The sequence below is a fragment of the Oncorhynchus gorbuscha genome, linkage group LG01 (assembly GCF_021184085.1).
Source record: "Oncorhynchus gorbuscha isolate QuinsamMale2020 ecotype Even-year linkage group LG01, OgorEven_v1.0, whole genome shotgun sequence".
In the NCBI taxonomy this organism is placed as follows: Eukaryota; Metazoa; Chordata; class Actinopteri; order Salmoniformes; family Salmonidae; genus Oncorhynchus; species Oncorhynchus gorbuscha.
Window position 1 is genome coordinate 83,519,993 of NC_060173.1, and position 72,089 is coordinate 83,592,081.

Genomic DNA, 72,089 nt, shown 5'->3' on the forward strand with positions numbered 1-72,089 from the left:
CTGTGGCTTTGAAGGTATAGACAGGTATGGACAGTGGTAACATGCTAATGACAAAATTCAGTTTAGGAGCTATGACCATCTTTATAACCTGTATCCTACCCCATAATGAGATGTGTATTTTATCCCAGCTCTTAAACTGGAGTTGAATTTTGTTCATTAGTGAGTCATGGTTTTCAGAAATCATGTTCTCTAAACCAGGATTTAAATCAATCCCCAGGTACCTCAAATTTTTAGGGACCCATTGAAACCTCCAGCTGAGGAAGTCATTTCTCAGACAATGTTTTTGATAGCGGCATTACTTCAGATTTGTTCCAGTTTACTTTATAGCCCGATATTCCTTTAAAGCATGTACTAAGTACAGCAAAGGCGATATAGAGAGTTGGGAGTCTGACATTATTAGTAATATGTCATCTGCATAAAGCAGTAGTTTATTCTCCCTACCTCCCGATCACATAGAGTAGGCCAAAATGCTAAACTGAAAAACATCTATCAAATAAAACAATGGCGGAGGAGCAAAAGTACTTCAGTGCTGTTTATTTGCATAGTGATTCTGAAAGGAAAACAGTACTGCCACCAAAAGTATACATTATAGGACAGCTTTAACAGTGCTGCCCCAATCAACAGCTCATTCAAAACAGCCCCCCCTAAAATGAAAGAGAGGCTCCTTTTGTAGTGGAAGCCCCTCCCATCAGAGTACAAGTACAATAAACGTCACAAATGAAAGGTTGTCTGTGTATTCTTTATACCATACCAAACTGTTACTGACGGGAGGTAAGAATGTGTGTAATGTATGAATTGAGATTGCTAAATGAGCTTGTGTCAACCCACATTGCCAACGTAGCTGAAAACAGAGCAGGGAGGGGGAGATGAGTATAATGCAGGTAGTCCCAGCCCACCCTATCAAAGGCTTTCTCTGCATCTAGGGATAAGGCTGCTACTGAAGTATCCAAATCTATTGGCTTCCAGATGACATGCGGTAGCTGTCTAAAATCGTCAGATGAAGTTCTGCCTTTCACAAATCCCACCTGGTCTGGATTTAGGATTATCTTAATATGATTCACCCTCATATCGAGAAGTTTTGTAAACAATTTTAATTTAACATTACAATTTATCAAAGAAATTGGACAATAGCTCCCACTCATGGGGATCCTTTCCCTTTGAGGTTTCGGGTGATTACTGCATCACTCATAGAAGGCGGGAGCTCATCTGTGTCAATCCATGTGTTCAATGTTTTCCTTTTTTTCTGGGCTAATCTGCTCTGCACACCTTTTATAGAAATCACTGGGTATCCCATCTAACCCCGGAGCTTAACCACTGGATGCTTGTCTTATAGTTTCGGTCAATTCCTCCAAAATAATGGGGCTGTCAAGCCAGTTTCTGTCTTCCTCTGTTCGTTTGGGAATGTTCAAATATTGAAAGAATGCCTATGCTTTCTGCATATCTAAAGGACTGGCTGAAGTATAAAATTCCTGATAGAAGTCTCTAAATATATTGTTTATTTCTTTGATTGGTTATCAGCTTGCCTGTCTTATTTACAATTCCACCTATTTGCCGATCTGTTTCTCGAGATTTCAATTGACTGGCCAACAGTTTTCCTGCCTTTTCAATGATTCGTACCATCTCTGCTTCGGCCTGAACAGGGAATAGTGAGCTTTTTTAACTGAACACGGTATTCAGCTTGTATTTGGTTTGTTGTAGGATTGGACCAATATTCCCGCCAGAGTTTTGAGCTCTGTTTCAAGTTTATACATGTTCTGTTTATCTAATTTCTTAATAGTAGCTGATCGTTGTATCAGTACTCCACGTATGTATGCTTTAAACGCTTCCCAGACATGTACCTGTGTCGTTGTTGTTTGTTTCAAAGAATATGGTAATGTATTTTAAATAATTCTCAAAACACATTGTCCTGAGGCCCCCCACATAGTTGTCCTATGTCATAAACATATCCCAAACCCACAAGATACAAAAAAAAAAAAAAAAATCGACCTCCCCATATACCAGGCCGTCATCCGTGTGCAGTGTCTTTAGGTTTTCCGAGCACTGACGCTCCACTCAGAAAAAAAAAACGTTTTACCAACGCCAAATATAGGCATGGCCATATACATTTTGATTGACAGCGATGACATGTCATAGAAATGACATAGATCAACCAAAAACATTGAACATAAAGACAGGCTGATCATTATACTCGCAAAGAGAAGAGATGACCTTTCTCATGAACTGTCTAATTCCATAAGGCAGGAATGTAAGCAGATAATAAACACCAAAGGGAGACAGTTTATTTTATAATTATTATGAAATATACCAAACACTGGGTTGGGCCCATCACGCATGGCACGAACACGCGTTTTGGCCTATAGTCACACCTTTCTTAAAAAATCAATACACAAGTATATATTTTTAAACCTGCATATTTACTTCATATTGCCTGCTAACATGAATTTCTTTTAACTAGGGAAATTGTGTCACTTCTCTTGCGTTCTGTGAAACAGAGTCAGGGTATATGTATCAGTTTGGGCCGCCTGGCTCATTGCAAACTGTGTGAAGGCTATTTCTTCCTAACAAAGACAGCCAACTTCGCCAAACGGGGATTGATTTAACAAAAGCGCATTTGCGAAAAAAGCACAATCATTGCACGATAAACATCAATGCCTTTCTTAAAATCAATACATAGAAGTGTATTTTTTAAACCTGCATATTTAGTTAAAAGAAATCCAGGTTAGCTGGCAATATTAAACTAGAGAAATTGTGTCACTTCTCTTGCGTTCATTGCACGCAGAGTCAGGGTACATGCAACAGTTTGGGCCGCCTGGCTTGATGCAAACTAATTTGCCAGAATTTTATGTAATTATGACATAACATTGAAGGTTGGGCAATGTAACAGGAATATTTAGACTTATGGATACCACCCGCTAGGTAAAATACGTAACGGTTCAGTATTTCACTGAATGAATAAACGTTTTGTTATTGAAATTATAGTTTCCGGATTTGTCCATATTAATGACCCAAGGCTCATATTTCTGTGTGTTATGTTATAATTAAGTCTATGATTTGATATTTGATAGAGCAGTCTGACTGAGCGGTGGTAAGCAGCAGGCTCGTAAGCATTCATTCAAACAGCACTTTCGTGCGTTTGCCAGCAGCTCTTCACTGTGCTTCAAGCATTGAGCTGTTTATGACTTCAAGCCTATCAACTCCCGAGATTAGGCTGGTGTAACTGGTGTGAAATGGCTAGCTAGTTAGCGGGGTGCGCACTAATAGCGTTTCAATCGGTGACATCACTCTGAGACCTTGAAGTAGTTGTTCCCCTTGCTCTGCAAGGACTGCGGCATTTGTGGAGAGATGGGTAACGATGCTTCGAGGGTGGCTGTTGTCGATGTGTTCCTGGTTCGAGGCCAGGTAGGGGCGAGGAGAGAGACGGAAGCTATACTATTACACTGGCAATACTAAAGTGCATATAAGAACATCCAATAGTCAAATGTATATGAAATACAAATGGTATAGAGAGAAATAGTCATATAATTCCTATAATAACTACAACCTAAAACTTCCTACCTAGGAATATTGAAGTCTCATGTTAAAAGGAACCACCAGCTTTCATATGTTCTCATGTTCTGAGCAAGGAACTTAAATGTTTAAATGCTTTTTTACATGGCACATATTGCACTTTTACTTTCTTCTCCAACACTTTGTTTTTGCATTATTTAAAACAAATTGAACATATTTCATTATTTACTTGAGGCTAAATTGATTTTATTGATGTATTATATTAAGTTAAAATAAAAGTGTTCATTCAGTATGGTTGTAATTGTCATTATTACAAATAAATAAATACTTTTTATTTATTTATTTATTAAAATCGGCCGATTACTCAGTATCGGCTTTTTTTGGTCCTCCAATAATTGGTATCGGTATCGGCGTTGAAAAATCAGAATCGGTCGACCTGTAATAGTTATACTGTAAGCCAGGAAGATAAATTGTAGGCAACATTTGCAGCATAAACACTTAGTGAGACTGTTACTCACAACATAGAAAGTTCTCCTATCGGCTTAGAGAAAAATGGTAGTCCATCTGTAATGAACCACCACCATCATGTGAATCTTCCATAGCCTACTACGCTAGCCTACCACTCGGGCTCATTAATGTCCGTGACACATTTCTTTGCCTCCTTTGGGTCTGTGGAGGCACCGAAGTGTGTTTCTCTCGACTGTAATTTTCCTGGTATTGAAGTCGTTCTTCCAGTTTTTCGATCACAGTCTTCATTTTTTAAACAGTGTCGTTTAGGTGGATGTTCTTGTCCTCCAATGTTGATATCCTCTCTTTGGCGCTTGTAACTTGGTTGTTGAGTGTCAACTTTTGTTTTTAGTGCGCCCACTGTATGTTTTATTTCAGCCATATCTTTTCTCTTTTGAGATTTTTCTTCATTTTCCGCCATTTTCCTTGCTAGCAGCAGCTGTAGGTAGAGAGGTATTCTTTGTAAAAATGTGTCTGCGTTTGTAAGTTGTTTTTCCATGTAACCGATATCTTGGACAATAAATTTACAACATTTGTAACTAGGCATTGAATAATTTGTTAAAATCAGGTTGGAGCTACACAGCCTCCTTAATTAGCTGCTACTCCTCACCACATCATCACCGGAAGTCAGGGTTCGATTCTTGGTCCAGTTCTTTTCACTATTTTCTATTAACAGCATTAGTATATCTGTACAAAACTGTAACTTTCATCTGTACGTAGATGACACTGATGTATACACTAATGCCCCTACGGCAGTTCAGGCTCTGTTGATTCTTCAATCTGCTTTTACTACCTTGCAGAAAGCCTTGGTTGACCTGAAGTTGGTACTAAATGCTGGTAAAACCAAGTACAAGTTATTTTCCAAATAATGTAACTGGTGATTTGTGAATAAGTACATTAGATGGTGCCCCCATTGATCGTGTCCCCGCCTATAAATATCTGGGCATCTGGATTGACGAAAAGCTATCTTTTAAAAAGCATGTTGTCGAGTTTCCTTTCATTAAATGCTGAACTGCTGCTCAGATTCCACCTGGCGATCTGTTCAGCATCTGCCCATCGGCCTGTCTAACCCTGTCTGGTACAGGTACCCCCACCACACCCCCTTCTCTGTCCCAAGATTTCGCTCGCCTCCAGAACACATCCACTGTTGGGGCGAGTGACTATGTACTTACACTGGCTAGGCTAGTGTTTATATATTTAATATTTTTCTTGCACATTTAGCTATTTTTGCATCATGACTCCTGCATGCTTTGTTGACTATGAACTTTCTTGTTTACCCAACCATGGGACAGACTAGGTTTGATCACACACTCGGACACTCTATTGCTTACACAAACTTTTGGCCTCCCATCCTATTCTAACCACTTCTCGCCGGCATTGTATTCATGTTACCTGTTGAAATTGCTGTACAATATGACCTTGTTGCACATCTAATGTAATTTCAAATGTCATAAATCAGCACTGCAGAGCTCTCCCTGTCTTCTGCCGTGCCTTGATTGTATTACTGCTGATGATATCTGAAATGTGCACCCTGGCCCATCTACTGTTGCTAGCCCCAATTCTGACTTGTGCTCTGAAATCTGCTTCACTGATTTCTGCTCCCGTAAAAGCCTGGGTTTTATGCACGTTAACACTAGAACATTATTATCTAAAATGGATCAATTGAAAGTGTGGGTTCAGAGCTCCAATCCAGATGTGTTGGTCTTTACTGAGACGTGGATAAGGAAGAGTGTTTTGAATAATGATGTTAACCTCTCTGGTTATAACGTTTTCTGGCAAGACAGATCTCCCAAAGGTGGGGGGAGTGGCAATCTTTACCAAGGATCATCTTCAGTGCTCTGTTGTCTGCACCAAAACTGTCCCCAAACAATTTGATTTGCTGGTTTTAAGCATTAAACTTGCAAATAGCTCTTTTTTGACTGTTGCTGGGTGCTATCGTCCTCCATCAGCACCGGCCTGTACCCTACCTGCCCTAATCTCTCTCCGGGCCCCTTACACTAAATCTAAATTTGTCCTGCTAGGTGACCTAAACTGGGACACACGCATACTCAGGCTGTTTGGCTCTCGTTCAGGCATATGAGAAATAAGTGCTCTCAGGCTACCCGGAAGGCCAATCCTGGAGGGTAAACCCTCTTCCTCACAGTTGCCCATGTCCCTTAATGTTGATGATGTGGTGGTTACTGACAAGAAGCACATGCCTGAGCTCTTTAATCCCCACTTCATTAAGTCAGGATTCCTATTTAACTCAACCATGCCTTCTTGCACGTCCAACATTTCCTCATCTCCCACCCCTTCTAATGCGAATAGCCCCTCTTTTTCTGAGTCTGAGGTGCTAAAGGAGCTCCTGAAACTTGACCCCCAAAAAACATCTGGGTCAGATGGTTTTACCCCTTCATCTTTAAGGTTACTGCCCCTATCATCCCAAGCTTCTCAGACCTTTTTCGCCTGTCTCTCCTTTCTGGTGAGGTTCCCATTGCTTGGAAGGCTGCCACAGTTCGTCCTTTATTTAAGCGAGAGATCAAGCTGATCCTAACTTTTATAGGCCTATTTCTATTTTGCACTGTTTATCAAAAGTGTTGGAAAAACTTGTCAAGAAATCAAACGACTGGCGTTCTTGATGTTGATAGTATTTGTGTGCTTTGGAGACCTTTAACAGAATATGACTGGCAGAAGGGGTGTTATGTGTGGAGGATGAGTGTTGCAGTAGATATCTCAATTAGGGGGGAGTGCAGCCTAAGAGGGTTTTATAAATAAGCATCAACTAGTGGGTTTTGTGCCGGGTATACAGAGATAGACAGTTTACACAGAAGTATAGAGTGCAGTGATGTGTCCTTTAAGGAGAATTGGCAAATCTGATGGCTGAATGGTAAAGAACATCTAGCCGCTCGAGAGCACCCTTATCTGCCGATCTATAAATTATGTCTCCGTAATCTACCATGGGTAGGATGGTCATCTGAATCAGGGTTAGTTTGGCAGCTGTGGTGAAAGAGGAGTGATTACGATAGAGGAAACAAAGTCTACATTTAACTTTAGCCTGCAGCTTTGATATGTGTTGAGAGAAGGACAGTGTACCATCTAGCCATACTCACAAGTACTTGTATGCAGGGACAACCTCAAGCTCTAAACCCTCAGAGGTAGTAACGACACTTGTGGGGAGAGGGGCATTCTTCTTACCAAACCAAATTACCTTTGTTTTGGAGGTGTTCAGAACAAGGTTAAGGGTAGAGAAAGCTTGTTGGACACTAAGAAAGCTTTGTTATAGAGCATTTAACACAACATCTGGGGAGAGGCCAGCTGAGTATAAGACTGTATCATCTGCAAATAAATGGATGAGAGAGCTTCCTACTGCCTGAGCTATGTTGGTGATGTAAATTGAGAAGAGCTTGGGGCCTATGACTGAGACTTGGGGTACTCCCTTGGTGACAGGCAGTGGCTGAGACATCTGATGTTTGACTATATACACTGGATTCATTGAGGTAGTTACCAATCCAGGCCAAATACCCCTCAGAGACACCAATACGCATTAGCCGGCCCACAAAAATTGAATGGTCTACTGTATCAAAAGCTTTGGCCAAGTCAATAAAAATAGCAGCACAACATTGCTTAGAATCAAGGGCAATGGTGACATCATTGAAGACCTTTAAGGTTGCAGTGACACATCCATAACCTGAGCAGAAACCAGATTGCATACACATCCCTGGGTCGCTCGTCTATTCAGTTTTTCTACAGCTACCGACTAGAACGAGCTGACAGTTGTGGCTGCTTTGCGTCATGTATTGTTGTCGCTACCTTCTTGCGCTTTGTGCTGATTTGTGCCCAATAATATTTGTACCATGTTTTGTGCTGCTACCATGTTTTGTTGCTGCCCTGCTATGTTGTTGACTTAGGTCTCTGTTTATGTAGTGTTGTGTTGTCTCTCTTGTCGTGAATTGTGTTTTATCCTATATTTCTATTTTTTTTTATCCCAGCAGGAGGCCTTTTGGTAGGACGTCATTGTAAATAAGAATTTGTTCTTAACTGACTTGCCCGAAAATTTTAAAAAAAAGGTTAAATAAAAAATATTGCAAAACACAGCTTAGCCTTTTATTAATCCACCTGTCGTCTCAGATTTTGAAATTATGCTTTACAGCAAGCCAAGCGTTTGTGTAAATGTATCGATAGCATAGCATAACATTATGTACACTAAGTATTAAGTAGCTAGGTCACAAAAGTCAGAAAAGCAATCAAAAAAAATGTTTACCTTTGATGATCTTCGGATGTTTTCACTTACGAGACTCCCAGTTACACAACAAATGTTCCTTTTGTTCCATAAAATGATTTTTATACCCAAAATACCAACGTTTGTTTGTCGCGTTATGTTCAGAAATCCACAGGAAAGAGCGGTCATGACAACGCAGACATATATTCCAAATAATATCGATAATGTCCACAGAAACATGTCAAACGTTTTTTATAATCAATCCTCAAGTTGTCTTTGAAATATATATTCGATAATATATCAACCGTGTGTAGCTTTTTCACTGAGAAACAATGGCCGCTTTACTCAGTTGCGCAAAACACTCTGAGAGCCCCCACCTATCCACTTACGCAATGTGATCCTTCACGCTCATTTTTCAAAATAAAAGCCTGAAACTATGTCTAAAGACTGTTGACACCTTAGGGAAGCCTTAGAAAAAGGAATCTGTTTGATATCCCTTTAAATGGAGGATAGGCATGCATAGGAACAGAGAGGTTCTCAAATAAGAGGCACTTCCTGATTGTATTTTCCTCAGGCTTTCACCTCCAATATCAGTTCTGTTATACTCAGACAATATTTTTACAGTTTTGGAAACTGTAGAGTTTTTTCTATTCTAATCTGACAATTATATGCATATACTAGTTTCTGGGGCTGAGAATTAGGCAGTTTCAAATGGGAACATTTTTTAGCCAAAAACAAAAATACTGCCCCCTACACGCAAAAGGTTAAAAGGGGAACTGCACTAGGCTTGGGTGATATCCAGATTGTGCTATACCGGGATATTCGGTGATACTGGTACTGAACACGGCACTATTTTCAAATCCCACTGGGACTTTGATATCTGAAGGTTAGCAATGCTAACAAGTATATGTAAAATCCTGTAGAGAATGCTAACAAAATGCTAATGGGCGAATTCCAAACATTTTATGCCATCTCTGACCTAAACTATTTTCAGGACAGACATCCCAGCTCATACATTTAAACAGTTTGCTGCAAGCACAAAACAAATATTAGACAGCAAGACTCTTGATCCAGGAGGATTTTTCTGCTGTTACCGGCAAGAGAAGCTTGATTTTTGAAGAAGCTAACCAGCTACAAAATTAGCAAACCAAATGCACAAATGCAGAGAATTTAGCACATTTTAGACAGTTCATTTAATAGTTTCATCATTACATTTCTCCAAAAAGTATGACCCTTGTCCCCATGTGCAGTTGCAAACTGTAGTATGGCTTTTTATGGTGGTTTTGGAGCAGTGGCTTCTTCCTTGCTCAGCAGCCTTTCAGGTTATGTTGATATAGGCCTTGTTTTACTGTAGATAATAGATAGTTTTGTACCCCTTTCCTCCAGCATCTTCACAAGGTCCTTTGCTGTTGTTCTGGGATTGATTTGCACTTTTTGCACCAAAGTATGTTCATCTCTAGGAGACGTCTCCTTCCTGAACGGTATGATGGCTGCGTGGTCCCATGGTGTTTATACTTGCGTGCTATTGTTTGTACAGATGTACGTGGTACCTTCAGGCGTTTGGAAATTGCTCCCAAGGATGAATCAGACTTGTGGAGGTCTACAATTTATTTTCTGAGGTCTTGGATGATTTCTTTTGATTTACCATGACATCGAGCAAAGAGGCACTGAGGCACTTGAAATACATCCACAGGTACACCTCCAATTGACTCAAATGATGTCAATTAGCCTATCAGAAGCTTATAAAGCCATGACATCATTTTCTGGAATTTCCCAAGCTGTTTAGAGGAACACTCAACTTAGTGTATGTAAACTTCTGATCCACTGGAATTGTTATACAGTGAATTATAAGTGAAATAATCCATCTGTAAACAATTGTTGGAAGAATTACTTGTGTCATGCACAAAGTAGATGTCCTCGACTTGCCAAAACTATAGTTTGTTAACACGAAATTTGTGGAGTGATTGAAATACGAGTTTTAATGACTTCAACCTAAGTGTATGTAAACTTCCGACTTCAACTGTACATGTGTATGTGTAGCATGAGACAACATTGGGATCATATCAAGGATATCGTCACAATTTAATGAATAAATACCACTTGGAAGCTTGATGATGACTTGATCATTTGAATCAGCTGTGTAAGTGCTAACGCAAAAACAAAAATGTGCACCCCTTTGAATCCCCAGGACCAGGACTGAGAAACGCTGCTCTTCACTGGGACATCTTAATCTGCAGACAGGCTTTCACAGCTCTCTGTATCTGAGGGCAGAAAACCTCAAAAGAAATATACTACACAAAAGTGGCTTCTCTATCCAGAATAGCCTTCAATCTCACTTTGACAGCTGGGCCGGCTATCCTTTCACCCTCCTCCAAAAAATACAAATGTTTGCCATTATCAAGAGTGGCACTGGGGCTAAAACAATATTCTACATAGTGTGGGAGGACTGCACCTAAAAAGCCTGGAGACTCATAACTAATCAAAGAGCATGCATGGGTATGTCCTGACCAAAAGATGAGGAGTCAGTGGTAGGGTTCACGTAACGTTGCAGCACAGCAAGATTCTCAGTAGACAGGGGGCATGGGATGTCAGGAACAATGTCAGTGTTTCCAGATTCCAGATTATTCTCCTGATAAAACAGGTCCCCCAGCTGCTGAATCTGGAATACTCAAAATAAACAAATCTGTATTAGTGACAATAGATTTGGCAGCAACCAAATCGTCCAGTGAAAATGGCTGAGTGTTTATGTGGTGTAAATCTTAAAATTAGCAGCTGACATCTTAAGGGTTTTTTAATTAATGCATGTGAGACTGGTTTCATGTACAACAAGACAGGCAGAGAGGAAGAGAGAAAAAGAACACAGAACAGTTTAATTACCTCTGGTTATGGACACTTTTGGCAGCAATAAAGCTTCCACGGCCTGTTCCTCGGACAGTGAACATACATCTGGCAATATCTACATTTTCGACCCCTTTATCAGCTCGCACTCTGGATGTAAAGAAAATAGTTTTTTTTGTAAATATGAAAACAATAACTGACATATGACCATTCAATCAAAAGCAGCAGATGTCATTTTCAGGTTACGTCAATACAGCCCAGAAAGCTGAACACCAGACTGGTATTGTGGTTGTTCATTGGGTGAAGGGAAGTATGCAATATGCATACAAAATAATATACTTATCTTACTTGAAAATCCATCTATACCGCCAAAGATACAATGTTGTATCTTGAAAAAAAAGCATTGGAATTAAAAGTAAACTGTTTAACCTATTAACCTGCTTCATTATTTATCTATTACCAGTTGATGATGAACAACTCCAATTTCATACATCATTAAAAATGTGTCAACGAATAAGTAGGAATAAAAAAGTTTAAATAGCTTCTTAGATTTGATGGAGACATTATACATACATAGTACCTTATCAATTTATGATGTGTATCAATGTGGACTAGAGACAGGGGAGCAGGAGCAGAGTATTTTTGCCAAACAATGCATTGAAGCTGGATCATTCTGGCAACGATACATGCACCATCTACACGCTGCAAAGACACCCTAACTCTCGCCATTGTAGATGATGGCCCATTTCTCTGAGACCTCCTTTGACCATTCTAAAGCCCCCATGGGACATCCTTGCCTTAATGGCCCTGACTTTCTGTTCTAACTCTTCATCTGACATATCAGAACAGCATTCCCTGACAGACATATTGTGTACTTTCGTCCGTCTGTAAAAAAAAAAGGTAACCATTACACTGTCATGAAATATGATTATATATCGACTATGAAACAAATAGGACATGGCCTGCTTATGAGTTGCAATGAAAGAAAGGTAGATGAATTCAACTGAAAATGGCGAGAACAGGCATTCGTAGCTAAATGTTTTTGGTTAGCTTGAGAATAATAATTGCATGATGTGTAATTACGGTATGTATGTATGCAAGGCTATTAAACAAGCTAAGCGTCAGTACAGAGACAAAGTGGAATCTCAATTCAATGGCTCAGACACAAGAGGCATGTGGCAGGGTCTACAGTCAATCACGGACTACAAGAAGAAACCCAGCCCAGTCACGGACCAGGATGTCTTGCTCCCAGGCAGACTAAATCACTTTTTTGCCCGCTTTGAGGACAATACAGTGCCACTGACACGGCCTGCAACGAAAACATGCGGTCTCTCCTTCACTGCAGCCGAGGTGAGTAAGACATTTAAACGTGTTAACCCTCGCAAGGCTGCAGGCCCAGACGGCATCCCCAGCCGCGCCCTCAGAGCATGCGCAGACCAGCTGGCCGGTGTGTTTACGGACATATTCAATCAGTCCCTATACCAGTCTGCTGTTCCCACATGCTTCAAGAGGGCCACCATTGTTCCTGTTCCCAAGAAAGCTAAGGTAACTGAGCTAAACGACTACCGCCCCGTAGCACTCACTTCAGTCATCATGAAGTGCTTTGAGAGACTAGTCAAGGACCATATCACCTCCACCCTACCTGACACCCTAGACCCACTCCAATTTGCTTACCGCCCAAATAGGTCCACAGACGATGCAATCTCAACCATACTGCACACTGCCCTAACCCACCTGGACAAGAGGAATACCTATGTGAGAATGCTGTTCATCGACTACAGCTCGGCATTCAACACCATAGTACCCTCCAAGCTCGTCATCAAGCTCGAGACCCTGGGTCTCGACCCCGCCCTGTGCAACTGGGTACTGGACTTCCTGACGGGCCGCACCCAGGTGGTGAGGGTAGGCAACAACATCTCCTCCCCGCTGATCCTCAACACGGGGGCCCCACAAGGGTGCGTTCTGAGCCCTCTCCTGTACTCCCTGTTCACCCACGACTGCGTGGCCAGGCATGCCTCCAACTCAATCATCAAGTTTGCGGACGACACAACAGTGGTAGGCTTGATTACCAACAACGACGAGACGGCCTACAGGGAGGAGGTGAGGGCCCTCGGAGTGTGGTGTCAGGAAAATAACCTCACACTCAACGTCAACAAAACTAAGGAGATGATTGTGGACTTCAGGAAACAGCAGAGGGAACACCCCCCTATCCACATCGATGGAACAGTAGTGGAGAGGGTAGCAAGTTTTAAGTTCCTCGGCATACACATCACAGACAAACTGAATTGGTCCACTCACACTGACAGCGTCGTGAAGAAGGTGCAGCAGCGCCTCTTCAACCTCAGGAGGCTGAAGAAATTCGGCTTGTCACCAAAAGCACTCACAAACTTCTACAGATGCACAATCGAGAGCATCCTGGCGGGCTGTATCACCACCTGGTACGGCAACTGCTCCGCCCTCAACCGTAAGGCTCTCCAGAGGGTAGTGAGGACTGCACAACGCATCACTGGGGGCAAACTACCTGCCCTCCAGGACACCTACACCACCCGATGTTACAGGAAGGCCAGAAAGATCATCAAGGACATCAACCACCCGAACCACTGCCTGTTCACCCCGCTATCATCCAGAAGGCGAGGTCAGTACAGGTGCATCAAAGCTGGGACCGAGAGACTGAAAAACAGCTTCTATCTCAAGGCCATCAGACTGTTAAACAGCCACCACTAACATTGAGTGGCTGCTGCCAACACACTGTCATTGACACTGACCCAACTCCAGCCACTTTAATAATGGGAATTGATGGGAAATGATGTAAATATATCACTAGCCACTTTAAACAATGCTACCTTATATAATGTTACTTACCCTACATTATTCATCTCATATGCATATGTATATATTGTACTCTACATCATCGACTGCATCCTTATGTAATAGATGTATCACTAGCCACTTTAACTATGCCACTTTGTTTACTTTGTCTACACACTCATCTCATATGTATATACTGTACTCGATACCATCTACTGTATGCTGCTCTGTACCATCACTCATTCATATATCCTTTTGTACATATTCCTTATCCCCTTACACTGTGTATAAGACAGTAGTTTTGGAATTGTTAGTTAGATTACTTGTTGGTTATCACTGCATTGTCGGAACTAGAAGCACAAGCATTTCGCTACACTCGCATTAACATCTGCTTATCATGTGTATGTGACAAATAAAATTTGATTTGATTTGATTTATGTATATATATATATATATATATGTATGTAATATAGTACAATGTTATGAACCAACACTGAATCACAGGAGCAAACTACTAGCTATGTATATGTTGGACAGAAAAACGCACAGGGCTGCTTACCTGAGATGCCATCATCACACAGTCCTTCGTAGGTGTCCACTATGACTTCCTCTATGTCAGAAAGAAAGGCTGAACAGTAATAGTTGTAGCCAAACTGGCACTCAAAAAATTTGCCAAAATGGAGGGTGGTTGATAGCGAAATTAAGTTTTGTTTTCAAATACATCTTTTGTTCTCTAATATATATATTTTTAAATAAAATGCATAACGTTTTGCGCTCTACTACAAAATATGTGAATGCAAAAACATTTTTGACCTTGAAGCCTCGTTTTTGCTTTCAGAACAATTATTCTTGATTTAATTATTTTTTTTAAAGTTGCTTTCAGAAAAAAAATTATGATTGAAAAATAAAAGGTTTTGCTCTCAACAAAAATACATGAATTTGTTGCAAGTTGGGGAGGGGGCTCATGGCTGAACAATAGACTATTCAAACTTTACTAAAGAATTGTCTAATAGCCGAGCTCCAGATGAAGTCAGAAGTTAACTTCTTGCGTCGAGCCCTCCCGGATCCGGTATCGTGACTACAGCCTCAAGCTCATTACCATAACGCAACGTTTACTATTCATGAAAATCGCAAATGAAATGAAATTAATCTATTTGCTCTCAAGCTTAGCCTTTTGTTAACAACACTGTCGTCTCAGATTTTCAAAATATGCTTCTCAACCATTGCAAAACAAGCATTTGTGTAACAGTATTGATGGCTAATGTAGCATTTAGCGTAGCATTTAGCGTTAGCATTCAGCATGCAACATTTTCCACAAAAACCATAAAAGCATTCAAATAAAATAATTTACCTTTGAAGAACTTCAGATGTTTTCAATGAGGAGACTCTCAGATAGCAAATGTTCAGTTTTTCCTGAAAGATTATTTGTTTGGACAAATCGCTCCGTTTTCTGTGTCACGTTTAGCTACGAAAAAAACCCTGTATCCAGGATTGTGTAAATCTTATCAGCAAGCTCATTAGCATAACACAACGTTAACTATTCACGAAAATCGCAAATTAAATGAAATTAATCTATTTGCTCTCAAGTTTAGCCTTTTGTTAACAACACTGTCATTGATGGCTAACGTAGTAGTATTGATGGCTAACGTAGCATTTAGCGTAGCATTTAGCGTTAGCATTCAGCATGCAACATTTTCCACAAAAACCATAAAAGCATCCAAATAAAATAATTTACCTTTGAAGAACTTCAGATGTTTTCAATGAGGTGACTCTCAGATAGCAAATGTTCAGTTTTTCCTGAAAGATTATTTGTTTAGGACAAATCGCTCCGTTTTCTGCGTCACGTTTAGCTACGAAAAAAACCCTGTATCCAGGATTGTGTAAATCTATCAGCAAGCTCATTAGCATAACACAACGTTAACTATTCACGAAAATCGCAAATTAAATGAAATTAATCTATTTGCTCTCAAGTTTAGCCTTTTGTTAACAACACTGTCATCTCAGATTTTCAAAATATGCTTCTCAACCATTGCAAAACAAGCATTTGTGTAACAGTATTGATGGCTAACATACCATTTAGCATTAGCATTCAGCATGCAACATTTTCCACAAAAACCATAAAAGCATTCAAATAAAATAATTTACCTTTGAAGAACTTCAGATGTTTTCAATGAGGAGACTCTGTTAGATAGCAAATGTTCCGTTTTTACAAAAAATATTATTTGTGTCGACTAATCGCTCCGTTTTGTTCATTGCGTTTGGGTAAGGAAAAAATAATAATAATAAATCATTAAAACGCAAACTTTTTTCCAAATTACTCCATAATATCGACAGAAACATGGCAAACGATGTTTAGATCCAATCCTCAAGGTGTTTTTCACATATCTATCGACGATAAAATCCATCGTGGCAGTTTACTTTCAATTTTGAAGAAATGGAACGCACATGGATTTACAGATTACGCACACAGGACACCGGGCGGGACACTAGGTAAATGTAGTCTCTTATGGTCAATCTTCCAATGATATGCCTACAAACACGTCACAATGCTGCAGACACCTCGGGGAATATACAGAAAGCGCAGGCTCATTCCTGGCGCATTCACAGCCATATAAGGAGACATTGGAACACAGCGCCTTCAGAATCCGGGGCACTTCCTGTATGAAACTTCATCTTGGTTTCGCCTGTTGCATTAGTTCTGGGGCACGCACAGATAATATCTTTGAAGTTTTGGAGACGTCAGAGTTGTGTCTTTCCAAGGCTGTCAATTCCATGCATAGTCGAGCATCTTTTCGTGACAAAATATTGCGCTTAAAACGGGCACGTCTTTTTATCCAATAATGACACAGCGCCCCCATAGGTTGAAGAGGTTAACATACACTTAGGTTGGAGTCATTAAAACTCGTTTTTCAACCACTCCACAAATTTCTTGTTAACAAACTATAGTTTTGGCAAGTCGGTTAGAACATCTACTTTGTGGATGACACAAATCATTTTTCAATCAATTGTTTACAGATGGAGTATTTCACTTATAATTCACTGTATCACAATTCCAGTGGGTTTGCATACACTAAGTTGACTGTGCCTCTAAAAAGCTTGGGAAATTACAGAAAATGATGTCATGGCTTTAGAAGCTTCTGATAGGCTAATTGACATAATTTGAGTCAATTGGAGGTGTACCTGTGGATGTATTTCAGGGCCTACCTTCAAACTTTGCTTGACATCATGGGAAAATCAAAAGAAATCAGCCAAGACCTCAGAAAAACAATTGTAGACCTCCACAAGTCTGGTTCATCCTTGGAAGCCATTTCCAAATGCCTGAAGTTACCACGTTCATCTATACAAACAATAGTACGTAAGTATAAACACAATGGGACCACACAGCATTCATACCGCTCAGAAAGGAGACGGGTTCTGTCTCCTAGAGATGAACTTACTTTGGTGTGAAAAGTGCAAATCAATCCCAGAACAACAGCAAAGGACCTTGTGAAGTTGTTGGAGGAAACAGGTACAAAAGTATCTAAATCCACAGTAAAATTAATCCTATATCGACATAACCTGAAAGGCCTGCTCAGCAATGAAGAAGCCACTGCTCCAAAACCGCCATAAAAAAGCCATACTCCGCTTTGCAACTGCACATGGTGCACATGGGGACAAAGATCGTACTTTATGGAGAAATGTCCTCTGGTCTGACGAAACAAAAATAGAACTGTTTGACCATAATGACCATCGTTATGTTTGGAGATAAAAGGGGAGGCTTGCAAGCTAAAGAACACCATCCCAACCGTGAAATACGGGGGTGGCAACATCATGTTGTGGGGGTGCTTTGCTGCAGCACTTCACAAAATAGGTGGCTTCATGAGGTAGGGAAATTAGGTGGATATATTGAAGCAACATCTCAAGACATCAGTCGGGAAGTTAAAGCTTGGTTGCAAATGGGTCTTCCAAATAGACAATGACCCGAAGCATACTTCCAAAGTTATGGCAAAATGGCTTAAGGACAACAAAGTCAAGGAATTGGCGTGGCCATCACAAAGCCCTGACCTCAATCCCATAGAACAAGGAGACCTACAAACCTGGCCAAAATTCACCCAACTTATTGTCGGAAGCTTGTGGAAGGCTACCTGAAACATTTGACCCAAGTTAAACCATTTAAAGGCAATGCTACCAAATATGAATTGAGTGCATGTAAACTTCTGACCCACTGGGAATGTGATGAAAGAAATAAAAGCTGAAATAAATCACTCTCCACTATTATTCTGACATTTCACATTCTTAAAATAAAGTGGTGATCTTAACTAACCTAAGACAGGGAATTTTTACTAGGATTAAATGTCAGGAATTGTGAAAAACTGAGTTTAAATGTATTTGGCTAAGGTGTATGTAAACTTCCGACTTCAACTGTAGGTGTGAAAAACCCCCGTCCTATCACAGACCAGATTGGCCCTAACGACCAAGGGGGAGATAGAGCACTGATTATGCTTTTGGGTCCCAATGCACTACTTTGTCTCTAACTGACAAAGAATGGGCAATATAAACCAAATAATAAACTGATAATTGTGCAAGAATTCAAATGAAACAAGCAGGGAGCTGGTTTCGAACCCTTAACCTTCTTGCCCGAAGTCCAGCGCGCTATTGACTGTGCACCAAAAGCATGCTCAAGCTGCAGAGTCAATAGAGTGCGTCCTCGCGTTAGCCTGCTACTCAATTTAATAAAGTATTGACTTTTCAAATAATTTACCTAACACGTTATGTCGGCTGACAATTTGTTAGCTATGCTGTCCTTACGAACCACATCATTACAGCAGTATGTACCGGTATGTTAGCTATCTACCTAACGTTAGTAGTTATACATCAAACCTGACAGTTTATTAACTATAGGCTATCTAACTACCCAACGTTTATTGACTTGATTATTCCCGTCAATCTTAGCTTAGCTAAAACATGCTTATGCCAAGTCTTACAACTGCACTTTACCTATTGGTATTCATTAAAGTGTTATCAATATTTAATTTACATTGAAAATGAACTATTTTGGTAAGGCCATTCGATGTGGTAACCCTTCCTCCTAGACTTACTGTGAAGTGTCAGAGGAACCAGACTGATATGATGCATAATTTATCATAATGAAATTTTTCATTAGGCCTGCTGCCATACTTATTCCATATACATCTGGCAGATTTATTAACTCTATACCAGTTGGTGTTTTCAAGGATCAGTAGCAACTGCTGTAAACATTCTAGGCCGTAATTACAAAGCTGCACTCTCTAACCCAATAACTCTAAGATCCAGGTGATTTGTGGTTTGCAATATAACTTGGACACAAGATTTTAAGTAATATTCAATGCAACAAAGCAGCTATTGTCGTTATCATCTAGGTTTGGAAATTTACCAAATTATTGGTGACAAGTCTGTTCCATCTACAATAATAATCTACCTACAAGATCATAAGGTTCTTTATTGCATTCATAATGAGGTTTTTCTATGAGGTCATGGATAATAGAACGTCTTGTTTTCATTCCAACATAATTTCACTCAATATATTCTGATATCTTTGCAGGAATGTAACACAATATGAAGTCTTTTAATCTATTACAACTCAGTTTTTAGCTGTAAAATCCATGAGGCTATACAATGCTTTCCCATTGAAATGATTTACACAAAAGGGCAGTTCGAGGGTAACAGAATTACGCTGACTCTCAGATTTCACTTCAAATTTTAACAAACAAAAACCATTGATTTCAAAGTTTAACAAAACACACAACAAATGATTTATATGCACTAGATGACTAACAGGGGGCGCTGTGTATTGAAGTGTGACGCTCAACTTCTCCTCTGTGTTGGTGCCCTGGCTACCATGCTGTGAACAATGTGAACCCAAACCCGTGCACATGCGCAGATACTGTGTGTGAATGTGTGAGAACAAAGTCTTGCATATCGGTCATCTCTATATCTGCAGTGCTGCTTGTGGCAACGTAATTTCACAAAGTTTACCTTTAAAATATAAATCTTAGATAGGTTTAATGTTACTGTCCCCACTATAACATCAAAAATGCTTACGGTGCATTCAGAAAGTTCAGACCCCTCCAAATTGTGTTAAGTTACAGCCTTAGTCTAAAATGTATAGATTATTTTCTTCCACTCATCAATCTACACACAATACCTCATAATGACGAAGTGAAAACAGGTTTTTAGAAACGTTTGCAAATATATAAAAGACGAAAATACCTTATTTACACAAGTATTCTGACTCTTTGCTATGAGACTAAAAATTGAGCTCAAGAGTTATTCTGTTTCCATTGATCATCCTTGAGATGCTTCTACATCTTCATTGGAGTCCACCTGTGGTAAATTCAATTGATTGGACATTATTTGAAAAGGCACATAACTGTCTATATAAGGACTCACAGTTGACAGTGCATATCAGAGCAAAAACCAAACTATGAGGTGGAAGAAATTGTCCGTAGAGCTCCGAGACAGGATTGTGTCGAGGCACAGATCTAGGGAAGGATACTAAAAAATGTCTGCAGCATTGAAGGTCCCCAAGAACACAGTGGCCTTAATCATTCTTAACTGGAAAAAGTTTGGAACTACCACCCGGCCAAACTGAGCCATCGGGGGAGAAGGGCCAAGAACCCGGTGGTCACTCAGAGCTCCAGAGTTCCTCTGTGGTGATGAGAGAACCTTCCAGAAAAACAACCATCTTTGCGGCAATCCACAAATCAGGCGTTATGGTAGAGTGGCCAGACGGAAGCCACTCCTCAGTAAAAGGCACATGACAGCCCGCTTGGAGTTTGCCAAAAGTCACCTAAAGGACTCTCAGACCATGTGAAACAATATTCTCTAGTCTGATGATACCAAGATTGACCTCTTTTGCCTGAATGCCAAGCGTCACGTCTGGAGGAAACCTGGCACCATCCCTACGGTGAAGTATGGTGGTAGCAGCATCATGTTGTGGGGATGATTTTCAGCGACAGGGACTGGGAGACAAGTCAGGAACGAGGCAAAGATCAACGGAGCAAAGTACAGAGAGATCCTTGATGAAAAACTGCTCCAGAGAGCTCAGGACCTCAAACTGGGGCAAAGATTCACCTTCCAACAGGACAACAACCCTAAGCACACAGCCAAGACGACGCAGGAGTGGCTTTGGGACAAGTCTCTAAATTTCCTTGAGTGGCCCAGCCAGACCCCGGACTTGAACCCGATCAAAAATCTCAGGAGAGACTTGAAAATAGCTGTGCAGCTACGCTCCCCATCTTACCTGACAGAACTTGAGAGGATCTGCAGAGAAGAATGGGAGAAACTCCCCAAATACAGGTGTGCCAAGCTTGTAGCATCATACCCAAGAAGACTCAAGGTGGTAATTGCTGCCAAATGTGCATCAACAAAGTACTGACTAAAGGGTCTGAAAACTTATGTAAATGTGATATAAGTTTATGATTTTTAATACATTTGAAAACATTTCTAAAACCCTGTTTTTGCTTTGTCAATATGGGGTATTGTGTGTAGATTGATAAGGGGATTTTTTTTATCCTATTAAGAATAAGGCTGTAACGTAACAAAATGTGTAAGAGGTCTGAATACTTTCCGAATGCACTGTTAATACCTGTAATGTTGTATTTGGAACATTTAACTGAAATACTGTAGAATTCCATTCATTCCTATGGAGGACTGCTTCTTCTGGGGAGTGCCAATATTGGCTTCAAAGCCTTTCCTTGGCCAATACATAGCATCATTAATCCAGGGTGTGTATACATCTTTGCACACAAATCTATGCAGAACGATTTATTTGAACAATTTATTTGAATTGTGCGGATGCAGTTTCATAACAGAATTTTTGTAAAATCTTCCTATTTTTTGTGACATTTTCCATAAACTCAGTTAAATATCTCCTCTGAATTAAGCTTCAAAGATGTCTGCAGAAAGATTGGGGTGTCAGCTCTGACATGACACCTTGACTTTGAAAAAAGTATCTTCTGGTAATTGAAATACAGTAAGTAAAAAGAATATACATCCGGTAACAGAATTACGGAACAAGAATGACATCATGGGTCCCTGATCTGTACCATACAGAAATGCATAATTATGGATGTGAAGATCATTCTTTTCATGGTAATTTATCCTGAATAGATACACAAAGGTAGAAATATGCAATATGCTCCTTTGCATATTTGGGTATTATTCTACACACATGCTAGTATTCTAATGAACTCCGCCCCCAAACAAGACCACATTTGGTTGGACTGGACCAAATCTGAACCAATCATAGACGTCTATGTTTCACTAGTTTGGACGTCACAGTACAGCATAGTAGGGTTCAGTACAGTTCAGCACCGTACAGTACAATAAATTATACTGTACTCTATTCTTGTGTGCAATATTATACCGTACTATACTCTACTTATCTGTACTGTTTTGTACTGTACTATTCTCTACTTTTCTCAGTATACTGTACTGTCCAAACTTGTGAAACATACATGTAGACTTGCATTATTGGTTCAGATTTGGTCCAGCCGGGCGGACTGATCCAATTTCAACTACTTTTCAAAGTCCATGGACATCCGTAGTCGGTTCGTCCTCAGTGGTTGAGGATGCTTGTTACAATAAATGGAAAGCAGGTGGTAGGTGACAGTGAGAGGTGAAATTAACAGAAGAGAGAGAGAGTGAGAGTGAGTGAGTGAGTGAGTGAGTGAGTGAGTGAGTGAGTGAGTGAGTGAGTGAGTGAGTGAGTGAGTGAGTGAGTGAGAGAGTGAGAGAGAGAGAGAGAGAGAGAGAGAGAGAGAGAGAGAGAGAGAGAGAGGGGTTGTCCGGACTGAAATCACAGTCTTGCATTGACCCCCAGATGATAGAAAGAGAAAGAAAACAGTTATGAGCTGAACATAATAGCATGCCAGTGGAAAGGAGTATAGTAGCAGGTGACCCAACTGTGGTTTCAAATCAAATCAAATTGTATTTGTCACATGCGCCAAATACAACAGATGTAGACCTTACAGTGAAATGCTTAATTACAAGCCTTTAACTTCTCTAGGGTAGGGGGCAGCATTTGGAATTTTGGATGAAATGCATGCCCAAATTAAACTGCATCCTACTCAAGCACCAAAGATAGGATAGATTTGGATAGAAAACACCCTAACGTTTCCAAAACTGTTAAAATAATGTCTGTGAGTATAACGGAACTGATTTGGCAGGCGAAAACCTGAGAAAAATCCATCTATTCAATGCCATTAGAGTATCCATTTTATTTATTCGTTATTTTACCAGGTAAGTTGACTGAGAACAAGTTCTCATTTGCAGCAACAACCTGGGGAATAGTTACAGGGAAGAGGAGGGGGATGAATGAGCCAATTGTAAACTGGGGATTATTAGGTGACCGTGATGGTTTGAGGGCCAGATTGGGAATTTAGCCAGGATACTGGGGTTAACACCCCTACTCTTAAGATAAGTGCCATGGGATTTTTAATGACCTCAGAGAGTCAGGACACCCGTTTAACGTCCCATCCGAAAGACAGCACCCTACACATGGCAGTGTCCCCAATCACTGCCATGGGGCAAACATTTTAGACCAGAGGAAAGAGTGCCTCCTACTGGCCCTCCAACACCACTTCCAGCAGCATCTGGTCTCCCATTCAGGACCAACCCTGCTTAGCTTCAGAAGCAAGCCAGCAGTGGTATGCTGCTGGCATTGGCTTAGGACTCAAAGTGCAGTTCCTATGCAGTTCCTATGCCTTCCACTAGATGTCAACAGTCTTTAGAAATTGTTTCAGGCTTGTATTCTGAAAAATGAGTGTGTAAGAGCAGTCTGAATAAGTGTCCGTGTCACAGAGCTTTTTCATGCACGCGACCGGGAGAGTGCCTTCCTTCTTTACCTTTTATATTGACAACGTTATTGTCCGGTTGAAATATTATCGATTATTTGGGCTAAAAACAACCTGAGGATTGAATATAAACATCATTTGACATGTTTCTATGAACTCTACAGATACAATTTTGATTTTTTTGTCTGCCTGTTGTGACTGCGCTTGAGCCTGTGGATAACTGAAGAAAAAACGCGCAAAAGAAAACAGAGGTTTCCAGATATAAAGAGAGACTTCATCAAACAAAATGAACATTTATTGAATGAATAAATGTCTTCTGAGTGCAAACATATGAAGATCATCAAAGGTAAGTGATTCATTTTATCTCTCTTTTTGACTTGTGTAACTCTTCTACTTGGCTGGTTACTGTTTGTAATGATTTGTCTGCTGGGCTATGTTCTCAAATAATTGTAAGGTATGCTTTCGCCGTAAAGCATTTTTTTAATCTGACACCGTGGTTGGATTCACAAGAAGTTAATCTTTAAACCTATGTCAAATAGTTGTATCTTTTCTGAATTTTTATCATGAGTATTTCTGTATTTGAATTTGGCGCTCTGCAATCTCACTGGAGGTTGGCCAGGTGGGACGCTAGCGTCCAGCCTACCCTAGAGAGGTTAACAATGCAGGTTTAAGAAAATCCCTAAAAGAAGTAAGGGATGAGAATAACAAATAATGAAAGGGCAGCAGTAAATAACAATAGTGGGGCTATATACAGGGGGTACTGGTACAGAGTCAATGTGTCAAAGTGCGGGGGGGGCACCGGTGTCAAGGTAATTAGTTACCTTGACACCGATTAATTAGTTAATTACCTAATTAATTAGTTAATTATGTAAGTGTAGGTACAGTTATTAAAGTGGCTAAGATAATAAGCAGCATTGAGGAGGGGGGGGGGATGCAAATAGTCTGGGTAGCCATTTGATTAGCTGTTCAGGAGTCTTTCGGCTTGGGGGTAGAAGCTGTTTAGAAGCCTCTTGGACCGAGACTTGACGCTCCAGTACCGCTTGCTGTGCGGTAGCAGAGAGAACAGTCTATGACTAGGGTGGCTGGAGTCTTTAGGGCTTTCCCCTGTCACAGCCTGGTATAGAGGTCCCGGATGGCATGAAACCTGGTTCCGGTGATGTACTGGGCCGTACGCACTACCCTCTTTAGTGCCTTGCAGTCGGAGGACGAGCAGTTGCCATACCAGGCAGTGATGCAACCCGTCAGGATGCTCTCGATGGTGCAGCTGTAAAACCTTTTCAGGATCTGAGGACCCATGCCAAATATTTTCAGTCTCCTGAGGGGGATAAGGTTTTGTCGTGCCCTCTTCACAACTGTCTTGGTGTGCTTGGAACATGTTAGTTTGTTAGTGGTGTAGACGCCAAGTAACTTGAAGCTCTCAACCTGCTCCACTACAGCCCGGTCGATGAAAATAGGGGTGTGCTAGGTCCTCCTTTTCCTGTAGTCCACAATCATCTCCTTTGTCTTGATCACGTTGAGGGAGAGGTTGATGTCCTTGCACCACACTGTCAGGTCTCTGACCTCCTCCCTATAGGCGGTCTCATCGTTGTCGGTGATCAGGCCTATCACTGTTGTGTTATCAGCAAACTTAATAATGGTGTTGGAGTCGTGTCCGGCCGTGCAGTCATGAGTGAACAGGGAAAACAACATGATTATCACACAGATGCACTTTGTGCTGAGGAAAATAAAAGGCCACTCTAAAATGTGCAGTTTTGTCACACAACACAATTCCACAGATGTCTCAAGTTGAGGTAGCTGGCAATTGGCATGCTGACTGCAGGAATGTCCACCAGAGATGTTGCCAGAGAATTTCATGTTAATTTCTCTACCATAAGACACATCTAACGTTGTTTTAGGCCTCACAACCGCAGACCACGTATAACCACACCAACCCAAGACCTCCACATCCGGCTCCTTCACCTGCAGGATTGTCTGAGACCAGCCACCCAGACAGTTGGTGAAACTGTGGGTTTGCAAAACCAAAGAATTTCTACACAAACTGTCAGAAACCATCTCAGAGAAGCTCATCTGCGTGCTCGTCGTCCTCACCAGGGTCTTGACCTGACTGTAATTCGGAGTCGTAACCAACTTCAGGCCCATTGTTGTGCTATTCATCCACCGCCATCACCTTATGTTTCAGCATGATAATGCACAGCCCCTTGTCACAAAGATCTGTACACAAGTCCTGGAAGCTGGAAATGTCCCAGTTCTTCCATTGCCGGCATACTCATTTGACATGTTTGGGATGCTCTGGATCCACGTGTACAACAGTGTGTTCCAGTTCCCGCAAATATCCAGCAACTTCGCACAGCCATTGAAGAGGACTGGGACAGCATTACCCAGACCACAATTAACAGCCTGATCAATTCTATGTGAAGGAGATGTGCCGCGCTGCATGAGGCAAATCGTGGTCACACCAGATACTGATTGGTTTTCTAATCCACGCCCCTACTTTGTTTTTTCAGGTATTTGTGACTAACATATGCATATCTATATTCCCAGTCACGTGAATCCATAGATCAGGCCTTAATGCATTTATTTCAATTGACCGATTTCCTTATATCAACTGTAACTCTATAAAAATGTTGAAAATGTTGGATGTTTATTCAGTGTACACTACAGGTTAAACATTTTGGAACATCTACTCATTCACAGGTTTTTTTCAAAATGTTACTATTTTCTACATTGTAGAGTAATACTGAAAACATCAAAACTATGAAATAACACATATGGAATCATGTGTTAACCAAAGAAATGTTATGACATGAAGGTCAGTCAATAAGGAACATTTCAAGAATTTAAAAAGTTTCTTCAAGTACAGTCACAAAAACCAGCCAGCGCTATGATGAACCTGGCTCTCATGAGGACCGCCACAGGAATGGAATACCAGAGTTACCTCTGCTGCAGAGGATAAGTTCATTAGAGTTACCAGCCTCAGAAAATGCAGCCCAAATAAACGCTTCACAGTGTTCAAGTAACAGATGCATCTCAACATCAACTGTTCAGAGGAGACTGTGAATCAGGCCTCCGTGGTCAAATTGCTGCAAAGAAACCACTACTAAAGGACACCAATAAGAAGAAGAGACTTGTTTGGGCCAAGAAACATGAGCAATGGACATTAGACCGGTGGAAATGTGTCCTTTGGTCTGGAGTCCAAATTGGAGATTTTAGGTTACAACCGCCATGTCTTTGTGAGACTCAGTGTGGTTGAACGGATGATATCTGCATGTGTATTTCCCACCGTAAAACTGGAGGTGTGATGCTGTGGGGGTGATTTATTTAGAATTCACACTTAACCAGCATGGCTACCACAGAAATCTGCAGCGATACGACATCCCATCTGGTTTGGGTTTAGTGGGACTATCATTTGTTTTTCAACAGGACAATGACCCAACACACCTCCAGGATGTGTAACGGCTATTTTATCAAGAAGGAGAGTGATGGAGTGCTGCATCAGATGACATGGCCTCCACAATCCCCCGATCTCAACCAAATTGAGATGGTTTGGGATGAGTCAGCATACAGTTGCTCAGCATACAGCTCAGCATACAGTTGAAGTCAGAAGTTTACATACACCTTAGCCAAATACATTTAAACTCAGTTTTTCACAATTCCTGACATTTAATCCAAGTAAAAACTTCCCTGTCTTAGGTCAGTTAGGATCACCAAATTATTTTATTTGTCACCAAATGATTATTTATTAAGAATGTGAAATGTCAGAATAATAGTAGAGAGAATGATTTATTTCATCTTGTATTTCTTTCATCACATTCCAAGTGGGTCAGATGTTTACATACACTCAATTAGAATTTGGCAGGACTGCCTTTAAATTGTTTAACTTGGGTCAAATGTTTTGGGTAGCCTTCCACAAGCTTCCCACAATAAATTGGGTGAATTTTGGCCCATTCCTCCTGACAGAGCTTGTGTAACTGAGTCAGGTTTGCAGGGCTCCTTGCTCGCACACACTTTCAGTTCTGCGCACAAATGTTCTATAGGATGGAGGTCAGGGATATGTCATCTCCACTCCAATACCTTGACTTTGTTGTCCTTAAGCCATTTGCCACAACTTTGAAAGTATGCTTGGGGTCATTGTCCATTTGGAAGACACATTTGCAACCAAGCTTTAACTTTCTGACTGATGTCTTGAGATGTTGCTTCAATATATCCACATAATTTTCCTCCCTCATGAAGCCATCTATTTTGTGAAGGGTACCAGTCCCTCCTGCAGTAAAGCACCCCCACAACATGATGCTGTCACCCCGTGCGTAACGGTTGGGATGATGTTCTTCAGCTTGCAGGCCTCCCCCTTTTTCCTCCAAACATAACGATGGTCATTATGGCCAAACAGTTCTATTTTTGTTCCATCAGACGAGAGGACATTTCTACAAAAAGTACGATCTTTGTCCCCATGCAAACCGTAGTCTGGCTTCTTTATGGCGGGTTTGAAGCGGTGGCTTCTTCCTTGCTGAGCAGCCTTCCAGGTTTTGTCGATATAGGACTCGTTTTACTGTGGATGAAGATACTTTTGCACCCATTTCCTCCGGGATCTTCACAGGGTCCTTTGCTGTTGTTCTGTGATTGATTTGCACTTTTCGCACCAAAGTACGCTCATCTCTAGGAGACAGAACGCATCTTCTTCCTGAGCGGTATGACGGCTGCATGGTCCCATGGTGTTTATACTCGCATACTATTGTTTGTACAAATGAACGTGGTACCTTCAGGCATTTGGAAATTGCTCCCAAGGATGAACCAGACTTGTGGAGGTCTACATTTGGCTGATTTCTTTTGATTTCCCCATGATGTCAAGCAAAGAGGCACTGAGTTTGAAGGTATGCCTTGAAATACATCCACAGGTACACCTCCAATTGACTCAAATGATGTCACTTAGCCTATCATTTTCTGGAATTTTCCAAGCTGTTTAAAGGCATAGTCAACTTAGTGTATGTAAACTTCTGACCCACTGGAATTGTAATACAGTGAATTATAAGTGAAATAATCTGTCTGTAAACAATTGTTGGAAAAATGACTTGTGTCATGCACAAAGTAGATGTCCTAACTGACTTGACAAAACTACAGTTTGTAAACAAGAAATTTGTGGAGTGGTTGAAAAACAAGTTTTAATATTCCAACCTAAGTGTATGTAAACGTCCGACATCAACTGTATGTGGGAACTCCTTCAAGACTGTTGGAAAAGCATTCCAGGTGAAGCTGGTTGAGAGAATGCCAAGAGTGTGCAAAGCTGTCATCAAGGCAAAGGGTGGCTATTTGAAGAATCTCAAATATAAAATATATTTGGATTTGTTTAACACTTTTTTGTTACTACATGATTCCATGTATGTTATTTCATAGTGTTGATGTATTCAGTATTATTCTACAATGTAGAAAATAGTCAAAATAAAGACAAACCCTTGTGTTCTAAGTAGGTGTTCTAAAACTTTTGACTGGTAGTGTATATGCTTTAATTTCTCAAAATTATAGACTCATAGCTTTCATTTGAAAGTTTGACATGTTCATATGAACTTTATATGTTAGTGGGTCCTTTTACATGGAAATGCACAGAGTCGAAAAACACAGAAAATGCGAATCGAATGTTAAAATACATTCTAATGTGTGCCTGGGAGTTGAGCAGTATTTACATTTTATTTTATAGGCCTTTTATTCTGTAGGCCTTTTAATTCTGTAGCTCGGGTGTTCCAAATATATTTCCAGTTTGACACATTGTGTGACTAACAAAGGGTCCCATCACAGCTTGAAAAGCCTTTATTCAATAACAACAATACCCATCTGCCTGAAAAAATTAAGACAAATACTTTGCACGCACCGAAGGGGGACTACCACAGGACCTAATCACTTTCCACCATCTCATTTGCAAGGGGCTGTAATTAATTGAGATGTGTAATAAGTGCAGAGAAGATTTATTAACTCATTGCTTCTGTGAAATTCAAAGCTTTGACATTTAAGGTAGTCAATTTCCAAGTCAGGCAAGACAAAAATAAAAATTACCTCGGCTTCAGTGACTCACTCCTGCCACACTATGTGCTGCATTAAAGGACAGACAATTCAGACATTGAAATGTCATTATCATGTAGTTTGCATATAGACATGATATGAATTATTAGCGTGTGTGTGAGATATGCACAGGTTCTCCATTGATTGGCCATTGCCTTTTGCCTAATTGGGTTGTTTTCCTGTGATAAGGATGAGGCCAAAAGTAAATTCTGATGAATAGTAGTGTTACACGCTATACCAAAACATTTTTTTAAAGTTTGGTACTAGAATTTTGGTTACGTTTGGTACTTCTGTCAAATGTGTCTCATGTGATTGAGAGGATCAAGTCTGTATCAGTTCAGCCACTTTATAGCGTGAAGAGCAAAGTGCCTGCTCCGCTTACTTACTCATTGCTAGAGCTGTCTGGGCTACATTGTTAGCTACCCATTCACGCTGCACAGAATTTAACACACTTGAAGGATGCAACATGGCATGTAGGAATGTTGAAACTGTTCGTTACTGTTTGCAAAATAATGTCCGTACGGGCTAGAAGACTATTACAATGGAAGATGACACCGGTGTCACGCCTTGGTCTTAGTATTTTGTGTTTTCGTTATATATTTGCTCAGGCCAGGGTGTGACATGGGTTTATTTTGTTGTGTTTCGTATTGGGGTTTTGTAGGCATTGGGATTGCGGCTGAGTAGGGGTGTCTAGTATAGGCTTGGCTGCCTGAGGCGGTTCTCAATCAGAATCAGGTGATTGTCGTTGTCTCTGATTGGGAACCATATTTAGGTAGCCTAGGTTTCACTGTGTGTTTTGTGGGTGATTGTTCCTGTCTCTGTGTTTGTTGTCACAAGATAGGCTGTATAGGTTTTCGCGTTTGATGTTTTTGTATATATTTAGTTATTTCATGTATCGTTTATTTTCATTAAAGAACATGAGTAACCACCACGCCGCATTTTGGTCCAACTCTCTTTCAACAGACGAATGCCGTTACAACCGGTAGTGTACAGCTTTAAATGTAGGCTAACTTTCCTTGGTAATATATGCCAAATTTGCTGATTTGAAAGCTGATTGTCACCAAAAATTATTCATTCACTTTGTCTCCTTCGCCAACAACTCATTCACTTCTTTGTCTCCTGACTGGTTTCCACTACATTCCATAGCCACAAAGTCATATCCCACAGCCACATTCTGCCTTGCAAATGAGTCATTACTTTCTTAAAGAGAGAGCAAAAATGTTTAGAAAATAAGAGATTGCTTCTCCTATGTAAATGTTGTTGATCAGTACAATAAAATAATCTTCTAGCAGCCAATAAATAATTCCTAAATGGAAGGGAATAATTCCTAAATGTCATCTGTAGCACCGTGAAATCAGCTCAAACAAGCTCAATAACTCAATGCATGCACACACTTCTATTGAATAATATGCATTCACCTATTTTGTGAATAGACCTGGACTACATCTTGAATTACAGTTACACAGTCTCAAAATGTTTTACATAACAATGTTAAATGTAATGATATTGAACAACGATTGAACAGAGCAGTAGCTGAGTTTATCTGTCTGGATCAAGTGCCAATCTGTGACTGTGGATGATACACCTTTTTTTGTTGTGGTATCGTTTCGGTATACAGTATCGTGATACTAAATCTGGCATCGAAGTCCAAATTCAATAGAATGCAGCAGTAAGTGCTAGAGAAGCAGCTCCCAGGCAAGCTGTTTGAAGATTAACGGAGTGATGGAGATCTCAGTGACAGTGAAAAATAGGCAGCATCAGCTGATAGTAATGATGTTATCAGTCACTCTGAGTATGGTCTCTGACTCAGACAGACACATGAAGTGTCTGAACGAGAATGAACTGAACTGAACGAGAATGCTGAGTTCACCGAGGAGAATACTGTTGTTGATATAAAGTCAGGCCAATGGAAATGCTCAACCTTGACACAATGGCTAACATGCTGACCACACCGCTCGTATCGTGTTGAAAAACAGGTATTGAAAAACAGGTATGTGTCAATTTATTTTGCAATCATTGCACCCACGCTGCACGCAAGTGTCAACGAGCGTCTGTGTAGCCAGGCGCTAAAATATAACTTGGTTCTACTTGTGATGCTCGATGCGCTGCAAGTCCTGCCTCTCCCATCTCCTCATTGGTTTTTAGCAGCATATACCCTCGTGGGTGATTGAAAGATGAACTGAGGTCACACTCCAGTCCAGTTGGTTGTGGTAATGCACCTTAAAGTTGGTTACCAACCTCCATATAAAGTCCAAAGAAGAATAAGAAGCCTGAAGGAGACGAGATTACTAGAAACAAACTTGGTTTACCGTTTATCTGTGGATTAATTGTCAGAAAAGAGGACCTTGTGCATTTCAGGTAAAATAAAAAAACAAATGTTTATATCCCAGGACAAATTAGCTAGAAACAGCAAGCTATCTAGCTAATTTGCCATAAATTATTAATGCTTTTTGACCTGTCCCCAAATTAATATAATTGGTTCAGAGTTTGTTTTGATATTTCAACCTGCTGGTCCTGATCGCGTCTGGTGTGGGTGGACAAAATCAACTTGTGCAGTCTGGTCAGTATGTAAGTACCAAAACTATTAGGCTTGGGCGGTATACCATATATACTGTATACCAGGGTATTTGGAAATAGCCACGGGATGGTTTGTCAATACCATCAGTACTGTTGAAACTATTTCTTTTAAGTTTTTCAATACTTTTGAATATTTGTAGAGTTAAGTTCTAAACAACAGGGTAAAAACTGACGGACAACTATGAAAAGCTCAAACCAAGTTTATTCACCCAATGGGTCAGACAGCTGAACAGACAAAGACATGTTCCCACCAGCACAAGTATATATACCCCATTTTAGGTGAAGTCTCCTCCCTCCCTCTAAACATTACACGGTGGCCCACGCACGCTGCTGGTTTGGGTTTCATGTAACAATATTTCAAGTTTAGAAGTCAGAACCGATCAGTAGCTACAGGGTTTGTAGCTAACGGGTCTGAATACTTATGTAAATGTGATATTTCAGTTCTCATATTTTTATACATTTGCAAAAAAAATCTAAAAAGCAGTTTATGATTTGTCATTATGGGATATTGTGTGTAGATTGATGAGGGGATTTTTTTATAGCTATTTTAAAATAAAGCTGTAACGTAAGAAAATGTGGAAAAAGTCAAGGGGTCTGGATACTTATGTTCAACTTTATGAGCTGGATTGCCTGTCTTTCCAATTAATTTATTCTCATTTACATATTTAGGTAGCAGCTACTAGGGTTGCACAATTCTGGGAACTTTCAATAAATCCTTTCCAGAAATCCTGTTTGGAAGATTCCAGATTTCCTGCTTATGTCCTCCTGATTCCAGGTTTCCTCCAACCGGGATTTCAGGAAAACCAGGGAATTTATTGAAAGTTCACGGAATTTTGCAACCCTAGCAGATATCATGGATATTCACTATTACTTGTGCTAATTTTGTTAGCATTCTGATAATAGCCTCCCATTAGGCTTTTTCTGCGTTTTTTGGTGTCCCCTTGTATACTAAGACGGTAATACCGTATATCCCGATATGACAGTAGGACTGTATGACGATATGCAAATCTGGATACTGCCCAGCCCTAAAAACATATCAACTAGTCACTGTCTAAAATGACATTTTAAAGACAATTATTGCCAGACACAGCATTCTCTAACATTTAAAACATCAGAAAAAAATGTGATGTATCAAATTACTAAAAAACATTTAGGCTAGTCAAGACTAAGATCTAGGAAGCAAGAGAATGAAAAGGACAACTTTGAGTTAACCTATATGCCTATGATCAAATCTGCACACTCAACTGTTGAATAACTCTACCAAACCTGTGTCAACCTAAATCACTTTGATTATCATCCCTCTACTGCACTTCAAACAAGTGCCATTGCAGACAACAACACACAACTGACTGACAGCGCTTGACTTGTTTCAAGTGCATCCTTCACAGAGCTCAGCATTAATCAGAACGGTATAATTCAGTGGAACGTTCCTAAACCCAGAAAAACCATGCTGTGGTGACACACTGTAGCCTACATGTCAGTTCAGGGAGTTTTAGCTGAATAAGATTGGGTTTTTTGTCGCCTTGCTTATATTATGACCTTAATTTAATTCTGAATTTACTGTGTACAATAAAAGCCTAAAGGCATCACACATGGCATTAAGACTGACTAAAATGTGTGTTAACAAAATGGAACGTGATGAGATGAACAAAAGCATCTTCTGAGATCTTAGAACAGTAACAAGGCTTGGGAAATAGTCGGTAGCACTTTACCAAAACAAGTTCATCACAATGGAAACATTGTTTTCCCAGATACGGTAGGCTATATGCTGTAGATATCCTTGTTTCTCAGGTAATGGGCAATGTGTAGCACACACTGTTTGGGAGTTGGAGATATTTCCTAATAAACCAGTCAATCAATTCATCAAACGACCACAGAGACAGTACAATACTATTTCAGTGATCAAAATATACATCAATAGAAATTATGTATGAGACATGGCAGGTGAATAGGACACAGACAGCATCCAACAGTACTTGTACCATGTGAAATATGCCAACAAAGACATGCTTACGCAAACCACATGTCCTCTAGTCTAGTGGACAGAGTTAAATCTGACAATAAAAGCCAAAACCTGTTCTATCTGAGAGGAAAATGACTGCATGTCATTTCCATTCAGACCTCCTCTTTTGCTCTAAGGTGAAAACTGCAGTGCCCAAAGTATTTGTGCAATCTCTACACTGTCCAACCACCGGATGAGTGATCCAATTATATGACAAAATACTTCCCCATGGAGGAAATTGTCCAACGCATTGACCAGCAAGTAGCAATAGGCTTGTGAAGTGAAGGCACCATAGTGAACAGTGTGAAAAATAAAGCTTGCTGAGTGACAACGATTATTAACGGGACATCTGCAAACAGAAATATCACCATTATTGAAAACGGGTCCTAGTAACGGTAGTAGTAGACTAGTAGTAACAGCAATAATATTTTAGCTGTGGAATGTTTCATTTGGATGGCAATGACATGTGTGTTATCTGAAAGTCTGAAAAATCGATAAACAAATGCTTTTAAGCAGTATATCAGAGTGAAAATGACCATGTAATAACAGAGTTATAACTGGTCTCTATAAACTGCAGCAATGAAAATAAAAAACAACTGAAACACTGAGCTGGTGTCTTGATTTATATGCATGCAGTTGTGGCACATAATTCCAATTAACAAATTGGCAATGCTGTCTTCTCGTGACGTTATGTCTCCCAGTAGTCAAACTTTCAATTCTACTTGCACTTGACGATCCCCGCATCCGTGTTGAAGCATAATAACCTGTCTGTCCACACGCTGTGCAAAGTTTCTTGACAACATCACCGTGCAAAACGTGGATGTGGTTAGCATAGAATGGCCTAAAATAAATGTAGACATGTTGCACTTGCAAGAAGTTAATCATTATTCTTCACTAGGCTGCGCGAAAGTGTTTTGAACAGTAAAACAACAAAAAGGTTAAACAAACATGATGCGACTAAGCATCCGAACACAAAACTGTTGAAAAGTGTTAGCCAAAGATGCATGAAAAATATCAACTCACTTACCTAACAACACGATACTTATCAGGCTGTCCGGTAAAATGGTCCTCGGCGATATCACATCAACACACTCTCATTCCGTCCTCTCATCTCCTCAACACAGAGCTGCTGGTAAAAGTTAGTGACGTCACGGACTCGGGTTAACGTAGCTGTTCTGGAATTGCCAGCAAGCTGCACATTTAAAGTGACAGATCATGGGTTCGTGACCAAATTGACATACATCTGGACATCAAGTGCCACCTTTCAGGGTAATTTGCAGCTGAATTTTTTTAATCATCAACTGACAAATTAAAACTAAATTGCAGGTATTAGTCATTGTAATTCGTACAGGCCATGTTTGTATAAGTCAATACATTATATATTTCGAACCAGACAATTGATTGTGTAGAAATGTAAGCAAGATTTAAAAACACATTTTTTTTTGCTCAAATATTATATCTGTTTCAGCTTTTTGCGGTCAATTTGCAGTCTACAAATCATTTCTAATTATGATCCAGATACCCGACAATTCTCTCAATAAAAAATCGTCCCATGGCTAGAACAAACTAATTTAACTTTATCTCACCTTTATCCCAAGGTCTCTATCTGTCACGTTCTGACCTTAGTTATTTTGTTATGTCTTTGTTTTAGTATGGTCAGGGCATGAGTTGGGTGGGTTGTCTATGTTAGATTTTCTATTATTTGCTATTTCTGTGTTTGGCCTGGTATGGTTCTCAATCAGAGGCAGCTGTCAACCGTTGTCCTTGATTGAGAACCATATTTAGGAGCCTGTTTTCTATTGTGTTTCGTGGGTGATTATTTTCTGTTTTCTGTTGTGTGTCTGCACCAGCCAGAACTGTTTTCGGTCGTGCTCTTTGTTAGTTTTGTTATTTCCGTGTTCATTTAATAAATATGGACACATACCACGCTGCACCTTGGTCCTCACCTTCCTGACAAAGAAATGATCAGTCTATAATTGTAGTGGTAGGTTTATTTGAACAGTGAGAGACAGAATAACAACAAAAAAAATCCAGAAAAACCCATGTCAAAATTGTTATAAATTGATTTGAATTTTAATGAGGGAAAAAAGTATTTGACCCCTCTGCAAAACATGACTTGGTGGCAAAACCCTTGTTGGCAATCACAGAGGTCAGATGTTTCTTGTAGTTGGCCACCAGGTTTGCACACATCTCAGGGGGGATTTTGTCCCACTCCTCTTTGCAGATCTTCTCCAAGTCATTAAGGTTTCGAGGATGACGTTTGGCAACTCGAACCTTCAGCTCCCTCCACAGATTTTCTATGGGATTAAGGTCTGGAGACTGCCTAGGCCACTCCAGGACCTTAATGTGCTTCTTCTTGAGCCACTTCTTTGTTGCCTTGGCCATGTGTTTTGACATTCTCAAGCTCTCTGCAGGTCATTCACTAGGTTCCCCTGTGTGGTTCTCAGATTTTTGCTCACTGTTCTTGTGATCATTTTGACCCCACAGGGTGAGATCTTGCGTGGAGCCCCAGATTGAGGGAGTTTATCAGTGGTCTTGTATGTCTTCCATTTCCTAATAATTGGTCCCACAGTTGATTTCTTCAAAACAAGCTGCTTACCTGTTGCAGATTCAGTCTTCCCAGCATGGTGCAGGTCTACAATTTTGTTTCTGGTGTCCTTTGACAGCTCTTTGGTCTTGGCCATAGTAGAGTTTGGAGTGTGACTGTTTGAGGTTGTGGACAGGTGTCTTTTGTACTGATAACAAGTTCAAACAGGTGCCATTAATACAGGTAACGAGTGGAGGACAGAGGAGCCTCTTAAAGAAGAAGTTACAGGTCTGTGAGAAGCAGAAATACTTATTTTCCACCATAATTAGCAAATTAACTTCATTCAAACTCCTACAATGTGATTTTCTGTAACGGCGTTCGTCTGTTGAAAGAAGAGAGTCGGACCGAAGCGCAGCGTGTAGGTTACTCATGACTTTAATGAAAGATAAGACGGTACAAGAAATAACTGAAATACGAAAACAACAAACGAAACGTGAAACTAATTACAGCCTATCTGGTGAATACATCACAAAGATAGGAACAAACACCCACGAAATACAAAGCGAAACTGAGGCTGCCTAAATACGGTTCCCAATCGGAGACAACGATAAGCACCTGACTCTAATTGAGAATCGCCTCAGGCAGCCAAACCTATACCACACCCCTAATCAGCCGCAATCCCAAATAATACAAACCCCAATACGAATACAACATATAAACCCATGTCACACCCTGGCCTACCCAAACATATAACAAAATACAATGACCAAGGCGTGACAGAACCCCCCCCCCTAAGGTGCGGACTCCCGGACGCACCTCAAGAGCATAGGGAGGGTCCGGGTGGGCGTCTGTCCATGGTTCGGGACGTGGACCCCACTCCATAAATGTCCTATTTCCTCCCCTTCGCGTCCTGGGATAATCCACCTTCTCCGCCGACCATGGCCTAATAGTCCTCACCCAGGTCCCCACATAACTGAGGAGCAGCTCGTGACAGAGGGGCAGCTCGGGACAGAGGGGCAGCTCAGGACAGAGGGGCATCTCAGGACAGAGGGGCATCTCAGGACAGAGGGGCATCTCAGGACAGAGGGGCATCTCAGGACAGAGGGGCATCTCGGGACAGAGGGGCAGCTCGGGACAGAGGGGCAGCCCGAGACAGAGGGGCAGCCCGGGACAGAGGGGCAGCCCGGGACTGAGGGGCAGCCCGGGACAGAGGGGCAGCTTGGGACAGAGGGGCAGCTCGGGACAGAGGGAAGCCAGGTACTGAGGGGAAGCCCAGTACTGAGAGGAAGCTCAGGCAGGTAGTAGGCTCCGGTAAATCCTGGCTGGCTGGTGGAACTGGATGATTCAGGTTGTCTAGCCGATCTAGAAGATCATGGCTGACTGGCACTTCTGGCGGATCTTGGCAGACTGGCACTTCTGATGGATCTTGGCAGACTGGCACTTCTGACGGATCCTGGCAGACTGGCGACGCTGGGCAGACTGGCGGCGCTGGGCAGACTGGCGGCGCTGGCGGCGCTGGGCAGACTGGCGGCGCTGGGCAGACTGGGAGCACTGGGTAGACTGGGAGCACTGGCGTCGCTGGGCAGACTGGCGGCACTGGCGGCGCTGGACAGACAGGAGACTCCGGCAGTGCAGGAGAGGAGAAAGGCTCTGGCTGCGCTAAACAGGCGGGAGACTCCGGCAGCGCAGGAGAGGAGAAAAGCGCTGGCTGCGCTGAACAGGCGAGGCGCACTGGAGGCCTGGTGCGTGGTGCTGGAACTGGTGGTACTGGATCGAGGACATGCACAGGAAGCCTGGTGCGGGGAGCTGCTACCGGAGGACTGGTGTGTGGAGGTGGCACAGGATGGGCTAGACCATGAAGGCGTACTGGAGATCTTGAGAGCAGTGTAGGCACAGGACGTGCAAGGCTAGGGATGTGCACAGGAGGCCTGGTGCGTGAGGCTGGCACCAACTTCACCAGCCGACTAACACGCACCTCAGGTTGAGTATAGAGCGCTAACTCAGGTGCTATCAAATCCCCGACACGATCCGTTGGACGAATATTATATCTATAGCACCAAGCTAGCAACTCCCTCATTACTCTCCACTCCACTTTCCCCATTAACTCCTTCACAGTCTCTGCTTCGCTCACCTCTAACACTGGCTCTGGTCTCCTCCTTGGCTCCTCACGATGAACAAGGAGAGTTGGCTCAGGTCTATCTCCTGACTCAGCCATACTCTCCCTAAACCCCCCCCAATACATTTTTTGGGGTGACTTTCGGTTTTCGCTCTGCGCCACCGTGCTTTCCTTTTCGACTCCATTCGTCTATAGCCCTCTTCGCATTGCTGTAGGGAATCCCAGGCGGGCTCCTGCACTCTCTCCGGGTCGGCCGCCCACCTGTCGATTTCTTCCCACGTCGTATAATCCATGCCTCTACCGTCCATAACATCCTCCTTTAGATCCTGCCAGTTTACATTTAAGTTTACACACTGCTCGGTCTGTGAGTGGTGGTGGGTGTTTCTGTAATGGCGTTCGTCTGTTGAAAGAAGAGAGTCGGACCGAAGCGCAGCGTGTAGGTTACTCATGACTTTAATGAAAGATAAGACGGTACAAGAAATAACTGAAATACGAAAACAACAAACGAAACGTGAAACTAATTACAAAAACACAAAATACAATGACCAAGGTGTGACATTTTCTGGATTTTTTTTCTCATTTTGAAGTGTACCTATGATGAAAATTACAGGCCTCTCTCATCTTTTTAAGTGGGAGACTTTGCACAATTGGTGGCTGACTAAATACTTTTTTGCCCCACTGTATATGTGCTTTCTTGAGCAGGGGGACCGAGCGGGCGCTGCAGGATTTCAGTCCTTCACGGCGTACTGTGTTTCCAATTGTTTTCTTGGTGACTATGGTCCCAGCTGCCTTGAGATCATTGACAAGATCCTCCCGTGTAGTTCTGGGCTGATTCCTCACCATTCTCATGATCATTGCAACCACGAGGTGAGATCTTGCATGGAGCCGCAGGTTGAGGGAGATTGACAGTTCTTTTGTGTTTCTTCCATTTGCGAATAATCGCAACAACTGTTGTCACCTTCTCACCAAGCTGCTTGGTATGGTCTTGTAGCCCATTCCAGCCTTGTGTAGGTCTACAATCTTGTCCCTGACATCCTTGGAGAGCTCTTTGGTCTTGGCCATGGTGGAGAGTTTGGAATCTGATTGATTGATTGATTCTGTGGACAGGTGTCTTTTATACAGGTAACAAGCTGAGATTAGGAGCACTCCCTTTAAGAGTGTGCTCCTAATCTCAGCTCGTTACCTGTATAAAACACACCTGGGAGCCAGAAATATTTTTGATTGAGATGGCGTCAAATACTTATTTCACACAGTAAAATTCTAATCAATTTAAAACATTTTTGACATGCGTTTTTCTGGATTTTTTTGTTGTTATTTTGTCTCTGTTCAAATAAACCTACCATTAAAATGATAGACTGATAATTTATTTGTCAGTGGGCAAACGTACAAAATCAGCAGGGGATCAAATACTTTATTCCCTCACTGTTCGTAAAAAAAGAGAGCAGAGGTCTGTTCCCCGTTGTTCATTCTGAGGGAGGAAGGTGGATGGTAACCTTGTTGTGAATGAGGTTAGGTGGAAGGGGGTATCCCATAAATGTTGACTTAATACTCAAATACACCTAAAGAAACTCTGACTGCTGCAAACTTGTAAGGCTGGTTGTGATCCTTACAGTTTTGTTTGTCTGTTATTCATTGGATGTAGACGACATCAGCCTGGTTCAAAATCACTGTTAGCTGAGGAGATTTTAATCTTGGTTTAAAGTGCATCATATATTAGGTTTGATTTTGCTCAGCTTAGTGTTGTATAATGTAATAAGACCCTCCAGTTAGCGTTGATGAACCAAGAGAGCCTTCACAATACACTTTCCTATGGGAATATCATATTTGAGTCAGTGTCGACTTGTGCTCCAGAGGGAGAGACAAGGGATTAGTAATTAAGTAGTTTTATGAACAATCGGAAAAAAAACAGTCATTAAAATGCTGAAATGGTAAGGCAATATAATAATACCCATGTATTATACTGTATGCTTTCTTTCACTAAGTCAGTATTTTAATTAACCCTCAGTAGTATACCAAGTTGAATTCGAACACATTGTAATTTACAGCAATGACTTGGGTAAGAATTTCAGAGGAGATGTAGGGGTTGAAGGATCCAATTGGGAACGGGAGAAGATAAGGTAGCCATGGTATTATCATGACCTAAACTAGCTTCAATGCTAAACCTTAGGATGGTGGCATAATTACAGTACAAGAAACACAAACAAGGACACATACCATGAGAATGATGCTTGAGTCAGCATGAATGATATACTAAACAATATGTTTTTGTGTGCTTGAATGACCATCCCGTCACTGCTACAGTGAGATGAAATACTTACAGCACAAAAAATGCTGATGACAAAAATGGTGCTAAAACTGCACTCTCAAAGAACTGATAAACATCAGAGATTTGGGAAGTTGCCTATCAGTCAAGGCTCTGCCCCTCTGTCCCAGCTATTTTAAACACCAAGCCCTGTCAATTTAATTTACTTTCTCTAACGAAGATGCCATTTTCGCTCCTGTTATCGGAGCCTTGCAGGCAGAGCAATTCCTCCCCTCCTCTGCAACTGGGTGCATTTCCCATCACACAATGTGATAATCTGCCCGACAAAAAGCCCAGCATTCTAGGCAAATCTATGATGGCCTAAAACATCAATACATTTCTAATACAGATTATGTTCTGCATGGAACAGATTAACTTCACTGCACATAGACAGAGATGCATGAATTCTATTTAGTGAACTCACGATCTGTAACATGAACAATTATAATTATGGCATCACAGAAGACAGTTATAACTATGTGGTTTGGATTTGTTCTTCACAATATTTTACTTGTACTTTAGATAAAAACATGATGAACAACAATTGTAAGTCGCTCTGGATAAGAGCGTCTGCTAAATGACTTAAATGTAATGTAAATGTAATTGAAACAGACACATTTTGTGAATAACAGTGAGATGCACTCAATGTAATACAATTGTGAGCAATAATACTTTAAATGATTTTCAACACATACTGTAGAGTCGAAATCCAAAGTAAGACCCAGAAAGATTTCAGTGTCATGAATAGCAAAAAGAGTTGTATACTGTGAAGCTCTATGTTACTGTTCGGTGTGTTTTATGGTAAATGGGATTAAACTACTGCTGAATAAAGCTTTCTTACAGTCAAACACCAATATCTTTGCCTCGCTACCCAGACTCCTTGCTCTAGCCAAACACTACACCACGCCCAAGCACATAAGTTTCCTCTTCCCAATGAGCTCCTGGTTCCAGTCTTTCTGTGCTCAGTGTCCCATCAACAGGGAAATGTCCATCTGTCCATCTTGTCCAGTCTTCCATTTGGTTCAGTACCCCACTACCAATTTTTTTCCCCCATTACACTACACGGCCCTTATGGTTCCCAGCACGGATCCTCCATCCTACTCTTACTGTTTCCGTTTCCCATGCTTAATCCCTTTGTTGAAAAGAAAACATCCAGATAACATGTCATCTCACACAACTCTCACACCGGGGCTAAGCCCCTGTTCAGTGAATTAGTCTAGCACACAATATTCTCATCCACATTCACTTAGTACTATTTGCAGACTCAGTAATCTCCCTTATTACTCGGCGTTACCACCTATGCATACATCCAGTACCAGTCAAAAGTTTGGACACACCTACTCATTCAAGGGTTTTTCTTTATTTTTGACTATTTTCTACATTGTAGAATAATAGTGAAGACATCAAAACTATGAAATAACACATATGGAATCATGTTAGAATGATGGGTTGAGGTCGGGTGATTGTGAAGGCCAGGTCATCTGATACAGCACTCCATCACTCTTCTTCTTGGTCAAATAGCCCTTACACAGCCTGGAGGTGTGTTGGGTCGTTGTCCTGTTGAAGAAAACAAATGATAGTCCCACTAAGCGCAAATCGGATGGGATGGCGTATCGCGGCATCCCTTTTAAGGAATGTAGTGAAGTCAAAGTAGTCAAAAATAAGTAAGTACAAAAATGAGTAAAGTACAGATACTCGTAAAAACTATTTAAGTAGCACTTTAAAGTACAGAACAAACCTGGTCATACATACACCACTGTATGTAAGTAGGGGTAAAGTGACTATGCATAGATAATAAACAGTGAGTAGCAGCATTGTAAAACCAAATGTGAGTGTGTGTGGGGGGTAAAGGGTGTCAATGTATGTAATCAGGGTGACCATTTGATGAATTGTTCAGCAGTGTTATGACTTGAGCCTTTTGGGCCAGACTTGGCGCTGCGGTACCGTTTGCCATGCAGTAGCAGAAAGTCTAGGACTTGGGTGTCTGGAGTCTTTGACAATTTTTAGGGCTTTCCTCTGACACCGCTTAGTATACAAGTCCTTGGCACCAGTGATGTACTGGGGCGTACGCACTACCCTCTGTAGAGCCTTACGGTCAGATGCCGAGCAGTTCCCATACCAGGCGGTGAGGCAACCAGTCAGGATGCTCTCAATGATGCAGCTGTAGAACTTTTTGAGGATCTGGGGACCCATGCCATATCTTTTCAGTCTCCTGTGTGGCAAAATGTTTTGTTATGCCCTCTTCACGAATGTCTTGGTGTGTATTGGACCATGATAGTTCATTGGTGATGTGGACATGTCGAGAGCCAGACCCTGTCCCCCGGTACAAACATGGGGGCCTCACTGCGGTGCGGTCAGCACTCCTCTTCTGCCGTCCACTGGCTTGTTTGAGGGATTCCTGGACGAACCTCCAGGTCTCCTTGGAGCGCTGCACCCTGCCCTCCACCGCAGGAGCCTCGGTCTGACTCGGATGCCAAGGTGCCAGGACCGGCTGGTAGCCCAACACAGGCTGGAATGGAGATAGATTTGTCGAGGAGTGACGGAGTGAATTTTGGGCCAACTACACCCATGGGTCTTACCTAGACCACGTGAACTGGGGACCCCGATCAGAGACGATGTCCTCCGGCACCCCGTAGTGCCGGAAGACGTGCGTGAATAACGCCTCCGCAGTCTGTAGGGCTGTAGGGTGAACAGGCAACGGGAGGAGATGTCAGGACATAGAAAACTGGTCCGCAACCACCAAAACCGTAGTGTTCCCCTGAGACGGGGGGAGATCGGTCAGGAAATCCACTGATATGTGAGACTGGTCTATAAGACAGAGTAAACTGAATCGGGTGAAGAACAAGGCCCACCTTGCCTGTGGATTCAGTCTCCTAGCTGCCTGAATATACTCCAGATTCTGGTGGTCGGTCCAGATGAGATAGGGGTGCTTAGCCCCCTCAAGCCAGTGTCTCCACCCCCTCAGGGCCTTGACCACCGCTAACAACTCCCGGGTCCCCCACATCATAGTTACGCTCCGCCGGACTGAGCTTCCTCGAAAATAAAGCGCAGTGGCGGAGTTTTAGTGGCGTACCCGAGCACTGTGATAGCACGGCACCCACCCCAGCCTCAGACACGTCCACCTCCACTATGAATGCTAGAGATGGGTCCGGGTGCGCCAACACGGGTGCATCCATGAACAGCGCCTTCAACCTATTGAAGGCTCTGTCCGCCTCTGCCGACCACCGCAAACGCACCGGCTCCCCCTTCAGCAGTAAGGTAATGGGGTGCCGCTACCTGGCCAAAACCCCGGATAAACCACCCAAAGACCGCTGCATCTCCTTCACCATGGTAGGAGTTGGCCAATTACGCATGGCCTTAATGCGGTCACACTCCATCACCACCCCCGAGGTGGAAATGAGATAACCCAGGAAGGAGACAGCTCGTTTGGAGAACACACACTTCTCAGCCTTGACGTATAGGTCATGCTTCAGCAGTCTACCAAGCACCTTGTGTACCAGAGACAAATGCGCGACGCGGTTTGCGGAATAGATCAGAATATCATCGATATAAACGACCACGCCCTGCCCGTGCAGGTCCCTGAGAATCTTGTCTACAAAGGATTGAAAGACAGCTGGAGTATTCTTTAACCCATAAGGCATGACGAGGTACTCATAGTGGCCCGATGTGGTACTAAATGCGGTTTTCCACTCGTCTCCATCCCGAATACGCACCAGACTGGACTCTCCACCGACGTGGCATCGTTGGAAACTCCAGACACCTTCCAGAACTCTCCTCTGACAACCCCTGGAGAACCCCCTGTCTCCATGAAATCTTAGAATTGTGACTAGTCAGCCAGGGAATCCCCAGTACCACTGGAAACGCAGGCGAATCGATAATGAAGAGACTAATTCACTCCCTATGATTCCCATGCATCACCATGTCCAGTGGAACTGTGGCCTCCCTGACCAACCCTGACCCTAATGGCCGGCTATCTAGGGAGTGCACGGGGAAGGGAGAATCTATCGGCACGGCCGTAACACCCAGCTTGATGGCGAGTCCACGATCCATAAAGTTCCCAGCTGTACCTGAATCGACTAGCGCCTTATGCTGCGAAGAGGGGAAAAAAAATCAAGAAACAAAATCAAGACAAACATGTGACCAACAGGCGGTTCTGGGTGAGTTTAGTGCTGACTCACCTGGGGTGACCGAGAAGCATTCCGCCTTCCATCTCGACTCCCAGACGGGCCCCCCAGCACCGATCAGCCGTGTGTCCCGTCCGACCACAGCTGGTGCAAGGGGAGCCTCCTCCTCTGGTACCCCTCGGCCCGGCACCCCCAACTCCATAGGAATGGGAGCGGGGGCGCTGGGTGGTGGAACGAACAGGACCCTCTCCGAACACCCGCGGGCAGCCAGCAGATTGTCCAGCCGGATAGACATGTTGATAAGTTCATCAAGGGAGAGAGCGGTGTCCCAACACGCTAGCTCCCTGCGGACATCCTCCCGGAGACCACACCGGTAGTGGTCTATCAGGGCCCTGTCGTTCCACCTAGACCCAGCGGCCAAGGTCCGGAACTCCAAGGCGTAATCCTGGGCGCTCCTCTTCTCCTGCCTAAGGTGGAACAGTCGCTCGCCGCTCAGCCCTCTGGAGGGTGGTCAAACACGGCACGAAAACGGCGGGGGAGACCACGGGCATACAGAGATGACCTGATTACAGAGGAGTATAGAGTGCATTGATGTGTCCTACAAGGAGCATTGGTGGCAAATCTGATGGCCGAATGGTAAAGAGAGCACCCTTACCTGCCAATCTATAAAGATTGTCTCAGTAATCTAGCATGGGTAGGATGGTCATCTGAATCAGAGTTAGTTTGGCAGCTGTAGTGAAAGCTCCACTTCCGGATGAGCATTTTCTTTTTGCTTATGGCCTCATACAGCTCGTTGAGTGCGGTCTTAGTGCCAGCATTGATTTGTGGTGGTAAATAGACGGCTACAAATAATATAGATGAGATCATTTGGTAGATAGTGTGGTCTACAGAGTTTCATAAGGTACTCTACCTCAGGGGAGCAATACCTCAAGACCTCTTTAATATTAATCATTGTGCACCCTCATCTTATCAGACGTAACTTCTCTGTCCTGCCGATGTATGGAAAATCCAGCCAGCTCTATATTATCCATGTCATCTTTCAGCCACAACTCAGTGAAACACAAGATATTACAGTTTTTAATGTCCCGTTGGTAGGAGAGCCTATTTTGTTTTCCAATGATTGAACGTTGGCCAATAGAACGGATGGTAGTGGAGGTTTACTCATTCGCCTACGAATACTCAGAAGGCAGCCTGACCTCCGCCCCCTTTTTCTCTGTCTTTTCTTCACACGAATGACGGGGATTAGGGCCCACTCCTGAGAAAGCAGTATATCCTTCGCGTCTGACTCGTTAACCTCTTAGTCCTACCCACACCGTATTTGGTCGCGTAATCATTGCCTCAAGCTCATTACCATAACGCAACGTTAGCGATTTCTAAAAATCGCAAATGAAATGAAATAAATATGCCTGTTCTCAAGCTTATCCTTTTCTTAACAATCCTGTCGTCTCAGATTTTCAAAATATGCTTTAGAACCAGAGAAAATCAATAATTTGTGTAAGAGTGGTGATAGCTAGCTTAGCATTTAGCGTTAGCATTTAGCACGCAACATATTCACAAAAACCAGCAAAGGGATCAAATAAAATAATTTACCTTTGAAGAACTTCAGATGTTTCAATGAGGAGACTCTCAGTTACATAGCAGATGTCCAGTTTTTCCTGAAAGATGCTTGTGTAGGACACAACGTTCCGTTTTGTTACTATGCATTTGGCTACCGAAACTAACCGAAAATTCAGTCACCTACACGTCAAACTTTTTTCCGAATTAACTCCATAATATCGACTGAAACATGGAAAACGTTGTTTGAATCCATCCTCAAGGTGTTTTGTCATATATCTCTTCATTGAAATGCCATTCCTGGAAGCCTGCATTGTTCTCAGATTCGGATGGAAAAATACTGGTACCTGACTTTTGCGCACCAATTTCCACACAGACACCGTGCGGGACCCCTGGTAAATGTAGTCTCTTATGGTCAATCTTCCAATGATATGCCTACAAATACGTCACAATGCTGCAGACACCTTGGGGAAACGATAGGAAGTGTCCGTTCATTCCTGTCGCATTCACAGCCATATAAGGCGATCATGGAAAACGTGCCATCAGAAATCCTGTTGATTTCCTGGTCGCTCAAACATCTTGGTTTTGCCTGTAGGTTTTGTTCTAAGGCACTCACAGTGAAAATCTTTGCAGTTCTGGAAACGTCAGAGTGTCTTCTTTCCAAAACTATCAATTCCAAGCATAGTCGAGCATCTTTTCGTGACAAAATATTGCGCTAAAAACGGGCACGTCTTTTTATCCAAAAATGAAATACTGCCCCTAGAGTCTTAACAGGTTAAAGAAAACATCTTTGGCCAGTCCAAGGTGAGTAATCGCTGTTCTGATGTCCAGAAGTTATTTTTGGTCACAAAGAGATGGTAGCAGCAACATTATATACAAAATAAGTTTTAAAAACTAGTTACGAGGAATTTTTAGTTTTTCCACAATTCCTGACATTTAAGCCTAGTAACAATCTCCTGTCTTTAGGTCAGTTAGGATCACCACATTATTTTAAGAATGTGTAATGTCAGAATAAGAGTAGAGAGAATGATTTATTTCAGCTTTCATTTCTTTCATCACATTCCCAGTGGGTCAGAAGTCAACATACTCTCAATTAGTATTTGGTAGCATTTCCTTTAAATTGTTAAACTTGGGTCAAACGTTTCGGGTAGCACAATAAGTTTGGTGAAATTTGGCCCATTCCTCCTGACAGAGCAGGTGTAACTGAGTCAGGTTTGTAGGCCTCCTTGCTTGCACATGCTTTTTCAGTTCTGCCCACACATTTTCTATAGGATTGAGGTCAAGGCTTTGTGATGGTCACTCCAATACCTTGACTTTACTGTCCTTAAGACATTTTGCCATAACTTTGGAAGTATGCTTGGGGTCATTGTTTATTTGGAAGACCCATTTGCGACCAAGCTTTAACTTCCCGACCGATGTCTTGAGATGTTGCTTCAATATATCCACATAATTTTCCTACCTCTTGATGTCATCTATTTTGTGAAGTGCACCAGACCCTCCTGCAACAAAGCACCTATATTCAGCTATACACAGACAAGTTATATTTGCATGATTTGACATAAATCATTCATCATTACCAGTGGCTCGCACATGACTGATCAATACCTCACAAGGCTTTCGCTCTCCAAGTTGAGATCTTGAAACTGAGATACCTTGGTTGTTCCTATAGCAATATTCTGAGTGTACTGCCAAATTGCTCTTCAGTGATAGTGAGGATTGCTCCATACACAATCATTCAGTCACCTGCATGAATCCATCTAATTGGTTATTAGAAAAGTAACATTGATTTGATACACTGGCATTGATTTCATACACAAACATAACATCTTCCCTCACAAGTGTACAATACTTATCTGGCCTTGCTCCAGCCAAATGCTACACGTTAGAATCACCTTTGGCAGAGATTACAGCTGTTATTCTTTATGGGTAAATCTCTAGGCGTTTTGCACACCTGGATTATACAATATTTGCACATTATTCTTTTCTAAATTCTTCCAGCCTTCCAAGTTGATTGTTGGTCATTGCTCGACAGCCATTTTCAAGTCCTGCCATAGATTTTCAAACCGATTTAAGCCAAAACTGTAACGGTTGCCTTGGTTTCCTGCTAAAAGTTGAATTTGTCTTTCAGTGCAGACTGATCAAGGTTTTGCTTCTAGGATTTTGCCTGTGCTTAGCTCTATTCTATTTATTTTCATCACAAAAAACTCCCAAGTCCTTGCTGATGACAAGCATACCCATAACATGATGCAGCCACCACCATGCTTGAAAATATGAAGAGTGGTATGCTTTGCATTCAGGACATAAAGTTAATTTCTTTGCCACATTTTTAGCAGTTTTACTCTAGTGACTTATTGCAAAAAGGATGCATGTTTTGGAATATTTTGTTCTATACAGGCTTTCCATTTTTTATTATACTCTTGGGTAAAATATGTATTTATAGGGCAAAATCGGTAGAAATGTTACAAATAGGGAAGTTCTGGACCCTTGCAAGACATCAAAGTCAAATGGAGGGATGTATTGCAAAAGGAAACTCCAAAATGTCACTATACTGGGAAAGATGGGCTCTTCTGTGAACACCGTAGGGTTGGAGTTAAGATCAAAATGAATTATGTACAGGCTTCCTTCTTTCACGCTGTCATTTAGGTTAGTATTGTGGAGTAACTACAATGTTGTTGAGCCATCCTGAGGTCTCCTTTCACAGCCATTAAACTCTGTAACTGTTTTGAAGTCACCATTGGCCTCGTGGTGAAATCCATGAGTGGTTTCCTTCCTCTCCGGCAACTGAGTTAGGAAGGGAGGACGCCTGTATCCTTGTAGTGCCTGAGTGTATTGATACACCATCCAAAGTGTAATTAAGAACTTCACAATTTTCGAAGGGATATTCAATGTCTGCTTTTTTTATACCTATCTACCAATAGGTTCCCTTCTTTGTGAAACCTCCCTGGTCTTTGTGGTTGAATCTGTGTTTGAAATTCACTGCTCGACTGAGGGACCTTACAGATATTGAGTCTATACAACATGTGGCTTGTTAAGCACATTTTTTTGTGAACTTTAGGCTTGCCATAACAAGGGGGTTGAATACTTATTGACTCAAGACATTTTAGCTTTTCATTTTTTATTAATTTGTAAAAATGTCTAAAAACATAGTTCCACTTTGACATTATGTGATATTGTGTGTAGGCCAGTGACACAAAATCTCAATTTAATCAATTTTACATTCAGGCTATAAAACAACACAATTTGAAAACAGTCCAGGGGTGTGAATAGGGAGTTTTATTCAAACTCTAACGAGATAATTTACTCAAATATGTCATTTTACATTTGAGTATACAAATATAGGTAGCTACTCATTACTTTAATTTCCCCATGCATTCTTGTCTCCACACAGCAGTAGGCGATGTGTTTCATGTTTCCCTCAGAAAACCTTGAATAAAATATAAGACCACATGGGGTTTATAGAATATGTAGGGAGCAGAAAATCAATGATTTAAGCCACAGCATTTAGCACAGTGCTAAGCTTTTCTCAATGGGAGCACAACACAGCATGTGCTAAATACTGTAGGCACAGAAGCCTACAGTGGCAAGAAAAGTATGTGAACCCTTTGGAAATACCTGGATTTCTGCATAAATTGGTCATAAAATTTGATCTGATCTTCCTTTAGGTCACAACCGTCTGCTAAAACAAATAACACACCAAGAAAGTATACGTATTCATGTCTTTATTGAACACAGCGTGTAAAAATTCACATTGCAGGGTGGGAAAAGTATGTGAACCCTTGGATTTAATAACTGGCTGACCCTCTTTTGGCAGCAATAACCTCAACCAAACGTTTTCTGTAGTTGCGGATCAGACCTGCACAACGGTCAGGAGACATTTTGGACCATTCCTCTTTACAAAACTGTTTCAGTTCAGCAATATTCTTGGGAAGTCTGGTGTGAACCACTCTTTTGAGGTCATGTCACAGCATCTCAATCGGGTTGAGGTCAGGACTCTGACTGGGCCACTCCAGAAGGTGTATTTTCTTCTGTTGAAGTCATTCTGATGTTGATTTACTTCTGTGTTTTGGGTTGTTGTCTTGTTGCATCACCCAACTTCTGTTGAGCATCAATTGGCGGACAGATAGCTATACATTCTCCTGCAAAATGTTTTGATAAACTTGGGAATTCATTTTTTCGTCGATGATAGCAAGCTGTCCAGGCCCTGAGGCAGCAGGGCCAGTTGGGATGAGGTTTTGATGTTGGTGTGCTGTGCCTTTTTTTCTCCACAGATAGTGTTGTGTGTTCCTTCCAAACAACTCAACTGTAGTTTAATCTGTCATTAGCCTAGGGGTTCACATACTTTTTCCAACCTACACTGTGAATGTTTAAAAGATGTATTCAATGTAGAAAAATAAAAGAATGTGTGTGTTATTAATTTAAGCACACTATGTTTGTCAATTGTTGTGACTTAGATGAAGAATGTGATGACCAATTTATGCAGAAATCCAGATAATTCCAAAGGGTTCACATTCTTCTTCTTGCCACTGTACATAGTGAAAGACCCAGTGATTGAAAAAGGGTCAATGAATATCAAATCGGAATATAAAGGGTTGTGAATCGAACTGAACCCTTTTCAATGTTTGGTTGCCGGAAGAAAATCTCAGTAAGCAAAGATTAAATATAGAGTAATGGAAACGGTGAGGCAGAAGAAAGTATGCAAGTACACAAGGAAACTGCCCCCAGCTCTCCAACTATGTAATTGGTATAGAGTCTGCCTCCCTTTCAGTTGACCTTATTCAAACATTCCCATTCAGAGAGAAAGGAAAGACAATAAACGCATGTCATTACAGACATTCTGCAAAATTGCCATCAATTTAACCTTCTGAAATGTATCACAGCCAACATCTTATTTGGAGACTGAAAGAAATGTGTTGATGTGTTGGGATGTTTGTTAAATATGCTTTTTCAACACACCTACATCTGTTGGGTTCGTTTTTTTTTGTGTGTTGGCACTTGGCAGAGGATCATGTACAATATCATGTAGAAGCCTTGACCTCTCACTCACCTCTGAACTAAAGGCAGATGGACAAGATGCAGTCCAGCTGTGTGCGAAACATGTGTAGTCGTTCCCCAGTGTGAGACTGCTGTGAACATGCAGCAGATGACATCCAAGTGGGAATCATCAAGTCACCTCCAGAGGGGTGGAATTGGAAATCCATTTAAAATAGGTCACTTGATAAAATAGGCATGTTTTGCACAAATTGGTTCACAATTTCACACCTCTTAATTTCCCATACCTAGAGGGAAGAGAAAAAAAAACAAGCTTGGGTGAAGGGAATTAATTGTTATTGCATGAGCCAATTCTTGATTATTGATCCAAGTAATAGGTATTAATTTTGGGGGAATACCTTTTCATTAATACCTTATTAGTTAGGGGGAATACCAGATAATATTATTGTTTGTTCCTAGCCTTGAAAACAAGAGGGCCCAAATCCATCGTTTTGGGGTAACCTTTTTTACTATTGGGGTAACCTTTTTTACTATTGGGGTAACCTTTTTTACTATTGGGGTTACCTTTTTTACTTTTGGGGTAACCTTTTTTACTATTGGGGTAACCTTTTTTACTATTGGGGTAACCTTTTTTACTATTGGGGTAACCTTTTTTACTATTGGGGTAACCTTTTTTACTTTTGGGGTAACCTTTTTTACTATTGGGGTAACCTTTTTTACTATTGGGGTAACCTTTTTTACTATTGGGGTAACCTTTTTTACTTTTGTGGTAACCTTTTTTACTATTGGGGTAACCTTTTTTACTATTGGGGTAACCTTTTTTACTATTGGGGTAACCTTTTTTACTTTTGGGGTAACCTTTTTTACTATTGGGGTAACCTTTTTTTCCCCACCAGTTCCCCTGGAAAACGTTCCAGGGTGTATCTTTAACAGTTCTGCTGCTGTGATGCATCCAGACTCTACAGACCATTTCTTGCATCTTCTCTGACCTCTCATGTTTCCCATTTCCTGTGCCGAGGCTGTATTCAGCGTGAACCAGACCACAATGATCATAATGTTCTTTAGACTGGGCTCCTCTGTGAAATTGCTCTCCATAATTTCACACAGATAAACACACAACTTGGTTAAATAAAACGCCTCTGCAGGGTGGATGCACTAGATGGCGGGAGCTTCTCTAAAAGCCCCACTAGGAGTGCAGATATGTAAAAAAGGGGACATTTATTCGCTCCATTATGTAAGCCTCCTCTTCTTAGCAGATTCCTCTGTGGTAAATTGAACACCTCATCAAGGAGTCAAGGACACTGTATCTACAGAATAATCTCAAATGAATGAACTAAAAATGAAATCAGGAAATAGGAAATAGTGATAGGAATAACAGCGGATAACAGTGGATCATTGCAAAATGTATGGGTGTGTAAAGGGTAACTCCACCACTTTTCATGATCATTTTCCTTATCTCCAGCACAATAACAGTCGACATATGCGAAAATAGCTAATTTCTATGTTTTGTAGAAACATGTTTTAGATAAATAGTTTTCGACCTGATGACATTTTCAAAAGTTAAAACATTTTAAAAATAGTGATTTTCAAACACTATTAGATTCCGGTTGATGTCGGGAGGAAGAAAATACTGTAGAAACTCGTTTCAGATTTTGAAAATCCTTGTTTTTGTTCATTTTAAATCCTACTCTGCGATGTCACAAACTACGTTTCCAACCACCACGACCGGGGTAATGGAAACATGAAATGCCACTACAATTTTATAAACGCTGACACGCAATTTGTTCATTCGACAGTTGGATCTTTTTGTGTCAGTCAAATGAATTATGCGAGCAATTGCAGTGGAAATGCCTTTATGCGCAAATATTGATGTAGGCCTAATAACCATCATATCGAAGTGAACCTGGAGTCATGGGATGATATGTTGTGTGGTCCTCCCACTACAACTCGGGAAACCATGCAGTTTATTTGTCTACGGATGATGAACTTCACAGTGTGGTGAATGTGCAAGGTGATGAGCTTGATGCTCGCTTCCAATAAATATCTGTCGTGAATTGGATGGAAACCTAGTTACAGAGAAAGATTTCTTTAGGGCCTTCTTATCTTTTTAACCACATATAATAGAAACAAGCTGTTTTCACATATGTAGGCACTGGTTTTGTGCTGGAGATAATGAATAGGAGGTTGAAAAGTTGCAGAATTGCATTTTTAAGAGCGAGCTTTGGCTCATAAGAGGCTAAATTGTTTTTGGAGAGATATCAAATCAAATCAAATGCATTTGTCACATACACATGGTTAGCAGATGTGAATGCGAGTGTAGCGAAACGATTTTGCTTCTAGTTCCGACAATGCCGTAATAACCAACGAGTAACCTAACAATTTCAAAACTAATACCTTATACACACAAGTGTAAATGGATAAAGAATATGTACATAAAGATATATGAATGAGTGATGGTACAGAACGGCATAGGCAAGATGGAGTAGATGGTATAGAGTACAGTATATACATATGAGATGAGTAATGTAGGGTATGTAAACAAAGCGGCATAGTTTAAAGTGGCTAGTGATGCATGTATTACATAAAGATGCAGTAGATGATATAGAGTACAGTATATACATATACATATGAGATGAGTATTGTAGGGTATGTAAACATTATATAGTGAGAGAACCGATGCAGTCTGAATTCACCGGCACATCCACGGCTCAGCTGGCACTGCCACAGACATGATGGCCAATGGATTTCATTAATTAGTTTGGCAATTGATTTTCCTTGCCCAGGAAGATACACTAGAGAAAATATGAGTGCTTTCAGGATGGATTGCCAGCCCCTCAGAGGGCGTGAGGGATATTGCGTTGTCAGATAAAACATCACGCCTGGAGATAAGGAGGGTTGATTTTTCGGATTAGCCGAACCACCAGCTATAATAAGTGTCATTTTTGTCTTCTGTTTTATTCAGAGGTCTGCGATACCTTGGTTCCCTTGAGACATCAGAACATTTCTGCTTACATTTAATGAAAAAATGACCTTATATCCACCTCTTAATAGTGTCTTCAGGATGCTGCACAGATAACACATTCAATAGATAGCCAACAGAGATTTGTCCATTCAACTTATCCCTTATAGTGTCTCTAAATAAGCTTATATTGTTTCAGTGGACAAAGGCATTGTCGGGCCCATTTGTAATAGATAAGCCTTTATTAAACATGGCAAACTGGTTAACCAGCAGGGTGTCCGCAGATTGCTCCTCATTACAATACTAATGACACCATATGAGACTTAGAAGAGGACTATGGGAACTGTCACAGGTGGTAGATATCTCTACTGTCCTGCATCTCGCATCTACCCATAGAAAATTCCTGTGTAGAGCTGTGTATTGTTATATTTCATGATACACCCTATTGCTTAGATAACAACAATGACACTTACTGTGAGCTGGCAAATAGAAGCAGGAGAATGCTGTCAACTGTACCAGCTTTGCTGAAAATGTATTGGTCACAATGATTTCTTACTGCAGAGTGACAATATTATGACAGTTTATCAAGGCATTGGAAAACCAGTGTGACGACCCACCCACTCTGTCTGACGTATTCTGTCTTTGTTCTTGTTTCCTTATTAGGATGCCGGTGGGCGGAGTTGGGAGGGTCGTCAGCTACATGGGAAACAGCTGGGCCAGGTGTCTCCCAGGATAAATAGACCTCTTCCACATTCATGGAAGAGACTCTCTCCATGCAGACACTTTTGTAGATTGTGTTGTGGTTCTTGGTGGCCTTTTGTTTGTTTGCGTTGGCACCTTTCAACACCCTGCATTATCACATTCATGCATGCAAAACACTCACTTACACCACTGATTACTGATTACACACACCATTGTATATTATACTTAGTTGCTTTAGTTAATAAATATATATTTTGCTACTCCTTATCTTCACGTTGTCTCCCTTTGTTACGGGCTTTGAGCCGGTTCGTGACACCAGCTCATGTTGGTTTATGAAGAAAAAGCACCATCGAGAGCATCCTGACAGGTTGCATCACCACCTGGTATGGCAGCTGCTCGGGATCTGACCGTAAGGTGCTACAGAGGGTAGTGCGTACGGCCCAGTAAATCACTGGGGCCAAGCTTCCTGCCATCCAATAACTTTATACTTGGCGGAGTCAGAGGAAAGCCCCAAAAATTGTTTTCTCTGCTACCGCACGGCAAGCGATACCGGAGAGCCAAGTCTAGGACCAAAAGGCTCCTTAACAGCTTCTACCCCCAAGCCATAATACTGCTGAACAATTATAATAATAATAATAATAATATATGCCATTTAGCAGACGCTTTTATCCAAAGCGACTTACAGTCATGTGTTATCAAATGGCCACTGGACTATTACATTGACCCCCCCGCCACAGACGAAGCGGTCTTCTGGTCAGGCTCCGGAGACAGGCACATTGCGCACCACTCCCGAGCATACTACTTGCCAATGTCCAGTCTCTTGACAACAAGGTTGATGAAATCAAGGGACTGTAACGTTCTTTGCTTCACGGAAAAATAGCTCACTCGAGACACGCTATCGGAGATATCGGTGATGTCGTACCCACAGCAACTATTTTAACATTCCCAAACCAGAAACCGTGGATTGATGGCAGCATTTGTGCAAAACTGAAAGCACGAACCACTGCTTTTAATCAGGGCAAGGTGACCGGAAACATGACCGAATACAAACAGTGTAGCTATTCCTTCCGCAAGGCAATCAGCCAAGCTACATGTCAGTATAGAGACAAAGTAGAGTCGCAATTCAATGGCTCAGACACAAGAGGTATGTGGCAGGGTCTACAGTCAATCATGGATTACAAAAAGAAAACCAGCCCCGTTGCGGACCAGGATGTCTTGCTCCCAGACAGACTAAACAACTTCTTTGCTCGCTTTGAGGACAATACAGTGCCACTGACACGGCCCGGTACCAAAACCTGCAGACTCTCCTTTACTGCAGCCGATGTGAGTAAAACATTTAAACGTTTTAACCCTCGCAAGGCTGCAGGCCCAGATGGCATCCCCAGCCATGTCCTCAGAGCATGCGCAGCTGGCTGGTGTGTTTACGGACATATTCAATCGATCCTTATCCCAGTCTGCTGTTCGCACATGCTTCAAGAGGGCCACCATTGTTCCTGTTCTCAAGAAAGCTAAGGTAACTGAGCTAAATGACTACCGCCCCGTAGCACTCACTTCCGTCATCATGAAGAGCTTTGAGAGACTAGTCAAGGACCATATCACCTCCACCCTACCTGACACCCTAAACCCACTCCAATTTGCTTACCGCGCCAACAGGTCCACAGATGATGCAATCGCAACCACACTGCACACTGCCCTAACCCATCTGGACAAGAGGAATACCTATGTGAGAATGTTGGTCATCGACTACAGCTCGGCATTTAACACCATAGTACCCTCCAAACTCGTCATCCCAAGTGTTGAGGATCAGCGGGGTGGAGATGTTGTTACCTACCACAAATGGTGAGGGTAGGTAACAACATCTCCACCCCGCTAATCCTCAATACTGGGGTAGTAGTAAGTTAAGTTCCTCGGCGTATACAACACGGACAAACTGAATTGGTTCACCCACACAGACAGCATTGTGAAGAAGGCGCAGCAGTGCCTCTTCAACCTCAGGAGGCTGAAGAAATGTGGCTTGTCACCAAAAGCACTCACAACCTTTTACAGATGCACAATCAAGAGCGTCCTGTCTGGCTGTATCCCCGCCTGGTATGGCAACTGCTCCGCCCACAACCGTAAGGCTCTCCAGAGGGTAGTGAGGTCTGCACAACGCATCACCGTGGGCAAACTACCTGCCCTCCAGGACACCTACATCACCTGATGTCACAAGAAGGCCATAAAGATCATCAAGGACAACAACCACCCGAGCCACAGCCTGTTCACCCCGCTATCATCCAGAAGGCGAGGTCAGTACAGGTGCATCAAAGCAGGGACCGAGAGACTGAAAAACAGCTTCTATCTCAAGGCCATCAGACTGTTAAACAGCCACCACTAACATTGAGTGGCTGCTGCCAACATACTGACTCAACTCCAGCCACTTTAATAATGGAAAAATTGATGTAAAGAATGTATCACTAGCCACTTTAAACAATGCCACTTTTATGTTTACATACCCTACATTACTCATCTCATATGTATATACTGTACTCGATACCATCTACTACATCTTGCCTATGCCGTTCTGTACCATCACTCATTCATATATCTTTATGTACATATTCTTCATCCCTTTACACTTGTGTGTACAAGGTAGTTGTTGTGTATTTGTTAGGTTAGATTACTCGTTGGTTATTTCTGAATTGTTGGAACTGGAAGCACAAGCATTTCACTACACTCGCATTAACATCTGCTAACCATGTGTATGTGACAAATAACATTTAATTTGATTTGAAACTGGCAGTGACTGCATGACAAAACAGATCAAAAAGACATGACTAAACGCTCAACCATTAATGTTTGAATCTTGCTACCACCCGGATTCGATCCCTACACACAATAAAATGTTAGGGAGCTACTACCACATTTCAGTCAAATTGACTCTCTAATGCGGTGCAACAAATATAACCTCTTACAAGGCAAAGCCTCAAAATATGTTAATGGGCCAGAAACAACAGTACCATGCATCCGCTGTTCAAAAGCTTTTTGGTAGTGATGGTAGGATTGATACCATAGCTTAGAGGTATGCGTGAAAATGGCTAAGCAGTTTACTTCGAAGCAGTGTGCAGATGCTTGTATCACTTTATCAAAAGCACATGATCATTGACGTCCAAAGCTTTGTTTTGTCGAACAACTTCCTGATTGGTTTGGTAGAAGACAAATAGGCTACCCTGCGCACACGCTACAGTGCTTGTAAATTGGAATTGTACAATTTTTATTTTTTGCAGCAGTGTAGTGGAATGCCATTGAGTTCCCATAGCGCCTTGCTCTTTACAGTACTGTAATATAGAATTTCAGTAGCTAACTGTAAATGTTTTGCACTTCCTTAACAGGGAACACATTGGGGCTGCTAAGCGTTGTGAGAAACCAAAAGATGCTTAAAATCACAGACGTTGATTCATTCGACAGGCTATGGTTCATATGGTCATGGCTGCCACTCCTCGCATGCCATGAGTTCTAACCTTTAAGTCTTTACTGAAGACTCATCTCTTCAGTGGGTCATATGATTGAGTGTAGTCTGGCCCAGGAGTGGGAAGGTGAATGGAAAGGCTCTGGAGCAACGAACCACCCTTGCTGTCTCTGCCTGGCCAGTTCCCCTCTTTCCACTGGGATTCTCTGCCTCTAGCCCTATTACAGGGGCTGAGTCACTGGCTTACTAGGGCTCTCTCATGCCGTCCCTGCAGGGGGTGCGTCACCTGAGTGGGTTGATTCACTGTTGTGGTCATCCTGTCTGGGTTGCCCCCCCCCCTTGGGTTGTGCCGTGGCGGAGATCTTTGTGGGCTATACTCAGCCTTGTCTCAGGATGGTAAGTTGGTGGTTGAAGATATCCCTCTAGTGGTGTGGGGGCTGTGCTTTGGCAAGGTGGGTGGGGTTATATCCTTCCTCTTTGGCCCTGTCCGGGGGTGTCCTCGGATGGGGCCACAGTGTCTCCTGACCCCTCCTGTCTCAGCCTCCAGTATTTATGCTGCAGTAGTTTGTGTCGGGGGGCTAGGGTCAGTTTGTTATATCTGGAGTACTTCTCCTGTCCTATTCGGTGTCCTGTGTGAATCTAAGTGTGCGTTCTCTAATTCTCTCCTTCTTTCTTTCTCTCTCTCGGAGGACCTGAGCCCTAGGACCATGCCCCAGGACTACCTGACATGATGACTCCTTGCTGTCCCCAGTCCACCTGGCCATGCTGCTGCTCCAGTTTCAACTGACCTGAGCCCTAGGACCATGCCCCAGGACTACCTGACATGATGACTCCTTGCTGTCCCCAGTCCACCTGGCCATGCTGCTGCTCCAGTTTCAACTGTTCTGCCTTACTATTATTTGACCATGCTGGTCATTTATGAACATTTGAACATCTTGGCCATGTTCTGTTATAATCTACACCCGGAACAGCCAGAAAAGGACTGGCCACCCCACATATGCTCTCTCTAATTCTCTCTTTCTTTCTCTCTCTCGGAGGACCTGAGCCCAAGGACCGTGCCCCAGGACGACCTGACATGATGACTCCTTGCTGTCCCCAGTCCACCTGACTGTGCTGCTGCTCCAGTTTCAACTGTTCTGCCTTGTTATTATTCGACCATGCTGGTCATTTTTGAACATTTGAACATCTTGGCCATGTTCTGTTATAATCTCCACCCGGCACAGCCAGAAGAGGACTGGCCACCCCACATAGCCTGGTTCCTCTCTAGGTTTCTTCCTAGGTTTTGTCCTTTCTAGGGAGTTTTTCCTAGCCACCGTGCTTCTACACCTGCATTGCTTGGTGTTTGGGGTTTTAGGCTGGGTTTCTGTACAGCACTTTGAGATATCAGCTGAGGTACGAAGGGCTATATAAATATAATTTGATTTGATTTGATTTGATTTTAATGTATTATTATTTGGTTATTGTGAAGCTTCTGAGGTAAGTCTTCTGTCTACTGGGGATTGGTCAATACCTGCTCTGGCTTGGTGAGCTGCTAAGTGGGAACTGCAGTGGCAGTGATAGAGTTATATCATGAGCTTACCACATCCCTGAGTGTCATAGAGCATGCAAGTAAACAGGACACAAGAAGGGAAAGACAGAGACCAAAACAAAAGCAAAATACTCTGTGTCCAATGGATGTGCTGGAATGTAGAGCGCTTCTTTAATGGCTCCTGGCAGAGGTCCAACTGAGCGTGTCCCCAGCAGAATGACCCAGTAAACAACAAAAGGGGGGAGATTTGACCGTCCTTGTTCCCATTGACATATCTGGATGCGGTGGAAGCTCAACTGTCTAGCATAGTGGACTGGATGCTCTTTGTGCCCGAACATGGCTGACTGAATGGGGCTTTCAGTGCCGGCCAGCAATCAGCCTTCACCATGTTCTCTCACATCAAGCGATACAGAATGCTTGTTATCTGTTTGCATGGCTGGAAATGACATACAGTGGAAGCGTTCTCAGTGAGTTTACAGTAGCAACAGCTCATTAGGTTAGCAACATTTCATCTGCATAGGGAATGAGCTGTCCTCTTTATGGGCAGGGAATTACAAAACAGGAATTACAAAACAGTTTAACATGGTTTGTTTTTAGAATTATTTGATCAACCCACTGTTAATAGTGGTCCTTCTGTAGCTCAGTTGGTAGAGCATGGCGCTTGTAATGCCAGGGTAGTGGGTTCGATTCCTGGGACCACCCATACGTAGAATGTATGCACACATGACTGTAAGTCGCTTTGGATAAAAGCGTCTGCTAAATGGAGCATATTATATATATTTTTTTTAATAGAGACCAACTAATGTAAAAAGATGAGTTTCTCTCTGAGTAATAATACTGTCTTTGACCAATGTCTATAAAAGCCTATCTGAGACTTAAAGTATATATTTTAAGGCAGGTATTCTATTCATTGCAGATAGTAACTTTCCAGATAGCTATTTCAGAAGTGGTAAACCCTTACAATACCCCCCCACCCCACCCCTCCCCCCACCCCCACCACCCAAAAGTGTTTTTGGCAGACAGCGGTCTCAAACATTCCAAAAAATACAATGCATATCCTTTACGTTAATCAGCTACTCTGCAATCTCTTATTGCTTGTTTTGAAGGACCTACTCCCAGAGCCATGGCTGTAACATGATTATTGAGAGAGAGGCGCTTGTTTGGATTTTCAATCATCACACAGAGAGCATGAGAGCGAAGCTCCCTAGACAGTGAAGTGCACTAATTAAAAATCCAACCTGCTCAATAATATTCTAGAGTACTCAGGAAAAGGCCACAAACGTTACCTGGTTGCACTATACATTAAGTGGCTCTTTCACCCGTTGTAGTAACTCAATTAATTATGTTAATACCAGCTAGTAATAATATTGTATTAACATGTCCATGTTTTCTATTTGTAGATGTGACACTTGGCTCCCCCTCTTTCGACTACGTTTCCATGTTAGACGCTGTTCTCATTTGGTGAAAGTGTTCGGCTTTATACCTGCTTCAAAACAAACAAACATTTGATTACAAAAATCAAAAATGGTCAACTCTAGTATTTTTTAAAGGAATTGAGACTTAGGACATCTACTGTGTGCATGACACAAGTCATTTTTCCAACAAGTGTTTACAGACAGATTATGTCACTTTTAATTCAACGATAGGCTAATTGACATCATTTGAGTCAATTGTCAGTGCCCCTTTGCTTGACATCGTGAGAAAAGCAAAAGAAATCAGCCAAGACCTCAGAAAAAATGGAAGACCTCCACAAGTCTGGTTCATCCTTGGGAGCAACTTCCAAACGCCTGAAGGTTCCACGTTCATCTGTACAAACAATAGTACGCAAGTATAAACACCATGGGACCACGCAGCCGTCATACCGCTCAGGAAGGAGACGCGTTCTGTCTCCTAGTGATGAACATACTTTGGTGCGAAAAGTGCAAATCAATCCCAGAACAACAGCAAAGGACCTTGTGAAGATGCTGGAGGAAACAGGTATAAAAGTATCTATATCCACAGTAAAACTAGTCCTATATCGACATCAGCAAGGAAGAAGCCACTGCTCCAAAACCAAATTTCACCCAACTTATTGTGGGAAGCTTGTGGAAGGCTACCTGAAACGTTTGACCCAGGTTAAACAATTTAAAGGCAATGCTACCAAATACTAATTGAGTGCATGTAAACTTCTGACCCACTGGGAATGTGATGAATAAAATAAAAGCTGAAATAAATCATCCTCTCTACTATTATTGTGACATTTCACATTCTTAAATTAATGTTAACTGACCTAAGACAGGGAATTATTATTATGATTAAATGTCAGGAATTGTGAAAAACTGAGTTTAAATGTATTTGGCTAAGGTCTGGCTAAATTTGGCTTAACTCCCGACTTCAACTGTGTGTTCTTATTGAGGATAAGTGGCAACAGAGAAAATTGCATCCACTTACACATTAAATTCATTACTTGTTGTAGCATGTCAACATAAGATACAGGGAAATGACTGTGCATTCAATACAAGACAGTAGGACAATCAGAAACCAACACATCCTTGGATGCACATCCCCCATGGCTTGCCATTTAAATGTGCAATTATTGCAGTGTTTACCTACTACCTCAAATACACAACTTCTCTGCACCCTCCTGCATTTTTGTATTGTTCTGAAAATGATATTGATGTCCACATTTTTATATAGTATTGCCATTCTTGGAGCAACTCAAATCTTGAAGATATTAGGTATTTAACATGAGAACTGATAGGACATTGAGAGCAATTCCGAAATGCTGTCCATATCTATGCTGAAACTGTAGGACTGCTGAGTGCTAATCAAACAGTACAGGGTTCATTTTCCAGATAGTGACAGGGTTTCAGTGCCGGTCAGTGCCCGTCTCTCAAAAGTACAGGTTCACCATACAGAACTTGGCCCTGGCCTTAAATATGGAATAGAATTCACATGCATTTAGTGACCATGTTTATCTCTCTTTTGGGAATAATGGGTTCTTGGGAGTGGTGTAGATATAGGAAATCGATACCAGCAAGACATTACCTCAAGCTGACATGCACTGAAATTTCATACATTTGCATACCAAACTGGAATTTATGACTTGTGCCATTAATAATCATGTTATTTATTTGTAATCATGCTTTAACGCTTAATGGTGATATTTGTATTAGATTCCAATATCTGAGGCGATGACAGTTAGGTGGGCCCACAAAGTACAAAAAAAAATACCTGACCTTAGGGTTAGGGCTATTGATACTGATACTGATACTGATATTTCCAAGACTTACTTGGCCACCACTGAAATCAGATTATCTCTGTATCAGATTATCTTGCTTTTAGGTCAAGATTATGGCTTCAAACTACATTTATGTTAATGTATAGGTTTACAGTATTTCAACAAATACATTCATTTCGGGAATTGCTTATGCATTTCGGAAGATACGAATACACCGTTAGCCATAATGCAACCTATTGAATGGCCTGAAAATGGTCACCTCAGATACAAGTTCAGATTGGCCCCTAATTGAAAGAGGATAGTACAAATGTGGCATGAGAGACTTGCACAACCAAGTGGAACACATTTCTTTTAACATTTACAATTGCCAATCATGTGTCGGGATAACAAAAATGGGAAGGGAAAGCATCATCGAGTATGTCATTCACGTGATACTATATATCAGACACAGATGCGTAGCGGCTGTCTTCCTCCTCCCCCGACGAGGAGGAGTAGTAAGGATCGGAGGACCAATGCGCAACGTGGTACGTGTTCATGCTCTTTATTAAAACAAGCGAACACTCAAACAAAACAATCAACGACAGGTGAAATAACAAACCGAAACAGTTCCGTGTGGAACACACAGACACAGAAAATAAACACCTACGAAACACAAGTGGGAAAAGGCTACTTAAGTATGATTCTCAATCAGAGACAACCAACGACAGCTGCCTCTGATTGAGAACCATACCAGGCCAAACACAGGAATCCCAAATCATAGAAAAACTAACAGACACCCATCCAGACCCTCCCCTATAGGTTCAGGTCTTGCGGCCGGAGTCCACACCTTGGAGAGGTGGGGGGGGTACTGTCACTTTCGGACCGTAGTTCTTTAGTTATGTCTTTGTTTTAGTATGGTCAGGGTGTGAGTTGGGTGGGTTGTCTATGTTAGTTTTTCTATGATTTGGGATTTCTGTGTTTGGCCTGGTATGGTTCTCAATCAGAGGCAGCTGTCAATCGTTGTCCCTGATTGCGAACCATACTTAGGTAGCCTGGTTTCACTTTTGCATTGTGGGTGCTTATTTCCTGCTTAGTTTTTTTGACTTTGACCTTATTTATTGTTTTGTTCGGTGTTCTAGTACGTCGTTAAAAGCTATGAACACTTACCACGCTGCGCATTGGTCCTCCTCTCTTTCTCCCAACGACAAACGTTACAAGATGTGAAATATTTTGTTGTTAAAATGATTAAGCCACAGCCAACTCATATTCAAATGACATCTAAAGTCACGAGGGCCTTGTAGTTTATCTGTTGTAACGATGTACACCGAGAGTCGGGAAGCAAGTTTAGGGAGTGAGTGTTTTAAATAAACAGAACATAATACAAAACAAGAAAAACGAACAACACACAGACAAGAAACAGAAATAATGATGCCTGGGGAAGGAACCAAAGGGAGTGACATATATAGGGCAGGTAATCAAGGTGGTGATGGAGTCCAGGTGAGTGTCATAATTCACATAACGATGGTAACAGGTGACCTAGAGGCCGGAGAGGGAGCACACGTGACAGTACCTCCTCCCAGACTCGCGGCTTCGGCCACAGGACGCCAACCAAGATGATGATCCCGGGGATCAGGAGTGGATTGGTCACCTCCGCTGAGGCGCAGAAACCTGATGAACCGGCGTGAGAGCCTGATGAGCCGGCTGAGACCTCCCCAGCTGAGACCTCCTCGGTTGCCTAGGTCGAGGCACGTGAACCTGTTCCCCCAGCTGAGGCATTGGAGCTTGTCAATCCCGCTGAGGAAGGGGAACCCGTCGACAAGCCGGCTGAGGTCTCCCAAGTAGCTCCGGTTTTGACACCCGGACCCGACACCGCCTCCAAAACACAAAAACGCTCCCTGATGCTTCCCTTTAGTGAGGCGTCATTCTGTAACAATGAGAGCTGAGAGTCGGGAAGCAAGTTCAGGGAGTGAGTGTTTTAATAAATAAATGGAGCATAATACAAAACAAGAAATTCAAACAACACACAGAAGAAACAGAAACCTGGGGAAGGAATCAAGGGGGTGATCAAGGGGGTGATGGAGTACAGGTGAGTGTCATAATGCACGTAACGATGGTGACAGGTGTGCACCATAACGAGCAGCCTGGTGACCTAAAGGCCGGTGAGGGAGCACACGTGACATCTGTGGTGTCATAACTTTCTGTGTTTTTAACTACAAGTATGTGTCGTGTGTGTGTGTTCTTCGACAATTCACCTTTTCAACCTCATATTTCAAAGTCTTTCATATATAATTCTCAAAAGGAAAAATGTTCTGTCCTTTAACAACATAACCCCAAAACATTAAAATATGTAGAAACTCAGTCTGTAAAATGCTAAATAAATGTACCTATTGAATCCTGTTTCTGCTGGAAGTAGTCAATGGCCTAACAGCAATACAATTCTAACAGGGTTGAATAGGTGAAAACAAGGGTTCATTATCACTGCAAAGGTAGAGAAGATGGGAGAATGCAATGCAAGCATTCAAAGTGCCCCATCTGTACTGTCTGCTATTTCCTGAAGACCCTACTCTGCTGGTGTAGCTCTCTCTAAGTACTGCTCCTGACAGGCTGACTACACCGTGAGCGAGCATTGCAAAATAAATTTAGAAATCTATATTATTCAATTATTGCACCCACACTGCTTGCTCGCGCCAACAAGCATCTGCATTGCCAAGGGCTAAAATAGAAGTGGCTTCTATTTGTGATACAGATCGTGCTGCAAGTCCTGCCTCTCCAATCTCCTCATTGGTTTATAGAAGCAGGTACCCATGTGCCATCTCCTCATTGGTTATACCCACGTGGGTGACTGAAAGACAAACGAGGTCAGTGGCGGTAATGCACCTAATTTATGAAAGTTGCCAATCATTAAGAGAAGAAAAAGACTGGAAGGAGGAGAGATGACTAGAAACGATTTGGTTGACCGTTTTATGTGTGGATTCATTGGCGGAGTAGAGGACCTTGTGCATTTCAGGTAAAATAACAACTCAATGTTTATATCACAGGACAAATTGGCTAGCAACAGCAAGCTAGCTAATTAGGACAAATTAACTAGCAAGTACAAGCTAGCTAGCTAAATTGCCATAAATGTTTAATGCTTTTCAACCTGTCCCCAAATTAGTGTAATTAGTTCAGAGTTTGTTTTGATATTTTAACCTGTGTGTCGTGATCGTGTTTGGCGTGGGGGGACAAAATACATTTATGCACGGTTGGGGTTGCATGTGAGGCTCAATACAATTATTTATGCTACTCACTTTGGTATTCAAACTACATCCCCAATAGAGGTTGAATCCACCTACTGTATGGTTGAAAGAACCAATGTTGCATCCAATAGTTTCTCTTTTTGCCAGTATAAGTAGGAACTAGATAACCTCTTGATCCCCCGTCCTTCTAAAAGATATTGTCAGCAGAGGCTGGTGGGAGGTGGTATGAGAGGATGGGCTCGTTGTATTGGCTGGAATGGAATCAATGGAATGGTACCAAACACAACAAACACAGTGTTTGACTCTGTTCCATTGATTCCATTCCAGGCATTACAATGAGCCTGTCTTCCTTTTGCACCTCATACAAGCCTCCTCTGATTGTCGGGTTGGTCGCATTTCACAACAGTGGTAGGCTTGATTACCAACAACGACGAGACGGCCTACAGGGAGGAGGCGAGGGCCCTCGGAGTGTGGTGTCAGGAAAATAACCTCACACTCAACGTCAACAAAACTAAGGAGATGATTGTGGACTTCAGGAAACAGCAGAGGGAACACCCCCCTATCCACATCGATGGAACAGTAGTGGAGAGGGTAGCAAGTTTTAAGTTCCTCGGCATACACATCACAGACAGACTGAATTGGTCCACTCACACTGACAGCGTCGTGAAGAAGGCGCAGCAGCGCCTCTTCAACCTCAGGAGGCTGAAGAAATTCGGCTTGTCACCAAAAACACTCACAAACTTCTACAGATGCACAATCGAGAGCATCCTGGCGGGCTGTATCACCGCCTGGTACGGTAACTGCTCCGCCCTCAACCGTAAGGCTCTCCAGAGGGTAGTGAGGACTGCACAACGCATCACCGGGGGCAAACTACCTGCCCTCCAGGACACCTACACCACCCGATGTTACAGGAAGGCCATAAAGATCATCAAGGACATCAACCACCCAAACCACTGCCTGTTCACCCCGCTATCATCCAGAAGGCGAGGTCAGTACAGGTGCATCAAAGCTGGGACCGAGAGACTGAAAAACAGCTTCTATCTCAAGGCCATCAGACTGTTAAACAGCCACCACTAACATTGAGTGGCTGCTGCCAACACACTGTCATTGACACTGACCCAACTCCAGCCACTTTAATAATGGGAATTGATGGGAAATGATGTAAATATATCACTAGCCACTTTAAACAATGCTACCTTATATAATGTTACTTACCCTACATTATTCATCTCATATGCATATGTATATACTATTCTCTACATCATCGACTGCATCCTTATGTAATACATGTATCACTAGCCACTTTAACTATGCCACTTTGTTTACTTTGTCTACACACTCATCTCATATGTATATACTGTACTCGATACCATCTACTGTATGTTGCTCTGTACCATCACTCATTCATATATCCTTATGTACATATTCCTTATCCCCTTACACTGTGTATAAGACAGTAGTTTTGGAATTGTTAGTTAGATTACTTGTTGGTTATCACTGCATTGTCGGAACTAGAAGCACAAGCATTTCGCTACACTCGCATTAACATCTGCTAACCATGTGTATGTGACAAATAAAATTTGATTTGATTTGATTTCAGGTTTCTTTCCAAAAATAGATTTGTTTTTGCAGTAGACTAATTCTATGATACACTGTGAATTACAATGTTGGTGATGGGATATCCGTAACCCAAAGCTTAATCTGAACCAAGCTGTTTATTGGTCAGTGAGACATCTTTGTTTGTTATTTAGCTCTTTCTAGCAGTTGGGAGGGCCTCGCAAATGTTCAGCATGCTGTACTTTGTCCCTTTTTACCAGTGTTCTGATTAGAAGATAATTTAATCCTTTCTGTTCCAACTGCTGTTTGTGTGTCCAGTTTAGGCAACTGCTACAATCAATTCCATTGGAGTGAACGTAGATTTTCGTTGTGCCAAACTCCTCTGGACTAAACGAATGACCCATCATTTCCTCTCTTAGCTTCACCATTTTATATGCATTAACCACAGTGAAATTGATCATATTTTATTTGAACAATTTGACAGAGATTGAGTGGTGGATGGTGTCAAACTCCTGTGTGTTCTTTAGCAGAAGAAAGTAGAGGTTTTAAAGTAGAAGAAGCTTGGGGGCCACAATGTTATGATCACTCCGGTGATGTCAAAACTACCATGAATTCTACTTGCATGTAACCCTCTGAGAGTTATCCGTCGCTTTAAGTGCTCCAGATTTAATATGCTGTCAAAGACATTAATTACACACTTCACAGAGAATGTTCTGGCACTTTACCCGCGGCATTAGGCTGGTAATGTAAAAGTCACATTTAGTGTTAGCCTTTGAAGTTGTTCTGACAGAAGAGTTAAGCTAACAGAGAATGGCTGCTCCCACATTAACTGTGCAAAGGTCACCTGGGGCGTAGAAAGGTCATGTAGGGGAAATGAAAGTCATCAGCAGCTCGAGGGGCTCTGCAAATGTACAGTATCAGCAAAATAACAGTTGAGTACATTTAGCTAAAAGAAGATGACTCCTCTGCCCTCTCTTGTAGGGTGTATAACTGAGGGAGATTAAAGTAATTTGAGGCAGTGTTTTGGACACTGGTGACCAGCCTTCACTGTGTTTTGGACACATACCTGCCTATGCTGGTGACGCTGGTATGCTGGTGACCAAGCTGGTCCATGCTGGTCAAGGTGGTCTAACCACACCCATCATTATCATATTTACCAGCATGCTCTATTGCAGTTGATTTTTAGAATGTGTTTCAATCTCTTAGTTTGTTGTGTTTTTGTATGTACAATACATTGATTGATTAATTAATCATATGCTACACAAATATAAATAACATTAATTTTTCTAAACTAATCCAATCTGTCATTTGACTTGTGCACCCACCACTGAAATGGTTGTTCCAGTAGTCAAGGTATTATTGTTTTGCTAAACCTGGCAGTCATTCTGAATACACAATGTGGGTACAGAAAAGTGCAAATTGTTGGTTGACTGGCTGGATTCCAATGGGAATTAAATATCATTTTGTAAGCCAGTGTGATGTTTTGCTGGTCACTAGCACCTATGCTGGACCAGCCTATGCTGGTCTATCCTGTTTATTACACCAGAGCTGAAGCCCTATGCTGGTCTATCCTGTTTATTGCACCAGAGCTGAAGCCCTCAGCTGGTCTTTCTTTCCGGCAGCAAGACATCAATCCGTCCATATTCTTGAGTGCAATTACTTGTGAAGTCCACTGTTTATGACTGTCAAAGGCTGTTATCAAAATTACATCTATTGGTCAAATTGATGTCAATCATATGCTCCTAAGAAAGACTACCAGTATTCTTGTTATAAAGTAACTGCTCAGTGTTTCCAGATTTCTATAAAATATGACCTATAATTAATTACAATATGAATGAAATAGTTTTCCTTCTAAAATAATCACCATTTGGTATGTTAAAAAGCATTTTTTCTGTGTTGGAATGGCGTGCGCACACCCCAGCAACAGAATTTTGAATCGGTCATTCAAAATATGAACGTGACCACTGATCAGCCAGTACATCCTCTATGAGGATATAGCAACAAAAAAAATGTAACGATCTGTTTGAAATTTATGCTTTGGTCACAAATAAGAGCATACTGTAGGATGAGTCAACAACATTATTTGGATATGAGTTAACACAATATGAACTTTTAAAAGTGAGATTTTCACTGGACAGTTAATTTAAGTGTTGAAGATTCAGATTTGAGTTTAATCAAAGTTTAAAAAAATAGGTTCTCAAAATCTGTGGCGCAATCGCACCTGTGGTTTATTAGAAGTATTGACAAGGGAACTGAATCCTCCGGGAAATGATATGAAGCAGATTGTACTGAATGAGTCCCGAAGCAATTCTGAAAATATCCCTCCCTCTGAAAGTGGTCAATTTATGGTTCACAGTTTCAATTAATTTGTGATCAAAATGTATAGAAATAAATGAAGTTATTTCAAACTCGATTTATCTCTGATCAGAAAATAACCTTCATTCTTTCCTCTTCACAGGTTTGGAAATATGTGTATATTTTTTGTTTTTTAATTTAAATAATCTTTCTACATTTCACATAGAAAGCGAGGAATTGATTCCGTTCTTTCCACGGTCTGCCATAAGATGAGAGGTCATAGACATCATCAAAGCAATAAGGAAACTGTATGGATCAGATAATAAACTGTCAAAATGAACTCTGGTGAAAGATTGACTGGCTTGATTGAATGGAAATGGAAAGATGGAAAAGTTGACATTTCCAAAGTTACTTAAGTTACTTCATGCCGAAGCTGAAAGGTTTTCTTATCAGACTGACTTGTATGCATCAGAAGGCAATAACGAGAAAAGGACATGATTTGTTGATTGAAAGTAATGTTGACAGACAACTCTTATTAGACAAAGCTTTCCAGAAGTACTTGTAGCTGAAGACGAGGGAGGCGTTGGTCTTCTTCAGCACAGTTGTACCTAAAGGCCCCATGCCCATTTACTGTACCAACCACAATGAACTCTGAGGCAGATTTGAAAATTGCTTTACAAAGATGATGGAGATATACATCATCGAAGTTTGCATTTATACAAATTCTAGCTTTAATTGATGCCTAAGGCAAGTGTGTGTGTGTGTGTGTGTGTGTGTGTGTGTGTGTGTGTGTGTGTGTGTGTGTGTGTGTGTGTGTGTGTGTGCGTGCGTGCGTGCGTGCGTGCGTGCGTGCGTGCGTGCGTGCGTGTGTGTGTGTGTGTGAGAGAGACAGAGAGAAAGCGAGAGAGGGAGAGGACAAGAAGTCTGTTGGATTTTAAATGTTGAAGAAGGTATTCAGCAGCCGACATTGTTAAATTAGATCATTCATGAGGAATATAACTACATCCAACAAACCAACAGATCTACAAACTCTATTGGTTTTCTTTCATCAAACTGTTGATGATACAGTACATGTTTAGTCAGACTGTCACGGCGTGCGCTACAGGTGGAGAAGTCAGGTATAGGAGAGCAGAGAGTTGTGAACAGGCGCACACTTTATTAAGGCAGAGGCAAATAAAACAGACAGACGCTACTGCGTCAAAACCTCCAGCCAAAGGTAAAAGTGCAAGGCGCGAAACAGTCACAAAAATTGAGCA

The 72,089-nt window shown here is 41.8% G+C and overlaps 1 long non-coding RNA gene across 1 annotated transcript; it reads right to left on the minus strand.

Annotated features, from left to right (window-relative positions):
- Nucleotides 1-10,275: 10,275 nt before the first annotated feature.
- LOC124043802 lies at nucleotides 10,276-35,413 on the minus strand. Its single transcript, XR_006840383.1, has 3 exons — nucleotides 35,328-35,413; nucleotides 11,090-11,200; nucleotides 10,276-10,871 (listed from the first exon to the last, which is right to left on the minus strand). It is a non-coding gene; the product is annotated as an uncharacterized LOC124043802 (long non-coding RNA).
- Nucleotides 35,414-72,089: the final 36,676 nt, after the last annotated feature.